Source organism: Sceloporus occidentalis, unplaced genomic scaffold (assembly GCF_023333645.1).
Source record: "Sceloporus occidentalis isolate IW3139 unplaced genomic scaffold, rSceOcc1.0.p SCAF_57, whole genome shotgun sequence".
Lineage (NCBI taxonomy): Eukaryota > Metazoa > Chordata > Lepidosauria > Squamata > Phrynosomatidae > Sceloporus > Sceloporus occidentalis.
Window position 1 is genome coordinate 2,377,175 of NW_028317037.1, and position 71,732 is coordinate 2,448,906.

The 71,732-nt window shown below is 43.6% G+C and overlaps 3 protein-coding genes across 3 annotated transcripts; 2 read left to right on the forward strand and 1 right to left on the reverse strand.

Moving 5' to 3' along the window:
- Positions 1–17,506: 17,506 nt before the first annotated feature.
- On the forward strand, positions 17,507–19,044 carry LOC149287695 (uncharacterized; the record flags this gene model as incomplete). Its single annotated transcript, XM_089492554.1, has 1 exon — positions 17,507–19,044. A coding segment is annotated over one exon (1,194 nt), but the record flags the coding sequence as incomplete, so codon positions are not given.
- A 1,269-nt stretch (positions 19,045–20,313) lies between these two features.
- On the reverse strand, positions 20,314–53,692 carry LOC149287696 (uncharacterized). The gene is made up of 4 exons (XM_089492555.1): positions 53,640–53,692; positions 51,962–52,355; positions 33,723–34,287; positions 20,314–20,330 (listed from the first exon to the last, which is right to left on the reverse strand). Exons 1-4 carry the CDS (start codon positions 53,690–53,692, stop codon positions 20,314–20,316), a joined length of 1,029 nt encoding a protein of 342 aa, XP_089348681.1.
- Positions 53,693–57,657: 3,965 nt separating this feature from the next.
- Positions 57,658–61,718, forward strand: LOC149287697 (uncharacterized). The gene is made up of 2 exons (XM_089492556.1): positions 57,658–57,684; positions 60,693–61,718. Exons 1-2 carry the CDS (start codon positions 57,658–57,660, stop codon positions 61,716–61,718), a joined length of 1,053 nt encoding a protein of 350 aa, XP_089348682.1.
- Positions 61,719–71,732: the final 10,014 nt, after the last annotated feature.

Consider the following 71,732-nt stretch of genomic DNA (forward strand, 5'->3'; position numbering starts at 1 on the left):
AATTTGTTATTTTTTTCTTATCCTTATCCATCCATATGACATCCAATTCTGTTTCTTTAACGTTATACCAACATTTTTTCTGTCTGCTTTATATTTTTCCGTTAATTGGTAATATAAATACCAATCTATTTTAATTCCCTCTTTTAGCATTTCTTCCCTAGATTTCATTGTAATTTCCCCCTCTATTATCTTTACATAATCTTTATATTTTAGCCAATCTCTTCCCTCAATCCTGCCCTTCTTTAATACTGCTTCATGAGGAGAAGCCCACTCTGGTAACTTTGTATAATATTTTTCCTTGTATTTTGTCCATACTTTATATAGTGCTTTCCTTACAATATGCTCTTTGAATTCCTTGTTTAGTTCAACTTTATTCCACCACCCGTATCTTAGATTAAATCCCTCTAAATCTAATAATTGCTCATCCTTTAATTCCACCCATTTTGTTATCCATTCCAAGCAACATGCATAAAAATATAATTTCAAATTTGGCATCCCTAATCCTCCTCTTTCTTTGCTGTCTGTTAATATTGTCCAATTGATTCTGGCTTTCCTTCTTGCCCACACAGAGTTCAATAATAACATAGCAGAATACAGTAGCAAATCTCCAGATATAGGCATTGGCAATGCATTAACCACTTTCCACACTTAAAAATAACTCACAGACACAGTTGATTTCCTCCAAGTCCTTGGAGGTTCTTTAGCTTGAGTTGCAATAGAAAACAAATATGTACCAGCTCTCCTCTCTGACTTCCATCAACTTCACAATCTCTTGTACACACAACTCCAACCCACATCAATCCACATGTGAGCTGTATACTGTATTGGTTGTGAGTCATCTCCTGGTGCCACACATCATGAAGCATCCTCTGCAGTTAGTTTGCATCATGCCATGTGCTCTGACTCAACACTCTATGGCAGTCTCACAGGAAATGATGCCACTTTTCAATCAAAGTATTTTTACATATATATATTGGAATATTTTTCAAATGCCTGACTATCTGCTTCTACTGATTTCCTCATGACAGTTCCCCTTCAATTTCTTCTTTGGTAGCTCTGAGTAAGGATACAGTCATTATATGGATTTGGGGCATCCAGAACAGGGTCATGTTCAGTTCACTCACACCAACATTATTAATTTAATCTCAAATAGGGAGGGATGAACGTGGGGCTAAATCTTGGGGTAACCCTTTCCTCTCTTAACACTGAGTTTCTGTCTTGTCTGTCATTGTCCTCCTTTACAGAAGAATTTGTCAGTCACGAGAGAGTCCACACAGGAGAGAAGCCACATAAATGCCAGCATTGTGGGAAAGGTTTTTCTCAGAAGTCACACCTATTGGCACATAAGAGACTCCACACAGGAGAGAAGCCATACAAATGCCAGCATTGTGGGAAATGTTTTTATCGGATGTCAAGCCTCCTGATACATCAGAGAGTCCACACAGGAGAGAAGCCATACAAATGCCAGCATTGTGGGAAATGTTTTTATCAGATGTCAAGCCTCCTGATACATCAGAGAGTCCACACAGGAGAGAAGCCATACAAATGCCAGGATTGTGGGAAATGTTTTTCTTCAAAGTCATACCTATTGGCACATCAGAGAGTCCACACAGGAGAGAAGCCTTACAAATGCCAGGATTGTGGGAAATGTTTTTCTTCAAAGTCAAACCTATTGGCACATCAGAGAGTCCACACAGGAGAGAAGCCTTACAAATGCCAGGATTGTGGGAAATGTTTTTCTTCAAAGTCAAACCTATTGGCACATCAGAGAGTCCACACAGGAGAGAAGCCTTACAAATGCCAGGATTGTGGGAAATGTTTTTCTTCAAAGTCATACCTATTGGCACATCAGAGAGTCCACACAGGAGAGAACCCAAACAAATGCCAGGATTGTGGGAAATGTTTTTCTTCCAAGTCATACCTATTGGCACATCAGAGAATCCACACAGGACAGAAGCCATACAAATGCCAGCATTGTGGGAAAGGTTTTTCTAGGAAGTCATACCTAGTGACACATCAGAGAGTCCACACAGGAGAGAAGCCATACAAATGCCAGCATTGTGGGAAATGTTTTACTTCAAAGTCACACCAAGTGAGACATCAAAGAATCCACACAGAAGAAAAGCCACACAAATCCCAGCAGTGAACTAACGAGAAGTCAAGAAGGAATACAAAAAAGATATGTTCTATCCAGTTGTGATAAGAAAAACCCTTGTGATTTTTTGTGTTAGGTTTGTCTGTCCATATGTCTGTTTTAAATTTATATTGTGTTAAGTTTAGGTTTTTATTGTTATTAGTATAGATCATTGCTTTTAATTATAAACTTGGCTGGGGATTATGGGTTGTGGTATAGGTTAGCTAGATAGAGGGGTGGGATTTGTTGTAGCCAGCTAGAATAGTAATGGGAATGATAGCATTTGGGATTTGTGGGATGTTGGCTGAAGAATGTTGTGGGTCGATATTAGCAGAAAGGGGTCTAGTTTCTGGGAATGGCAAAAGGGGCTTTGTTACCTGTGGGGCATAGACTGTGGGAATTGGAGGTGGGGCTATGTTTGGAAGAGGGTGTAGGTTTAGGTTTTGGGGTTTTAATGTATTCTTTGGCTTGGGGAGGGCAGTTCTGACTGAAATCTGAATTTCTGACTATGTGTTCTCAATAAAGTTCTTTGCTATTTCAGCACACTGGACTCTTTGATGCACATAAGTTCAGAATTTGCACAAAACTGACACTTTGTTCTCTCTTCGGTCCTCAGCTCCATTCCCAGCCACAAGAAGCAAACACACACATACACACACACACACACACACACACACCAACATAGACAGACAGAGCTGTATGTACAAAGCAAAGCCTTCCTTTCCTGCCTTTCCCTCCTGAGTCTAGCTTCTTATCTTGGGCTGCATTCTGACCTCCTCCAACTCTCCTCAGACGGAGGGAGGGAGGGAGGGAGGGAGGGAGGGGAGGCTGCTGAACCCCTGGCACACTCCTTCCCTTCCTTCAAAGGCCACCAGCGGAATAAGGAGCACCAGCAGCAAAGCCTTGGCTATTCCTCCAAATGCTATGGAGGGAGCTTTGGGGGCATGTGTGCATGTGCAGCCTCAGCCCCTGAAGCCATTGCTTCTCTAATAGTCCTCTATTCTGAGGGAGGGAGGGAAGTGGGGGGAGCCTTCGTTCGTTCGGAGGTATGTCTGGAGGGTCTTCTGGAGGATCCTTTGGGGGGGGGTTATAAGAAGAAAGAAAACCCCTCTGCTCCCCCCACCCAAACAAAGGCAGGGGCCCTGCCAGGCCTCCTTTCCCTCCCTCCCTCCTCTCCTTCCTTCCTTCCCCTCCCCTTCCTTGGGGATTCCTTGATGCTCAGGTACATAGGGGGGCTTATTACGAGTAAAGGAGTTAGGGGGACCCTTAGGGAGGGGCATGGCAATGGGGGAAGGGGGCAGGGTGGTCCAAAAACAGAAAGAGCTTTGAGGACTGCCCTCCCTCCTGGAAAGTGGGGCAGAGACAGACCCTCCTTTCTGATTACTCATTTGGCTTGGCTAGGCCCTCCTTTTTGCTTTCCAGGAAGGGGGCACCCTTTTCATCTCTGGGAGGGGGCTGAGATGGGGTTCAGAAGAAGGGAGGCCCCCAGTCAAAAGATTTTTGTGACAAATAAAAAGCATCACACAGGAGAGGGTTCAAGAGCATTGGAAACAACATTTTTTTTGGGGGGGGGAGGAGTTTTCCTGGGGTCCTAGGGGAAGGGGGCTCTGTCTGGGGGAGAGAGAAGAGCCCAAATCTAGGCCAAAGCCAAGAGGAGGCAGACAGAGGAACCTCAAAGCCCCTTCTGGGGAGAGGAACATCCCCCTGGCAACCTGCAAACTAGGCATAGAAGCCCACAGGATCCGTATTAGGCAGACACACACATTCCAAATATATACCTTTCCCTTCACAACAACCCTGCAGAGGTGGGTCAACAGAGAGACCCTCAGTACCAGAAAGATTGTCTCCCCCCACTTCTGGGAATATGCTGAAAGGGCCTTGGACCCCTTGATGGGATTTAGGTTAAAGGAGGGGAAGGAAGAAAGGAAAGAGGGAAACTGCCAAGGGAAGAGAAACATAAAGGGAGTCCTGAGGTGGAGGGGAAGCATCTGGGAACCGATCCAGTCGCCTGCCCCCCGGAGTCCATTATGAGAATCTTCCACAGCTCACTGTGATGCTTTAAATGGCCATTTCGTAGATAAAATCTCTCAGATAAGAGCCAACTTAGACTCCGATGTTATTGCAGAAGCTATAGGTGAGGTGTCCAGTGACTCTGTGAATAAGATCATACTGGATCAAACTGAATCTGTGAGTATCAAGGATGTTGACAAGCTCCTTGGAAGTGTGAAGAAGACAACTTGCCCTCTTGAACATTGCCCTTCATGGCTGGTCCTCCAAGGAGGAGATGCACTTAGGACTCACCTGAGATATATTATAGATGCATCTCTTAGGGAGGGCTATTTCCCATCTTGCTTAAAAGAAGCAGTGGAACGGCCACTTCTGAAGAAGCCTTCTCTATATCTCTTGGACATGAACAATTACAGACCGGTCTCCCATCTTCCATTTCTAAGCAAGGTGATGAGAGGGCAGTTGCTCTTCAAGTCTAAGCGGTCTTGGATGAAGCAGATTATCTGGACCCATTTCAAACTGGCTTCAGGATGGGATACGGAGTCGAGACTGCGATGATCGCCTTAGTAGATGATCTCTGCTTGAGTATTGACAGATGAAGTGTGACCCTGTTGATCCTTTTGGATCTCTCAGTGGCTTTCAATATCATCGATCATGGCATCCTTCTGGAAAGCCTGAGGGAATTGGAGTTTGGGGGCACTTCATTGGGCAGATTCCAGATGGTGATGCTTGGAGAAAGTTGCTTCTCCTAAAGGGAGCTTAAATTTGGCATCCCGCAGAGTGCCATCCTGTCCCCAATGCTCTTTAACATCTACATGAAACCTCTGGGAGAGATCATCTGGGGTGCTATCAGTTGCTGGTGACACCCGGATATCTCTCTCCATGCTGCATACCTCAGCGTCAACAAAGGAAGGCATCTCCCCTCTCAATGAATGTCTTGAGAAAGTAATGGGCTGTATGAGGAAAAACAGATTAAAACTGAATCCAGATAAAACAGAATTACTTGTTGTTGGATAGCCTAATCCAGGTATGGAGGTTTGTCAACCGGTCCTGGACAGGGTCACACTTCCCCTAAAGGACGGTATTTGCAGTTTGGGGGTGCTCCTGGAACCGTCGCTCCAGATGTCAACTCAGATAGATGTTATGGCCAAGAGTGCCTGTTATCAGTTTCAGTTGATACACCAACTGCGTCCCTTCCTGGAACCTGAAGACCTAAAAACTATGATGCATGCGCTGGTAACCTCACATCTTGACTTCTGCAATGCGGTCTACAAAGGGCTAACCTTCAACCAAGTCCGGAAACTTCATCTAATTCAAAATATGGCAGTCAAAGTGGTCACTGGAAGATCTAGAGGTGACCATATTAAACCTATAATAAAGTCTCTTCACTAGTTGCCTGTTAATTTCTGGGAACAATACAAAATCTTGGTTATAACCTTTAAAGCCCTTCATGGCTTGGGTCTAGCTTACTTATGGGATCCCCTTCTCCCATACAATCCGCCCCACACATTGAGGGCATCTGGTAATGTCTTACTATTAAAAAGTAGGCTGGCTGCATTTACCCAGAGGACCTCCTCTTCTGTCACTTCCAAGTTAAGAAATAGCCTCTGGAAGAGATCTGATATATCACCAGTCTTTAAGGCTTTAAAAAGGCAACCAAGACGTATCTCTTTCCAGATTAACATTCCAGCAATCTCCTATTAATTTAATTAATTGTTCAACAACTGCTCTAACTGCCTCTGCCCTTGTAATGATCTCCTGTGGTCCAAGAAGCCAAACTGTGGCCCTCTTATGGCTCTTAGCCCAGCAGACTCTTAAATTCCTGAAATCACGCTGCCAGCACCCAGTGAATTATTAAAGGATTTTCCTTAACCTACACTGGGACCAATTAAGGAACCTTATTTCTCCTCCTTTACTGATCTTCCAAGCATCAACCGAGCCAAGACATGTGTAAAAGGAGTGTAAAGTAGTAGATGCTCCAAGGAGGTATTTATTATAAATAGCAAAATATAACTAAAATATAAGTCTTACAAGATATTAAGAATCTTGCAGGTACAATATTTGTAAGTATATAATATTCAATTCCTACAAGCTATTAAAATAATAAATAAACCTAAGCGTCCGAGACTGACTTCCAAGATCCGCTCTTTAACTCTCTCTCTCGATCTCCAACCGACACAATTCCCCCAACTGTCTCTTGGTCTCTCAGGCCTTATATCTCCTTCTTACGGAAGCTTCCAGAAGAACCTTTATCTTGCTCTCTGAGTGAGCCTTCCGCAGCAGTGATGTCATTCTGCATTTGCATAAACCTCCCTTTACTGCCTGAAGAAGACTTCAATCGCCTGGGGCCCTGTTATTACAACAACAGCAACAACAGCAACCTCTCTTTTCCTTGGAAGAGATTTCCAACAATGCCTTGCTTCCCTGCTGGGAGAAAGACAAGAACTCCAGAGGTTCCCATTTCCACTTAGAATAGGAGCTCCCAAATTCCCATGGAAGAGGTTTCCTAAGGCATGTGCCAGGACAGAGAGGGAAATGAGGGGGCTCCTCATGGGCAAATGGCCCTTTGTCAGCTGAACTTGGGGCTGAGGGTCCCTAAGAAGAGGAGGTGCCAGGACCCCCCAGAATCTCCTCTGAGCCTCCAGGACAGCAAGACTCAGAGAAGGGACAGTCTGCAAGGGGCTGAGAGCCGTTTGGACTAAACTTTGAGGGCCCTTTCCCAAAAGCTGGCCAGGATTGGTTTCAGGGTCTGGCATTTTCCTCTCAGAGGACCATCAGGATCTCAAAGACCACTCCCCATTTTGGATTTTGTTGTTTGACTGTGCTGCCCTCAGTGGAGACTTACTTACTCCTAAGGTGCCATGGAGGTGAGCATGGAACATACAGGGAAGATGGCTTTGGTAATCTTTTCCACCATTGAGCTTACCTTGTGTTGTCTTCAAGCCTGTCCAAAGAGAGCAGGAAAGTAATCGGGAGGAGAAAGCAAAGACCCACATTTGCTTCCATAAGCTCCCTCTGAAGCTTTTCCCAGCATGCCCTAGTCCTCAGTCTCCCTCCAAGGCTCCAGCATTTCCTAGAGATGGAAACCTTCAAGGAAGAGTCTTTGGGGGTCAAGCCAAGTTCTCCTCTGCTTCCCAAGGCCTCGATCTCCATCCACTGCTGGTCTTTGGAAGGGAGACCTAGACTGCTCTTAGGAAAGTAATTTTTGGAGGGACAGGGACTCCCCAAACCTCCCAGTCTGGCTCTAACATTAAGGACTTCAAATCTCTGCAATGAACTGGGCCAGGTCTTATGCCAGGAGTGGGAATCCTGTGGCCCTTGCTCTATATCCCCATTAATAAAAAGATGGATTCATCATAACTAGGGCTATGTGTTTCATGTTCTTATGATGGGCAGCCAGGAAAATAGAATGCTTGAAAGAATTCAAGGGTTTATTGGATGGAGACAGAAGTGCAAGATGCCTTAAAATCATATGTTCTGAATCAAAGACAGCATCAAAGGGGGCTCTGATAGTCTTACAGGACAGAATCTGGATAGACACTTCCTCCAAACAAAAACTATTTTGCACTTCCACTTTCTCTCCTTTCTGGAAATGCTGATGCCTCAAGGGCTGGATCCTAAGCAAAACAAGAGATAAGGTTTGAACTGCAATTCAGAGGTCAAGGTTTGTATGTGGTTTTTGATGCAATTTACTAATTTCAAGGTCCAACTGTATAAATGATTTAATTTAAAAAAACTGTTATAATTTTAATGCCTTTGCATTGTTTTGAATTTGTACTGTATTAAATTTGCTGTTAGCCATCCTGAGTCCCTATATTGGGAAAAAGGATGGCTGTATATAAATAAACTAAATAAACTGGAGATCTTTTGAAGATCCATGGGTTTCTTGGTGTAAATAGCCCTCCATCAATAGAGACAGATACTGAAGAAGCCTTTCCGGAATTGCTATGGGTCATTTTTGGCACCTGGGTTGTATCTCCATTGCCGAAACCTAGCACTTTGACACCATGAAGCTTCCAGGACTCTGTCCAATAGAATCCTGGGATTTCATCTTTCAGGTACTTAGAATTATATAGCAACTTTCATGAACAACTGTACTGGGGCTCTCTACCAAGTATCCAATTCTAAGCACCCCATTCCTAGGTTTCTGTAGGATGGATCCACAGCCGGTAACATGGCACCAAACTGGTACAATTGGATAATATGTATAGGACTTTGGTTGCCTACTTTCTGGTGTCCCTCCATCTCTCTTATAAGGGTTGTGAATTCAGGTCCTGAAGTTTGTGAGCTAAAACCTAGGACCTGGGGCAGGGCCTCTAGCGATCTCATTCAGCCTAATGCATAAATTACAAACCACAGTCGCTCACAGTTTGTCATTCAAATCTACTCAATATACTTTCCTGTGTAGAAATGAAGAGAGAAATTTTTAAAGGTCTGTTCCCAGATCAAGAGGAAATGAGAGAATTATTCTTTCTCACTTGCTTGGAGAGACAGGATAAAAAGCGTGAAGTCGAAGGCTTTCATGGCCAGCTTCCATAGCTTTTTGTGGGTTTTTTGGGCTATGTGGCCACGTTCTAGAAGAGTTTCTTCTGATGTTTCGCCAGCATCTGTGTCTGGCATCTTCAGAGATTCCAGCCACAGATGCTGACGAAATGTCAGGAAGAAACTCTTCTAGAACTTGGCCACATAGCCCAAAAAATCCACAAACAACTAAGGATAAAAAGCATTTAATTTAGCCTCCTTCTTTCTAGCCAGATGGCGAATGCAGAGTATAGTAGTGAGCCCTTGTACCACCACAACTGAGAGAAAGCAAGAAACTAAACCAATCCATAGACCTCTGCAATTTTTCTAGTTGAAGAAACCAATGAACTAAGCCTCACAAATTATAATAAGCTACTGCTCTCACATCTGATCGGGATGTTTGCACAGAGCCCTTTCCTCTTTCCTGGAATTGGGCTCCCTCCAAAATGGAAAAGAGGCAGCCATCTCCTGTCTGAAGATCATGCATGAAAACTGGAAGCTCAATGCCAGGCCCTGCTGTATCGTATCTTTACTGCCACGTGTAAAAAGGGCAAGGAAAAACACCTGTTACAGGAGAAGAAAGCAAATAAAGCCTGATCCTTTCTGGTCCAGGTTTCGGTCCTGGACAAAAGAAGGGAAACCAGGATTTGGCTTGGGAGTGAGCGAATGTTGTGTGGCCTGCCCTGCCTGACCGGGGGCCTCCCTGGGGACCAAATCCATCGCCCTTCTCTTCCCCCTCAGTCAGCATTCTCACAAAGGAACCAAATTTAGGGGTCTCCCATCGGCATCTTGAGGCACCCACCTTTCCTTTCCTTTCCTGCCAAGGAAACCCAGAAGGAGCCCTTCTTCCCAAGCAGCCAACGACCAAAGCCACCAGCCTTCTAGAACCCTATTCAGGCTCCAAGCCAACCGCTAACAATGGTCCAAGTTCAGGGCTGCTTTAACTGTCTGGCTGAATGCTAGGGAATTCTGGGAACTGTAGTTTTGTGAGATATTTAGTCTTCTCTGTCAGACAACTCAGATGCTATAATAAACTAAAATTCCCAGGATTCCCGAGCACTGAACTAGGGCAGTTAAAGTGGTTTATTTCTGCAAACTGGATTATTTCTGCAATGTGTTTTTGACCTCTGTTACTATTTAAGCATCCACAAGGCTCTGTGGGTTTGAAGGGAAGATTCATCATCATCATCATCATTATCATCATCATAATTTCTGCAGTGTCTTTGAACCAGATCTGAGAGAGACCTGCAGCCTGGATCTGCCCAAATCCCAAATATTGCCCTCTCAGCAAAGCCTGGAGATATTAACCTTTAAGGACCAGAATTCCTCAAAGGCTGACTTTCCCAATCTCTCCTGAGAGACCCTCCTGGACCTAGAGCAGCCTCAAAGAAAGTGGTCCCATTGAATGGGGGGCCCATGTCTTTCTGAGTCTGTGGGTCCAGAGGAAGAGGCCTGTTTTCCAGGACCCTCTTCCTAACTTCACAAGGCAGCTCTTAGCATTTGCCCAACATGCAAAGATCAGGCAAGCAAGATCTGCTTTGCTGTTTGCAAAAAAGATGGGAAAACAATGGGCCCTTGGTATCTTTTGGGATGTGGTTTGGATAGAAAATCCATGGGTGCTCAAGTCCCATTATATAAAATGGGTGACCTTGGGTAAGTCACACTCTCTCAGCCTCAGAGGAAGACCAATGGCCAGCTGGAAGGCACACAACACACACACACACACACACACACACATCTACATGAAATGCCATTCACTCTGGGTCATGAAATCCACTGCGGGGGAACCTTGGGCAGTAGACACTCTCTCAGCCTCAGAGGAAGCCAAAGGGCAAAGTGGAAGGCAAACCTGAAGGCAAGGAAACCCTGGGAATAGGGTCACTAGACACGAGTTCAAGGCACGCAGCACACCCCCCAGCCCCCAAGGCACACTCTCTCAGCCTCAAACTATGGCAATGGTAAACACCCTTTGACAAAACCTACAAAGGGACTCCTGTGACAGTCTTGCCTTAGGATCCCCAGAAAAGAATTGAAGGCACACAACACTCCCCCAAAGTCTGGGAGGAAAAGGAGGAGGAAGGTTTAGAGGAAGGGCCTGAGGAGGAGGAGGAGGAGGAAGGGGAGGAGGAGAAGGAAGAAGGCTTGGAGGAAGGGCCTGAGGAGGAGGAGGAGGAGGGGGAGGAAGAGGAAGGCCTTACAGGAAGGGCCTGAGGAAGAGGAGGAAGGCTTAGAGGAAGGGTCTGAGGAGGAGGAGGAGGAGAAAGAGGAAGGGCTTATAGGAAGGGCCTGAGGAAGAGGAGGAGGAAGGCTTAGAAGAAGGACCTGAGGAGGAGGAGGAGAAAGGCTTAGAGGAAGAGCCTAAGGAGGAGGAGAAAGAGAAAGGCTTAGAGGAAGATCCTAAGGAGGAGGAGGAGCAGAGAGACCTCTGGAGGATTCTGCAGAGGAAGAAGAAGGAGAAGAAGAAGGGGCTCCTGAGCATATGCAGAGGCCTCTGGGGGAGAAGCCACAGGGAGAAATCTCCTGGTTGTAACTTATTATTACGATTATTATTAGTAGTAGCATTAGTATTATTAAATTTTATTTATTTATAAAGACATGGAAAGACGTATTTATAAAGAGTATCTCAGTGAGTCTCTATATTAAAGCATCAGAAAAGATTTTAGGTGTTGTTATGGTTTGGAAATGCTGTTTGGGGTCCCTTCTGACTTTGGAGCCCTTTCATCCTCCATTTTGGGTTCCCTGACAGCCTCAAACTGCCAACTGCCAAACATTCAGGCAGAGGCAGCCATTTTGTGTTCTAGCAGCCATTTTGTGTTCTGGCGGCCATTTTGTGCTGCTGTTCCGGAACCTTCTCTGAGGCCTCAGTTGAACAGAGGCCTCTCTTTCTCTCCTGAGGCTCCAGAGTCAGAAGGAGGCCAGGCTCCTTGGGCCAAAAGGAATGAAGTGTGTCTCTTTGTGTGTCTTTTGTGCCTCTTTTCTGAGAGGGTTTTGTTATTTACACAGCTCTGCTCCTTCTGGGGAACAAGAGTTTTAAAAGAGATCAGAAATGGGGAAGATAGTTTTAATACAAGCCTTATTCTTATTCTTCCAAACATTGGGATTTGGCTTCTAAGAGGAGGATTGCCCCCCAAAAGGCCAAAAGTGGCTCCTTTGGGAGGTTTTAAAAGTCTCCTCAGTTTCCTAATTAATAGATTTTCAGGGAAGAAGGAAGGAGGCAGACCAGACCATCTCATATTATGACCAAATAAACATAGAAACAAACAAGAACAACAAAAATAAGGATTAGACAGAAAAGCAAACTGCTTTTATTTTAAAAAAAGCAAAACCATTCTTAACAGGATAAAAATCGACTTGGGTGCTTCTGTCCTTTATAACCGACTGAGGCTGTATCTGAACTACAGAAATAATCCGGTTGGAAGCCACTTTTTTCTTTTGTAATTTATTTATAAACAATCCTTTACAAACAAAAATGAAAAAAAAACATACCAAGACATTTGCATAACAAATACAGCTACAACAACAAAAAAGTACAAATACCTATAACATAGACATACAACATGCAATAAATAACATCCTGATATACAAAACTGTCAGAAATATACTATTAAGTTACCTTCAAGTTAAGCTAAGATGACCCTTTTATTTAATTTACTTAAATTCCTACAAGGTATCAATATGTGTTAAACCTCTAATGTTCATGTAGACTTTCCATATGATATCTGGGATTGTAAATTAATAATTAGTATTACAAAATAAATCAAAGCATGACCAGTCCTCTTTAGTTTTCTCAACTGATTTATCCCTCATGATTGCAGTTAAAATGTCCAATCCCTTTGCTTCTCTTAGTTTAATTATCCACTCCTCTATTTTAGGAATTTGGATGTTTTTCCAATACTGTGAGTGACCATCTACAAAATTAGTCTGGGAAATCTTTTAGCTGCTTCCTTTTTCAGTTTACATGTCATATTGAGCAAAAAGATCAAAGGCTTTAAAGGTATTTCTTCCTGTAAATGCCATCAAAGAAAATGCCATCAAAGAAAACCATTATCCTGAAACATGGAAACAAGCTAATATAACTTTGCTGTTAAAAGAAGATAGAAATGCAACTGAGGTAAAGAACTATAGGCTAATTTCCTTATTAAATATGGATTATAAACTATTTTCTATGATTTTGACCCATAGACTCAAAAAAGTTCTTAAACACTGGATTCATAAGGACAAGTCAGAGATAACATTCAAAACGTCTGAAATATAATTGAATATTTTCAAAGGGACAACGAAAAAACACTTATCTTTTTAGAAAAGGCCTTCAATAACCTAGGATGGGATATGTTATTTGTGACACTTGAAAAATGGAAATAGGAGCTTCTTATTATAGATGGATAAAGGCAATGTACAAAGATCAAAGACTAATTGTTAACTATAAAAACCAGAAGAGTTTAAAATTTCTAAAGGTAAATGGCAAGCTTTCCCACTATCACCCTTTTTCTTCATTCTGATCCTAGAAGCACCGAATAATAGGATACGATTAGAAAATAAGATCAATGGAATAAATATTAACATACATTGAGTTTAAAATGAGAGTCTTCTCAGATGACATTTGTATTCCCTTGAGAACCCAGAAAAGAGCACAAGGCAATTGATGGATGTAATAGAGGAATTGGAATATGTTTCATGACTAAAAGTAAACAGAGACAAAACAACATTAATAACAAAAAATATGGGGAAAAGGAAGAATAAATCCTGGAAGAAATTAGTGGATTTAAAGTGGGAAATAAAGTTAAATATCAAGGAATAAATTTAACAAATAAAAACTCATATCCATTTCACAATAACTATGAGACACATGGAAGGAAATCAGAAAAGACCTAGAAAAAATGGGGGAAATTACACTTATCGCTATTAGGAAGAATATCACTGATCCAAATGAGTTTCCTTCCTGAAATACTGTTTCTGTTCCAAGCGATACCCATCATCCAGAATGAAAAACCCTTGAATCTATGGCAAAAAGAAATCTCAACATTTATTTGGAATAAAAAAAAGAGCCAGGATCATAACAAAAATACTTTGTGATGACAAAAGTAGAGGAGGGCTGGGTTTACCAAACTTAAAACTTTATTATGCTGCTTGTTGTTTAGTTTGTATTAGAGAATGGGTTCTGTTAGAGAAAGAACAATTGTTATGTCTGGAGGGTGAACATTTAAGATTTGGGTGGAATCGATACCTAATTTACGGTAAAGAGAAAGTTCATAAAGAAAGCACAAATCATTTCGTAAGAAAAGCTCTTTTGAAGATCTGGGGAAAAACAAGTGTAGAATAAGCCCAAAAATACCTTTATGGTGTTTGCCACATGAGGCTCTTTTTGGGAGGAAAAGTATCCAGAAAACTAACTGGTTGAGATACAAGGATGTCCTGAAAGAATCGCAAGGAAAACTAGAGATCAAAACACAAGAAGAACCTAAAGAATCTGGCCTAGATTGTCACTGGTATCTTTATCGTCAAATGAGGGAGAGGTTTAAAATAGATGTGAAATTAGAAGGAATACAAAATGCAAAATGGGAATTGTGGAAGCCATGCTCCATGTTCATTCCATGCCTGATGAGAGTGTTGGGTGCGAGGGATTGGAGAAGCATCCAGCTGTGTTTCTCTAGCCAGAAGCCAAAGGAAGGCATTCTCCTCTGAGGGCCACTGGGGAGGTCAGGAGGTTTCAGCAGATGATGCGCTCATTTCACATCTAGCTACAGGGACATAGCCAGGGTCCTCTCCAATTCCCCATCCCCTGACCCCCCTCCACTCTCACAAGGCATGGAGTGTCAGGACCATGGTGAACAGGTCTGAGGAAATGACATGCATGTGGCCACTAGGTGGAGCTGTTGTGGAAGTCATTGACAGCTCTAGTGGCAGTTAGATGTGTCAGCATTTAAACAGTGCATCATTGGAATGTTGATGCAACTGTCAACTGTCATTCTCAACTGTCACTGAGGAAGAGTCAGACAGTGTGTGCCTCAGAGTGGGTTGTTACTGGTGTGGATGGTGGAGGGTGTCGATGTATATAGTGTTGTACACAGTGGAACTTCTTATAGGAATAAAAGCCTCATCTGAGAGAAGATTACAGTGCCTCTTTGCTCATTGAGAAAGCGACAGGTGTTTCTTCAGCTCACAAGCTACTGACTACAGTCAAGGTGGAGAATCTGGCGCCATACGTTAACGTGTTGCCTCACATGCTGCGCAACATAGCAACGTCAAAAGCGTTTTAACATGGAGTATCTCTTGTGTACGGCAGCTGCAGTGAATCTATGCTAGGTGCATGGGGCTTTGTTTGGTGCAGAGAGAGGAAGGGCATACCCATCTCTGCATTGGCCCAAAGGAGGCATATGTCACCTGCATATCTTACTAGCAGCATGCTCTTCTCTGTGTCTGAGTGATGTAGGGTTTCTTGAGAAACCAAGCCTAACCCTAGTCTCTTTTCTCAGGAACTTCATCTCAGCCTCCTTCTACACAGCTTTGTGAAATATTTTGCTGGAAGAGACCCAAGTGCAGGGCCACCAGGACCCCTTTCCCACCTAATGGCCAACACAGAGGCCAAGCAGAGGGAGTTGGGCTCAAAGAAAAAGAGGCTGTCGAAGTACAACTCTTTGGTGAGTTGACATCCTATTAGTTTCATTTGTGTCACTGCTGGGCCAGCTCATAAAAACAAGTGGAGAACATCTTGTCCCACTTTGGCAGAGAAAGTCCTGGTTAATCCTCTGTCACCCCACTTTTTCAGTGGCTTTCAAAAATGTCCCGGTTTCTCTCTCCTCCTCCCACTTTACCCCTTCTCCTCATCTCTTTTGGGTTGCTGCAAAGTGACTTCCAAGGGGTTTGCACCCCATCAACTCAAAAAGGGGGAGAGGAGAGAAGTTGCCAGGGTCTTCCCTTGCCAGGAGGCTGAGGCAAAACCAAACTGCTGTGCCCTTCCTAGCTAGTGTGATCTTCCTCCTAAACAACCTTGGCCATACTCACAACCTTCTGGTGTTGCTTGTCCACATGTGCCTTGCTTTTCCATCTGTGAAATGTAGAGGATATGGGAGAATGTCTCTGGATCTAAATTGGGGGTGGGCCCAGTGTCCCTCAAGTCCAGAGTGCTCCCTAGAACTGTATCCCAGCCATGGCCTAAATTATATTTTTTATTATATTGTATATTATATTGAAAGTATTCAAGACAATCTGATCTCAAAGGTAGTAGCTTTTTGTTTGCTAACAGAATTTAAAGTTTATTTCCTGGAATGAATTCTGAAATGATGAAATAATATTTGAAATGCAACATGTGCTTTCCTCCCCTTTTGCTTAGTCACTCTCTGGATGAGGACTATTTTCTATTTCAGGTGACCTTTGCAGATGTGGCAGTATATTTCTCAGAGGATGAATGGAATCTGTTGACGAAGAAACAGAAACATTTGTACAATTATGTAATGATGGACAATTATGAGAATGTGGCTTCTGTAGGTAAGGAACCTGAATCCATTGCTCTTTCTACAAAGACTGAGGTCCCTTTCATACTATATTATCATGTCACTATGGTTCCACTAGAATTATAGAATCATAGAGTTGGAATAGACCACAAGGGCCATCTAGTTCAACCCGTACTGCCATGCAGGAATACACATTCAAATCACCCACAAGAGATGGCCACCCAGCCTCTCTTTAAAGACCTCCACCAAACTCTAAGGGAGTATATTCCACTGTCAAAGAGCTCTCACTGTCATGAAGTTCCTCGCTAATGTTTAGGTGGAACCTCTCTCCCTGTGGCTTGCATCCATTGTGGTGTCTCCTTTTCTCTGTAGCAACAAAAAGCAAGGCTGCTCCTTGTACAACATGACACCCTTTCAAATATTTAAACATGGATATCATATCCACTCTTTATCTTCTTTTCTCCAGGCTAAACATAACCACCTCTCTAAGCTGCTCCTCATAGAGCTTGATGGTTTCCATACCCTTCACCACTTTGGTTACCCTCTTTTGGACATGCTCCAATTTGTCAACATCCTTTTTGAATTGTGGGGCCCAGAACTGGACCCAGGATTATTCCAAGTGAGGCCTGACCAAAGCAGAATAGAGTGGCACTATTACTTCCCTTGATCTAGAAACTATTCTTGCATAGATGCAGCCTAGAATCACATTGGCCTGTGTAGCTGCTGCATCACACTGTTGGCCCATGTTCAACTTGCAGTCTACTAGGAGTCCTAGATCCCTTTCAAGCCTAGTTTAATTGTGATAGCAACATTCTGTAGAATATTTGAATCTGTAGTTCAGTGAAGCACTATTGCTCTCCAGTTTCTAAGGATTGTAAATACCCCATCCTAAACTGCCAATTCTAGGATTTTATGGGAAGTAGCCATGGAGATTAATGCATTTCACACCCAAATGGTACTCAGCACATTCCTGAGCAGGTTTCCTACCTTTTTTGGCCCCTCTTCAATCCTTTTAAGGGGGAAAGACCTCCCTTGGCCCTGCAATGGCACAGAGAGGGCCCAACAGTGGCAAAATGGCCTCCACTTCCCCAAAGGGATGCTGTTGGATGTTGAGGGCAAAATATTATTTCATTTCCCCCCCCCCCCTTCCAGGCAATACAATGTGGGGTTGCCCCTGAGATCTCCTCCAAACCCCATCAGTACTCCATGCCTGTCTTATAGATGTTTTAAGGTTGCTCCCTGGCACTTGACCCTCATCAAAATTGGTGTCCAGGTCCCAGCCCCATTATTCTGCCTTTGGCAATGAGTTATTGGGATCTGACTCCAACTTAATTTAATATCAAATAGGGGGGAGTAAACATAGGGCTAAATCTTGGGCTAACACTTTTCTCTCTTTGATATTCAGTACTATCTGTCATTATCCTTCTTTACAGAAGAACTTGTCAGTCATGAGAGAGTCCATACAGGAGAGAAGCCATACAAATGCCAGCATTGTGGGAAAGGTTTTTCTTGGATGTCAGACCTATTGAAACATCAGAGAATCCACACAGGAGAGAAGCCATATAAATGCCAGCATTGTGCGAAATGTTTTTCTTTCAAGTCAAACCTATTGAAACACCAGAGAATCCACACAGGAGAGAAGCCATACAAATGCCAGCATTGTGAGAAATGTTTTTCTTGGAAGTTAAGCCTAATGACACACCAGAGAATCCACACAGGAGAGAAGCCATATAAATGCCAGCATTGTGGGAAATGTTTTTCTCGGCAGTCAAGCCTATTGACACACCAGAGAATCCACACTGGAGAGAAGCCATACAAATGCCAGCATTGTGAGAAATGTTTTTCTTGGAAGTTAAGCCTAATGACACACCAGAGAATCCACACAGGAGAGAAGCCATACAAATGCCAGCATTGTGGGAAATGTTTTTCTCGGCAGTCAAGCCTATTGACACACCAGAGAATCCACACTGGAGAGAAGCCATACAAATGCCAGCATTGTGAGAAATGTTTTTCTTGGAAGTTAAGCCTAATGACACACCAGAGAATCCACACAGGAGAGAAGCCATACAAATGCCAGCATTGTGGGAAAGGTTTTTCATTGAAATCAAACCTAGTGAGACATCAGAGAGTCCACACAGGAGAGAAACCATACAAATGCCAGCATTGTGGGAAATGCTTTTCTTGGAAGTCAGACCTATTGAAACATCAGAGAATCCACACAGGAGAGAAGCCATACAAATGCCAGCATTGTGGGAAATGTTTTTCTTGGAGGTCAGGCCTATTCAGTCACCAGAGAGGCTACACAGGAGAGAAGCCATACAAATGCCAGCATTGTGGGAAATGTTTTTCTTGGAGGTCAGGCCTATTCAGTCACCAGAGAGGCTACACAGGAGAGAAGCCATACAAATGCCAGCACTGTGGGAAATGTTTTTCTCAGCAGTCAAGCCTAGTGACACACCAGAGAATCCACACAGGAGAGAAGCCATACAAATGCCAGCATTGTGGGAAATGTTTTTCTTGGAGGTCAGGCCTATTCAATCACCAGAGAGGCTACACAGGAGAGGAGCCACACACATCCAAGCAGTGAAGGAACATTATTTTTGTTTTTTAATAATCTTTATTAAATTTTACAATAAAAAGTACAGAAATCAAGAAGATTGACAAAATTTCAAATAAAGTTTTAAAGTTATGGTTTGTTAAGTTTAGGTTTTAATTGCTACTAGTACTGGTTTTAGTTAGTTAGAGGGGGGCTGGGATTTGTTGCAGCTATCTAGAATAGCAATGATAGCATTTGGAATTTGTGGGATTTTAGCCAAAGAAAGTTGGGGACCGGTAGTAACAGAAAGGGAGCTAGTTTCTTCAAATGTCTGGGGCAGGGAGAGATTGTGTGTGTGAGAAGGATGGCAAAGTGGCGCTCATAGTGAGGGATAGATGATGGGAATTGTAGGTGGGGGCTTGGTTTGGTAGAAGGTGGAGTTTTAGGTTTTGAGGTTTCAATATATTCTGGCAGTTCTGGCTTAAACATATTTCTCATATGTGTTTTCAATAAAGGTCTTTGCTCTTTCAACACACTGGATTCTTTGATGCACAGAATTTGTGAATATGCACAAAACTGACACTTTCTTCTCTCCTCAATCCTCAGCTCCATTCCCAGCTGTAAGAACAGCAGAGAGAAACACACATCTATCTATCTATCTATCTATCTATCTATCTATGTGTGTATATACAGTATACACAGAGAGACTGTTTCCAAAGCAAAGCCTTCCTTTCCTGCCTTTCCTGGGCTCCATTGCAGCCTCTTCAAAATCTCCTCAAAAGAAGGAAGGAAGGAACGAAGGGAGGGAGGGAGGGAGGGGAGGCTGCTGGACCCCAGTACACTCCTTCCTGTCGCGGCAAGGAGACGCAGAGACAGGAATGGGGGTGCACAAGACTCCTCACAAGCTTGCCTCTCAGCCAGGCTTCTGGCTGGGCCTTTTATTGTCATCTTGCTTACTTCCGTCCATTGTCTTCCTTACAATCATTGATGATAGCCTTGCTCCTAGGTCATTTGACTGGCATGACAGGTGCGTGATCAGTGCATGCTTGGTGCGTGCTCTTGAGGCAAGGAAGCAGGATATGGAGACCAGCTAAGCCAGCCGAATCAACATGGGGTATCTATCTAATTATGGATAAAGCATTGTCATCTTGAGAGAGGGTCGAAGTCCTATGGTTTGCCAGTAGAACTGCCACGTCTCAATCTTGATGAGCATTGCTATCCTGAGAGAGGGTCACGACCCCACGGTTTTACCCATGGGGTTGCCACATCTCCCTCTTTTTTGTTTTTTATGAGCTGGTATACATATCCTGCGAACCGCTGCTTTTCTGCTTTTACCTTTATGAAAACATAGCGCATAAGGCAGGGATACATTGGATGAGATGGCAAAATAGGATCATAATACAAAAGTGACAATGCCATATACAAGAAGTTGTTTCGGCCAATGAAAGTCTGGCAAACAGTAAATCAATCAGCTTCATAGTCCAGAATATCCAATGTTCTGGTGGACCTGAGTCAGGTAAATCATGTGGTTCTTCAATCAAATTATTAATGGAACAAGAGTTATCTGACAATTTAAGGCAACACATATTTTGACGTCTTCACACAGCAAAAGTATTCAGTTGGGCTATAGAGGTGTATTGTAGAGTCATAGTCAGAGGTGAGTGTTACTGCTCTTTGAACCCTGGAAACATCCAAGATAGAAGGGTGTTGGAGAACAGGAACAAGCCTACTCAGACAGCACTGTGTGCCATCAGACACATTGGCAGGTATAGAATTATAGGTTTGACAGTTACAGTTAAAAGACTACCCAGGTGGCAACAAAATATGGATATATATAAATGAAATCTCTTTTCCCAAACATTTTGATCTCCCATTTGATACCACTGGTCTGAAGGGGCTCCACTGGTCAAACATAATAAACCAAGTACAACAGTTAACATAGGATTATGGGTTAATGCAGCACATATTTTTGATTTCTTCACATAGCAAAAGTAAATAGTCTATGGCTGCTCCATTGTCCAGAGTGGCATTTCTAAGTTCATGTTGTTCATCGTTTAGCATCATGTGAAATTGTTGATTGGGTTGAAATATTAGGTTCTGAAGGCCTCAATGCCGTGTGTAGGTTTAAGATACTTGGCTGATGTCCATACTGTGCCTATTGGGGTTGACACTGCTGCACAACCTCTTCCCCAAATGACGGGGGTTGCTGGTCGTTTCCGCTGTCTCTGGCAACTGTCAATATCACACCAAGGGCCACAGCAGCAGGTAAAATGAAGGAAAACGTTTCTGTGTTGGAAATAAATAATCAGACAATGCAATTAAATTATTCCAGGCAAATCAAATACAACAGATATGGCCCGGTTCACAACCTTTTTGTGTTGAGTGAGAGGTGCATTCCCCCTTTTTTGTTTTTATAGAAGAAGGCTATTGGGGTCATTAAAAAGGAGAAAGAGGGGATTTTATGTCCCTTTAACTTCTGGGCATAGGCAAAATTTAAGAAAGAAATTTGGGATATCTGCACCATTTTAATTGAGAAGGTGTATCACCTCTGAGATTGAAAGGAAAATGTAAGGCGTGTGCCTTTTACTTTGAGGACTGGAGAGCTCAGAAAAGACAGATGGCATTGCGAAAAAACTGAACTTGCATTGTTCTCTGAGCATGTGAAGAGTATGAAAAGACAGAAGCAGAGGAAGCAACACTTAGACGAGACCAAGGGCAATAATGAGGCTGTATAGCCTTACTTTCTCACAGAAGAGAACAAAGAAAAATTGTTAGGAACATAGGAAAATAGTGGGTAGGAGAGAGAAAAAGAATCTCTCCCCCCCTTTTGAACTTTAAACAGAGAGGGGTGTCCATAGGGAAGAACACAGAAGAATGGCAATAGCAGACTTTAGTAAAGAAGGTAGGATACCAATTTTAGCAAAAATGAGGAAATCTATTTTAGCAAATCCTTTTCTGCAAGCAGACCTATGGAGTACAGGATTAAACTCCAAAACAAAAAGGACGAGGCAGAGGAGAAGGAGGGGTTCTCCCCCCCCCCCAGTAATCCCACTATAGCTAACCCAGATGAAGAGCAAGAGAGACAGATAGACTGTGCTGGTAAAAGAAGTTCTCTCTCTAGGAAACGATGTATAAAAGAAGGAAGCAAAACAACACAAATGGAGGAAGAGTACAAGAAATTCAGACTTATGAGTTGCAAAAGTGTAGCACAAATCCAAACACATTAACAGACAGACAAATGAACAATTTCTAGAATCTGTTTCTAAACATGTACCACAATTTAGGTAGATGGGATATGTAGTGCTTTAGCTATGAGAACACAAAGCAACCTAGACAAAACCTTTTTCCTACTTTAGCCAAGACAGTTTTTACAGATAGACTATGCTGACCAAAGTGACGCTTAACAGAAAGGAAAAAGACACTTGAGAACAGGAATTAATCCCTATCGAAAAACCAATGCAGCAAAAACCTTTGGACTAAAGGGAGGGAGCTGTCTTTAGATTTGCAATTCACAATCAGCCAAACAAACAAGGAAATTAACAAATACAAGCAACAATTGATAGGATCTATAACAACCATGCTGGCCTTTATCTGTTGCAATTCTCCAGCCGAGCCTGGGCAAATCAAACACATCAAGGAGAAAAAGGGCAGACTGAACTGACCACTAAAAGAATGAGACATAGAACTCTTGTTGACTGGGAAGTCTAGTTTTTCCAAGCACACTCTACTGTTTTATTCTACAAAATTTTATGTTGTCTGCAAGACCTGTGTATCCATAGAGATTCCCAAAATATGGAAAGAGGAAGATAGATGGAATGGAGGATATTGAGTAACATCTATTTGTCACAAACTGCTGGTCTTAGTACCCCTTCAGCCACTTACAGCTTTGTTGAGATGTTTGTGGGCCAGCAATGGCACAGACTTGAGGCACAGAGTCAGCCTCCCAATTTATTGGCCACTTCTGTGTTCGCATCACAGTCACGTCCACTCCTGTGTGTAAAAGTCCTGTGAAACTTAAACCTGCAATCACAAGCGTACGGCTGAGCCGCTGATTAGCAACTGGCTGTTTTATCCACTGTACATCGACACCACCAGGTTCCATATCTGCTGGGTTTGGGGCTGCAGATGGTAACAAAACTAAGTGTGCCGCTGGCATATCTAAGAACAAAAATTGTGGCAGATTAACCCAAACCTGCATTTGAATTGTTCCTGCATAATCACTACCTATAGCACTAGGTATAACAAAAATTCCTCCTTTTGAAAGAGATGATCTGGGTGAAACCAGTCCTATTAGTCCAGAATTAAAACATTTCACTTCCTTTTCATTACCCAATGACATGGCAGCTGCCGAGAGATTCATTTTATGTGATTGAGTGCCTATGTCCTGGCAAACTCTAAGCATATCTGCCAATGCAAGATTTCTAGATGCCATCAATGGTTGTAAAGCTTTCTGACAATCTTTGTTATCTTTTGCCAACTTGATCAACAAATCTTTGGCCATGTCAGGATTATCAGCCTGCTGTGCTAAGGCTGCTTGCAACTGATTAACAAAGTCACAGTTCGGTTCAACAGGCCCTTGTCTTAAGGTAGCAAAACCTTTTTTAGGCTGACCAGAGGGTGATATTTTCTGAAAGGCCAAGGATGCACAATCAGAAGATATTGCTAGGACCTCTCGAGGTAGCACTGTCTGTTGCTGAATTGTGTCAAAGTTATTTACTCCTGCCAGTTGTTCTGCAGTGTATTGTCCTTCACTATTGTTACCTTCTAACATACCCTTAACATCATTACTTTCTACTCCTGTATCCTTGATAGCTTGCTGTAGTTCTTTCGTTACTGCATATGGCAGTGGAGTCTTTTCATAAGCTGCTCCACTGTTGTGATCTTGTGTCTGAGAGATGGGATATGCAGTCGACAATTCTAGATCATCTAAATCAGTTGGGTCAGAGCTTCTACACTGCTGAACCATTTTCTGAAATGGAGACATAGCTGCCCCTGAAGGGCTTTGTAGGTTGTTGTTTGGCAATGGAGCTGAGGGATCTTTATCTATCTCCAGCTCCTTGGGAGGATGAATTACAGGAGCTACATATGAGGAAGGGGGTTCTGTATCTAATACTGCTTTTGCCTCAGCTATTCCTGCTTCTACCGCTCCCAGCCGGGGCTTTACAGGCGGCAAGGGTGGTGCAATCACTGGCATTGAATAACCTGGTGGATCTCCTGGAGGATGAACTAACGAGGCTAAAGGAGCGGAGGGTTGAAGGCAGGATTTGGGGATCTTGGATTGGCTTAACCGTCTCACGGCCGTGTTTACTATAATAATAATAATAATGATTTATTTATAGCCCGCCCAATCACAAGGAATCCAGGCGGGTTACAACAGTAAAAATAAAGATAATAAAATAAAATACAATAAATAAATAAAATACAATAAAATTACAGAGAGCGAAGTGAGCACAGTTAGGCCTGATGGAAGTTGGGCCTCTCTTTTTCACTCCCTCCCAGGTCTGATGGTGATGTCATGGAGGGAGGGCTCTTCTTCTTGAGGCAAGGATTTTATTTTAATTAATTTTAATTTAATTATTCTCATTAAATTTAAGAGAAGAATTGGTGGACAGAGTGACATAAGTCACAGTAAATGGGGAGTAGAACTAGGTAGGGAAGGCCTGCTGGAAGAGATCCGTCTTAAGAGCCTTCTTAAAGGCTGTAAGAGTAGAAATGTCACGGATCTCCTTCGGCAGGTCATTCCGTAGCTTCGGAGCTGCGATGGAAAAGGCCCTCTGGGTGACTGAAGTTAGCCTAGATTTTATTGGCTGAAGTAGATTCTTCCCCGAGGACCTTAGAGTGCGGGACGGACAGTATGGAAGTAGGCGGTCTCTTAAGTATTCTGGACCCAAGCCATGTAGGGCTTTGAAGGTAATCACCAATACCTTGTACCTTGCCCGGAAACTAATTGGCAGCCAGTGAAGGGATTTCAAAACCGGTGTTATGTGGTCGGTACGACGAGTACCTGTAATTAACCTGGCTGCCATATTTTGTACAAGTTGAAGTTTCTGAACTTGGCACAAGGGTAGCCCCATATACAGTGCATTACAGAAGTCCAATCGAGAGGTGACCAGCGCATGTACAACTGTTTCAAGGTCTCCCTGCTCCAGGAAGGGGCGCAGCTGGCGTATCAGCCGAAGCTGATAACAAGTGCTCCTGACTGTCGCATCTACCTGAGCTGTCAGGTGAAGCAACGAGTCAAGGAGCACCCCTAAGCTGTGGACAGAGTCTTTCAGGGGAAGTGTGACCCCATCCAGAACTGGCTGACATAATTCCATACCTGGGCTTGGGTTTCCTATAACAAGTACCTCCTTCTTACCTGGATTCAGCTTGAGTCGGTTTTCCCTCATCCAGTCCATTACCGCCCCAAGACAGGCATTCAGAGGAGAGATGCCATCCATAGACACTGCATCAGTTTGAGACATAGAGAAATATATTTGGGTGTCATCAGCGTACTGAGAACATCCTGCCCCATGTCTCCGGATGATTTTTCCCAGCGGCTTCATGTAAATGTTAAACAGCATAGGAGACAATATTGCGCCCTGGGGTACACCAAATTTTATCTCTCTTTTAGAAGAGCAACTGTCTCCAAGCGCCACCATCTGGAATCTGCCTGAAAGGTAGGACCGGAACCACTGTAGAACAGTGCCTCCGATACCTAACTCTCACAGGCGTTCTAGAAGGATACCATGGTCGATGGTATCGAAGGCCGCTGAGAGGTCTAAGAGCACCAGCAGGGTCACACTTCCCCTGTCGATGCCTAGACGGAGATCATCAACTAAGGCGACCAAGGCCGTCTCAACTCCGTATCCTGCCCTGAATCCGGTTTGAAATGGGTCCAGATAATCAGCTTCATCCAAGACTGCCTGTAGTTCATTGGCGACCGCCCTCTCGATCACCTTGCTCAAGAATGGCAACAACGAGACTGGCCTATAGTTATTTCTATCCAGAGGGTCCAGGGAGGGCTTTTTTAAAAGTGGTCTGACCACTGCCTCCTTAAGACAAGAAGGCAGGGTACCCTCCCTGAAGGATGCATTGATTATATTTTTCAGCATCAGCTTGACTATATCACCCCCCTGGACAGCCAGCCAGGATGGGCAAGGGTCAAGAGGACAAGTCGTTTTTTTCAGACTACTAAGGAGCTTGTCCACGTCCTCAGTACTTACCGACTCAAATTGATCCAGTCTAACAGTAATGGCGGAGGCGTTGGATGCCTCTCTCATTGCTTCTGACTTAAAGTTGGCATCTAAATCAGCTCTTATCCGAGAGATTTTATCTGTGAAATAATCATTAAAAGCATTACAGTAAGCTATGGTTGACTCTAATAGAGGGTTCTGGGTGGGAGGCAGTTGTGTTAAACTCCTTACCACCCTGAACAGCTCAGCTGGACGAGATTTCACAGATGCGATAGATGCAGAGTAGTAAGATTTTTTGGCTGCATCTATCGCCATTTGATAGGACCTAAGAAAAGTCCTATGAAGTATCTTATCAGATATGAGTTGAGATTTCAGCCAACGCTTCTCTAGTCGTTGTCCAACCCGCTTCATTTGTTTAAGCTCTTCAGTGTACCAAGGGTTATGGTTTTTACTGGGTTGGAAAGGACGCTTGGGAGCGATCATATCTATAGCTCTGGTGATGTTGTTATTCCATAAATTAACCAGAACTTCAACAGAGTCACTGGCACTGCCAACCATAGAACCCCCTAGGGCTTCTTGGAACCTAATGGGTTCCATCAGCCTTCGAGGGCGGACCATTTTAATTGGTCCTTCACCCCTAGAGGGAGGAATAGTAGTCTCCAGACCAACCTTAACCAGGAAATGATCCGTCCATGATAATGTGGAGATACTAGTTATTTCTGCCCATGGATATGCCTGTTGGGTACAGAAGACCACATCAAGAGTATGACCTGCAGAATGCGTGGGCTCAGAGACTATCTGGGAGAGGCCCATGTTTGTCATTAAACCCATGAATTCCCGAGCCGCACCAGTAAGATTAGTCAAATCACGCTTGAGAGGGATGTTGAGGTCGCCCAGGACTAACAGCCTAGGCGATTCCAACATCAGCTCTGAGACTAGTTGTGTCAGCTCAGTTAGGGAGTCTGTTACGTTACGGGGTGGGCGATAGACCAACAGAATCCCCAAACTCTCCCTGGTCTTCAAGCGAAGGTAAATGCATTCAATGTGGTTTAATGCACGGATAGGTATCCTGGTTAAAGTGAGATTGTTTTTATGGATTATGGCTACGCCTCCCCCCTTCCCGCTTCCCCTTATCTGCTTATTGACAGAGTACCCGGCCGGAAGGGCCTGAGCCCAGGTTACAGAGCTATCTGCTCCTAGCCAGGTCTCTGTGATACATGCCAGGTCAGCATTGTGATCTATCAGTAAGTCATAGATGATACGGGACTTATTCTTCACTGACCTGGCATTACATAAGAGCAGGGAAAGGTTTGGCGAATGGTTAGGCATGCTTTCCAGATCTTTTGGGGTAGCAGGGCGAATGGAAGGCGGAATAGATATCAGACATCTATCACGTCTTCTTCTGTAATGACCTTTTGCCCTGCTAATGCCATATCTTCCATTGCCCTGCACAACTTGAATTGCTGCTCCGTTGAAGACATCTAATCCCTCCCCTGAAACATACATTGATGGATATATATCTTGGTTGACATCAAGACCCTCCATCTAACCAGTGTCTCGTAGTCCCCTAAATAGTCTGCAGTCGATCTACTGTGACTTTTTAAGTAATGACAAAAACTGGGGACAGAGTTCAATGGTCTTGAGACTAGGCAAGTGGAAGGAAGAGCAGAAAAGAGCCTCGCCCAGGCCTGACTGCTTCTGCGCCACCACCGTTGCTGGAGAGCCGATGGTGAAGAAGGCGGCAATGGAGTCCCGCCTTGGCCTCCGTTTCAGTTGCGTTGCTCTGGCAACCAGGCAGGTGGAAGGAGGGGCGGAAGAGAGCCTCGCCCAGGCCTGACTGCTTCTGCGCCGCCTCTGTTGCTGGAGAGCCGATGGTGAAGAAGGCGGCAATGGAGTCCCGCCTTGGCCTCCGTTTCAGTTGCGTCGCTCTGGCAACCAGGCAGGTGGAAGGAGGGGCGGAAGAGAGCCTCGCCCAGGCCTGACTGCTTCTGCGCCGCCTCTGTTGCTGGAGAGCCGATGGTGAAGAAGGCGGCAATGGAGTCCCGCCTTGGCCTCCGCTTCAGTTGCTACATATTTTTCAACACTGTCCCATTTAATATATAGCTTCCAGAACCCTGAACTCTTTATTAGAACCTACAAAAGCCTGTTGTGATGCTTTTAATAACTAGACAAAATCTCTCAGATGAGAGCCGATTTGGATGCCGGCCTTATGACAGAGGCAACAGGAGAGGTGTCCAGAGCTTCCGCCCATACTGTTATTCTGGATCAATTTGAGTCAGTTAGTACAGAGGATGTGGACAAGCTCCTTGAAAAAGACGACTTGCTCTCTCAATCCTTCCCCGTCTTGGCTGGCCGTACAGGGGGAGATACCATCAAGATGCTGGTAAAAACATAACTAGTGCATCTTTCAGGGAAGGCTGTCTTCCATCTTGCCTCAAAGAGGCGGTGGTTAAACCACTTCTAAAAAAAGCCTTCCCTTGACCACCTGGACAGAAACAATTACAGGCCAGTTTGGCTCTTACCATTCTTAGGCAAGGTATTAATGAGGGCAGTCTCCATTCAACTCCAAGCAGTCTTGGAAGAAATGGATTTTTCTACATCCATTTCAAACTGGATTTAGGACAGGTTGCAGAGTTGAGACAGCCATGGTCACCTTAGTCGATAACTTCCGTCTGAGCATCGATAGCTCTTTGAAAAGAGGAAGTGTGACCCTTCTGGTGCTATTGAAGGCCTCTCAGCGGCCTTCAATACCATTGACCACAGTATCCTTCTGGAACATATGGGAGAGTTGGGAATTGGGGCACTGCTTTCCAGTGGTTCAGGTCCTACCTCTTGGGCAGATTCCTGTCACTTGGGGACAGTTGTTCGTCCAAGAGGGAGCTCAAGTCGGACATCCCTCAAAGCGTGATTCTGTCCCCAATGCTATTCAACATTTACATGAAGCTGCTGAGTGAGATCATCTGGAGACATGGGGCTGGGAGCAGGGAGACCTTGAAACAGTAGTACATGCGCTAGTCACCTCTCGGCTGGACTTCTGTAACACACTCTACATGGAGCTACCCTTGTGCCAAGTTTGGAAACTACAATTGGTACAGAATCTGGCAGCCAGGTTGGTTATGGGCTCTTCTAGAACTGCCCACATTACACCGGTTTTTAAATCCCTGCACTGGCTGCCCATTAGTTTCTGGGCAAGATACAAGGTGTTGGTTCACTCTGGAATGACCTCCGGATGAGATCCATCCTATTAACACCTTGGAAGCCTTTAGGAAGGCTATTAAGGCGGACCTCTTTCCAGACCAGATGAGATCTATTGACTTGCCTCCCCCTCCCCCTGACCCTTACCCTTGCCATCGTTAGTGTGATGGAAATGGCTATTGATGTATATCGTTCCTGCCCTCCCACCTCTCCTTCAGAAAACGACCCATTTCTTGCCCCAAAAAACTTTTTTACTGTATTGTGTTATGGAAGTTTTAAATTTTTAAGGGTTGATTAATGTTTTTATAATTGGGAGAAGGGTTGGGGGTTTGGAATTTTAATTGTATTTCTTAAATTGTATGTTATTTTATTACTGTAATTCTCTTTGATTCCTTTGAGAAAAGGTGGAATATAAATTATTATTATTATTATTATTATTATTATTATTACATCTCTTCAAGGGGGTCAAAAGCCCTTTCAGTATGCTCCCAGAACTGGGGGTGTGTGTGTTTCTGGGGCTGTGGGTCTCTCTGTTGGTCCTCCTCTGCAGGGTTGTTGTGAAGGAAAAGATAAGTATGTGAGGGAGGATGCCCAATCTGGATCCTGTGGGTCTCTAAGCCTAGTTCCCAGGTTGACAAGGGATTGCCAGAGTTTTGAGGTCCCTCCATCTCCCTCCTCTTGGCTTTGGCCAAAAGGATTTTGGCTCTTCTCCCCCCCCCCCAGAGCCCCCTCCCCCAGGACTCCAGAGAAACCCCCAAGAAAAATGCTATTGAATCCTATCCTGTGCAATGCTTTCTATTTGGCACAAAACTCTTCCATAAATGAGGCATCAGAAGAGAGGGGTTCTCCTCGGCCCCACTTTCCATGAGGGAGGGGGCTCCTCAAAGACCTTTTTACCCTTGGATCCCCCTCCCCTCCATGGCCATGCCTCTCTCCAAGGGTCCCACTGGCCTTCATTTCTCATAACAACTCCCCAAGTACCCGGGACCCAAGGAATCCCCCAAGGAGGGGGCAGGGAAGGAAAGAGGGAGAGGAGGCCTTGCAGGACCACAGCCTTTCTTTGGGGGGAGAAGAGGGGCTTCTCCCCTCCAGCCATTCTTCTGAATGAACAAGGGCTCTCCCCACTTCCCTCCCTCCCTCACAACAGACTGTGAGGGCAGAAATGGCTTCTGGGGCTGAGACTGTGCAGGCGCATATAGCTCCAAAGGCCCCTCCTCAGCATGCGCAGGGATTGCCAGGGCCTAGATGCTGCTGCTTATTCCGCTGGAGGCCTTTGTGGGAAAGGAAGGTATGTGCCGGGGTTCAGTGGCCTCTCCTTCCTTCCCTCCTTTCTTCCTTTGAGGAGACCACGATAGAGGCCAAGGTGCAGAGCTGGACTCAGGAGTAGGGTTGCCATTTCACGGTGGTGGGCGGGACTTTCCCGCCCCCTGGGAGCGTGCCTGGTCCCGCCCCCATTCCCGGGTGGCTGCCCGACTCTGAGCTCCCAGGGCTGCTGCCTGCCTTCTATAGAGTGCTGTGCAGTGCAGCATGTTTGGAGCAAGCAGCAGGACGACTGAAACTAGCAGGGGCGGGGTCTGCTGCTCTGCCCTGCCTCTATTGGCCAGCCCTCTGCTTCCTTATTTGGCATGCTCCAACGTCGAAGCAGGGAGGGCTTTGCACTCAGGCAAGCTTCTTTTAGTCCTTCCCCTCTTTCTCTTTCTCTTTCCCCTCCTTCTCTTCTTCTTGCTATTCCGTTTTTTTCTCCTCCTCTTCCCCTCCTCTTCCTCCTCTCCTTTTTCTTCCTTTCTTCCCCTCCGCATCTTCTTTTTCTCTTTCTTCCTCTCTCTAAGCCCCCCTCCTCTTCTTCTCAGGGGTCCAGGGCTTCTCAAGGCTTTGCCCCCATTAGAAAAGAAAAAAGGCTTTGGATCTGTCCCATAAATCCCTCCTAAGTTGAGACATACCAGGGAAAAAGAGGGGGCGAGGGGTTTGGGGGGGGGGTTGCAGGGGGCAAGGAAAAGGAGGAAGGGGGGAATTGCTAAGAAGGCTTGGGAGTGGGATGCTTTGATCTGGATTCCTGCATGGCAGGGGGTTGGACTGGATGGCCCTTGTGGTCTCTTCCAACTCTATGATTCTATGTAGTTTGCAATGGCACAAGGGGCTTCCTGTGATCTTGCAAATGGAAATGTAGTTTGCAATGGCACAAGGGGCTGCCTGTGATCTTGTAAATGGAAATGTAGTTTGCAATGGCACAAGCGGCTGCCTGTGATCTTGCAAATGGAAATGTAGTTTGCAGTGGCACAAGGGGCTGCCTGTGATCTTGCAAATGGAAATGTAGTTTGCAGTGGCACAAGGGGCTTCCTGTGATCTTGCAAATGGAAATGTAGTTTGCAATGGCACAAGGGGCTGCCTGTGATCTTGCAAATGGAAATGTAGTTTGCAGTGGCACAAGGGGCTGCCTGTGATCTTGCGAATGGAAATGTCGTTTGCAGTGGCACAAGGGGCTGCCTGTGATCTTGCGAATGGAAATGTCGTTTGCAGTGGCACAAGGGACTGCCTGTGATCTTGCGAATGGAAATGTAGTTTGCAATGGCACAAGGGGCTGCCTGTGATCTTGCAAATGGAAATGTAGTTTGCAATGGCACAAGGGGCTGCCTGTGATCTTGCAAATGGAAATGTAGTTTGCAATGGCACAAGGGGCTGCCTGTGATCTTGCAAATGGAAATGTAGTTTGCAATGGCACAAGGGGCTGCCTGTGATCTTGCAAATGGAAATGTAGTTTGCAGTGGCACAAGGGGCTGCCTGTGATCTTGCAAATGGAAATGTAGTTTGCAATGGCACAAGGGGCTGCCTGTGATCTTGCAAATGGAAATGTAGTTTGCAGTGGCACAAGGGGCTGCCTGTGATCTTGCAAATGGAAATGTAGTTTGCAGTGGCACAAGGGGCTGCCTGTGATCTTGCAAATGGAAATGTAGTTTGCAGTGGCACAAGGGGCTGCCTGTGATCTTGCAAATGGAAATGTAGTTTGCAGTGGCACAAGGGGCTGCCTGTGATCTTGCAAATGGAAATGTAGTTTGCAGTGGCACAAGGGGCTGCCTGTGATCTTGCAAATGGAAATGTAGTTTGCAATGGCACAAGGGGCTGCCTGTGATCTTGCAAATGGAAATGTAGTTTGCAGTGGCACAAGGGGCTTCCTGTGATCTTGCAAATGGAAATGTAGTTTGCAGTGGCACAAGGGGCTGCCTGTGATCTTGCAAATGGAAATGTAGTTTGCAATGGCACAAGGGGCTGCCTGTGATCTTGCAAATGGAAATGTAGTTTGCAATGGCACAAGGGGCTGCCTGTGATCTTGCAAATGGAAATGTAGTTTGCAATGGCACAAGGGGCTGCCTGTGATCTTGCAAATGCTATGCCTGCTTGGGAGTGGGAAATGTAGAATTGGGCGGGGGGGGGGTGTTTGGCCAGAAAGAGACGTACATTTCAGCCTTCTGTCTAGGAATAATGCCAAAATGTCCTCCATTTTGAGCATGCCTAAGAAACATGCATTTATATTAACATTTTAAAAAAAATATCAATTTTTTCATGTGTCCTCCATTTTTTATAAAAACATGTCCTACATTTGAAAATGTGGCTCTACATTTGTCCTACATTTGTCCCGGCTTGGAGGTCCTGCCTTATGGCAACCCTACTCAGGAGGGAAAGGCAGGAAAGGAAGGCTCTGCTTTTGAAATACAGTGGTGCCTCGGGTTACGAAATTAATTCGTTCCGCTGTCAATTTCGTAACCCGAAAGGCTTTCGCAAGCCGAATTCCCATAGGCGCTAATGGGGAAAAGCCGCAATTCCGTGTGAAATCGCGCAGAAAAGCACCAAAAGTTTTTTCGTAACCGGAAAAAACTTTCTTAACCCGGAACAATAATTTCCTATGGGTTTTTTTCGTATCCTGAAAATTTCGTAACCTGGGTATTTCGTATCCCGAGGTACCACTGTATAGCTCTCTCTGTGTATCCTGTATGTTTGTGTCTGTGTGTCTGTGCTGTTCTTATGGCTGGGAATGGAGAAGAGAACTGAGGAGAGAAGAAAGGGTCAGTTTTGGGAAAATTCAGAAATTCTGTGCATCAAAGTCCAGTGTGTTGAAACAGTAAAGAACTTTATTGAGAAGACATAGAAATTCAGTGTTTAAGCCAGAACTGACCACTCCAATACAAACAATATATTAAAACCCCTAAAACCTAAAACATCACCCTCTTCCAAACCTAGCCCCCACTTTCAATTCCCACAGTCTCCGCCTCACAGGTAAAAAGGCCCCCTTTTGCCATTCCCAGAAACTAGCCCTTTCTGTTAATACCTGCCCCCACCTTTCTTAAGCCAAAATCCCACACATTGCAAAAGCTATAATTCCCATAACTATTCTAACCAGCTGCAACAAATCCCAACCTCCCATCTACCTAACCTATACCACAACCCACAATCCCCAGCCAAATTGACAACCCAAAGCAATTATCTATACTATTGGCAATTAAAACCTAAACTTAACAAAATCCAACTTGAAAACATACAGAAATATTGACAGAGAAATTTTACAAATAAGATCACAAGGGCCTTTTCTGTATTCTGTATTTTTTGTATTCGTTATTGACAAATATAATGTTAGGATTTGTATGGCTTCTCTCCTCTGTGGACTCTCTGATGTGCCGTTAGGTGTGACTTCTGAGAAAAATATTTCCCACAATGCTGGCATTTATGTGACTTTTCTCCTGTGTGGAATCTCTGATGTGTCACTAGGTTTGACTCCGAAGAAAAACATTTCCCACAACGCTGGCATTTGTATGGCTTCTCTCCTGTGTGGACTCTCTGATGTATCATTAGGATTGACTTCCGAGAAAAACATTTCCCACAACGCTGGCATTTGTATGGCTTCTCTCCTGTGTGGACTCTCTGATGTATCATTAGGGTTGACTTCCGAGAAAAACATTTCCCACAATGCTGGCATTTGTATGGCTTCTCTCCTGTGTGGACTCTCTGATGTATCATTAGGGTTGACTTCCGAGAAAAACATTTCCCACAATGCTGGCATTTGTATGGCTTCTCTCCTGTGTGGACTCTCTGATGTATCATTAGGGTTGACTTCCGAGAAAAACATTTCCCACAATGCTGGCATTTGTATGGCTTCTCTCCTGTGTGGACTCTCTGATGTATCATTAGGATTGACTTCCGAGAAAAACATTTCCCACAACGCTGGCATTTGTATGGCTTCTCTCCTGTGTGGACTCTCTGATGTGTCACTAGGTTTGACTTCCGAGAAAAACATTTCACACAACACTGCCATTTGTAAGGCTTCTGCCCAGTGTGGACTCTCTGATGTATGACAAGGACTGACTGGAAAGGAAAACATTTCCCACAACGCTGGCATTTTTGTGACCTCTTTCCTGTGTGGACTCTCTCATGACTCAAATGTTTTTCTGTAAAGAAGGACAATTACAGATGAGACTGAAAATCAGACTTAACAGAGCAGGGTGTTACCACATGATTTAGCCTTCATTAATCCCTCCTTCTTAGAAATTAAATTAATAAAGTTGCTGTGAGTAACCCAAGCATGGCCCTGCTGCTTATGCCTCTAAATCCATTGAATGGTTGCATTCTTACTCATAGGAGCTAGCAAAGACTGCCTTGAGGGAATCAGTGGAAGAAGATAGTCAAAGGACTGTTGAAAAAAATATTTAATTAAACATGTGCAAAAATACTTTGATTGACAGGTGGCATCATATCCTGTGAGACGGCCATAGACTGCTAAGTCAGAGCACATGGCATATGCAAGCTAACTGCAGAGGATGTTTCATGCTATGTGGCACCAAGAGATGACTCACAACCAATACAGTATGCAGCTCACATGAGGATTGGAGTGGATTGGATCGGAGTTGTGTGAGCAAGAGATGGTGAAGTTGATGGAAGTCGGAGAGGAGAGCTTGTAAATATTTGTATTGTTTTGCAACTCAAGATAGAGAAGCTCCAAGGATTTCGATGAAATCGACTGTGTTTGTGACTTATTTTTAAGTGTGAAAAATGGTCAGTGCATTGCCAATGCCTATATCTGGATATTTGCGTCCGTACTCTGCTATGATATTTTTGAGCTGTATTTGGTGCATCACCCTCAGATTGTAGCGTACATTGGCTTGTGAACGCGATCAAAATTCAGAGCCAACAAGAATCTGAGAGGCTGTGTGCTAAGCCCTTTTGTCTGATGTATTTGCATCAAACACCCATTGCATTCAGTTTGTTTCACACCATTCTTCCCCCACAAAGGAAATATTCTAAAGTGATATAAACCTTTCTGAACCCACAGTTTCTGCCCCCAAGCACCAATTTCAGTATAAATATCAGCCCCGACTTGCTGTTCTTCGGTGTCAGTCCAGTTACAGATAGACACTTTGTTTGTTTTCATGGCTAAACACTTCAATGCACTCACCAACCCCAATTGTCATGAGAACTACTGACCTCTCCTTATTTCAAATCCTCAGCAATTGGAATAAAGATCTGGATAGATAACGTATCACCATTATCAAAGCCTTACATCTTTTCACCACTCCACCTTTGTTACCTAGTTCTTGTGTGTGTGCATGAACACTTATATGTATGTGTCTGTGTGTTTTGCTTTACCCCTAAATAAAACACAAAAACCTATTTCAAATCCCACTGAAGATCTGTTTGATTCAGGACCTGCTATAGATTGGCTGAGTCCAGAGGTCACTATTGCCCCAGTAAAACTATTTCACTCTATTGAGCTAAGTACCAAAATCCCCTAAAAGCATAGCACTTGCGTCCCACAACATTCCAGAATTGGCAGTTTAGGATTGGATATTTAGAAACCTTACAAAGTGGAGAATAATAGTGCCTCACTAAAACTAGAAATTTCACGATTCTGCAGGAAGTTGTTATGACAATTAAATTACGTGTGAAAGGGAACTAGGAATGGTAGTAGAGCACAAGTTGAACATATGTCAACAGTGTGATGCAGCAGCTAAAAAGGCCAATGTGATCCTAGGCTGTATCAATAGGAGTATAGTGTCAAGATCTAGGGAAGTAATAGTGCCACTCTATTCTTTTTTGGTTAGGGCTCTCTTGCAATAATCCTGTGTCCAGTTCTGGGCACCACAATTCAAACAGATGTTGAGAAGCTGGAGCATGTCCAGAGGAGGGAAACCAAAATGGTGAATGGTCTGGAAACCATGTTCTCTGAGGAACGACTTAGGGAGCTGGGTATGTTTAGCTTGGAGAAGAGAAGGTTAAGAGTGGATATGACAGCCCTGTTCAAATATTTGAAGAGATGTCATATTCAGGATGAAGCAGGCTTGCTTTCTGCTACTCCAGAGAAAAGGACATGGAACAATGGATGCAAGCCACAGGGACAAGAGATTCCACTTAACCTTTAGGAGGAACTTCCTGAGAGTAAGAGCTCTTCAACAGTGGAATATATTCCCTCAGAGTTTGGTGGAGTCTCTGTCTTTGGAGGTCTTTAAACAGAAGTTGGATGGCCATCTCTTGGGGGGTGCTTTGAATGTCTATTCCTGCATGGCAGAAGACTGAAACGGATGGTCCTTGTGGTCTGTTTCAACTCTTTGATTCTATAATTCTAAAGTGGAATCATAGCTCTCTGACAGTGAATTATGAAAGGGCCCTCAGTCTTAACAGGAAGGGCAATGGATTCAGGTTCCTTACCCACAGAGGCCACATTCTCGTAATTCTCCATCATCACATTACTGTACATAAGTTTCTGCTTCTTCGTCAACATTTTCCATTCCTCTTCGGTGAAATATACCGCCACATCCGCAAAGGTCACCTGCAACAGAAAATAGCCCTCATCCAGAGAGTGACTAAACAAAAGGGGAGGAAAGCACATGGTGCATTGCAAATATTATTTGATCACTTTAGAATTCAGTCCAGGAAATAAACTTTAAATTCTGCAAGCCAGAAAAAAGCTGCAGCCTTTGAGATCCAGTTTGTCTCGAATCCTATCAATATAATATACAATATAATAAAGAATATAATTTAGGCCATTTCTGGAATATTATTGATTGATTAGGATACTGACTATCCCACATGTATAGTACATTTAGTCAACAATGAATTATAGTGCATTTAGCCATATCTCACCTAATTTCAGAGGTATATTTCATTGTTAAAAACAGTTCTGGGGAGTGCTCTGGGTTTGAGGGCCACTGGGCCCACCCTCAATTTAGGCCTAGACATATTCTCCCATATCCCCAGCATTTCACAGATGAGGAAAGCAAGACACATGTGGCTAAGCAACACCAGAAGGTGGTCAAGATGGACAAAGTTGTATGATAAACATCACACAAGCGAGGAAGGGTACCGCAGTTTGCTTTTGCCTCCGTCTCCTGGCAAGGGCAAGGCCCTGCTTCCTCCTCTCCTCCCTTCTCCCCTCTTTTGAGTGGAAGGGATGAACACTCTTTTGAATTTGGAACAAATTTTTCAGCAACTGAACTGACCTGAGGAGAATGGGGAAAGTGGGAGGAGGAGAGAGAAATAGGACATTTTCTAAGCCCCTGAAAAAATGAGGTGACAGAGGATTACCCAGGACTCTTTCTGCCAAACTGGGACAGTATGTTCTCCGCTTGCTTTCATTAGCCGGACCAGACATAGATGAAACTAATAGTAAGGATGGTAACTTACCAAAGAGCTGTTGTACCTCAGGAGCCTCTTTCTGTTGGAGCCCGACTCCCTCTGCTTGGCCTCTGTTTCAGCCATCAGGTGGGCAGGGGGATCCTGGTTGTCCTGCACTTGGGTCACTTCTAGCAAGAGAGGCCCAAAGCCGTGTCCAAGGAGGCCAAGATGAAGGTCCTGAGAAAAGGGACCAGGATTAGGATTGACTTGGCAAGAAACCCTGCAGCACTCAAAGACACAAAGAACAGCATCCTGCTGGAGACATACGCAGGTGACAAATGCCTCCTTTGGCCCAATGCAGAGGTGGGCATCCCCTTCCTCCCTCTGCACCAAAGAAAGCTCCCTGGACCTAGCATAGATTTACTTCAGCTCCCCTACTCAACAGATACTCCATGCCTTATTAGAGTGGGGGGGGGGGATTAGGGGATGGGGAATTAGAGAGGCCCCTGGTTATGTCCCCATAGATAGATGTGAAATCAGTGCATCATAAATAAATAAACCATCTGCTGAAACCTGCAGAGGTCCCCAGTGCTTTTCCCCAGCATCAGCCCCTTTCAGAAGAAGGCTGCATGCACACTAGAAATAAGGCACTTTGACACCGCTTTAACTGCTCAGTGCTATGGAATCCTGGGATTTTACCTTTATGACACTTAGCCTTCTCTGCCAGAGAGTTCTCATGCCACAACAAACTACAAATCCCAGGATTGCATAGAATGGAGCCAGGAGTTTCAAACTGGATTATTTCTGCAGATACATCCTGAGTCGATTGTAAAAGGATAGAAGCACCCATGTCTTGTTTTTATCCTCCTAATAATGGTTTTCCTTTAAAAAATTAAGTAGTTTGTTTTAGTCTAGAATCCTTATTTTTGTTGTTTGTTTTATGTTTCATTCTTGGTAATATGAGTTATTCTGGTCTGTCTCCTGCCTTCTTGCCTGAAAATCTATTAATAAGGAAACTGGGGAGACTTTTAAAACCTCCCAAAGGAGCCACTTTTGGCCTTGTTTGGGGGACTAGCCTCCTCTTTGAAGCCAAAACCCAATGTTTGTGAAGAAGAAGAATAAGGCTTGTATGAAAACTCTCCTCCCCATTTCTGATCCCTTTTAAAACTCATGTTCCCCAGAAGGAGCAGAGCTGTGTAATAACAAAACCCTCTCAGAAAAGACACACAAAAGACACACAAAGGCCTGTTACAGACAGCCAAAATAAAGCTGCTTCGAGTCACAGTGGAGGTATGGTATTTCAATGATACATGCGTCCTAAGAGTCCAGAAGCCGCACCAAAGCCACACTCCAGGCCACCTCTGGCTCAGCACTTGGAGGCCTCAGTGCAGTAGTGAAACCTACCACTTCCAGGCCTTGTCCCTCTGCTCCCTCTCCCCTCTCTCTCTGCCTCCTTCCTTCCCCCTTGTCTCTGTCTGTCTGTCTGTCTGTCTGTCCGTCCGTCCGTCCGTCCGTCCGTCCGTCCGTCCGTCCGTCCGTCCGTCCGTCCGTCCTCCCTCCCTCCCTCCCTCCCTCCCTCTGTCCCCTTCTCACTCACTCTTCCGCGTGCAGAGCTAAATAGAGAGGCACAAGCTCCTCCCCTTCTTCATTCTGGCCAATGGGAGCAGAGGAGCTGGGAGACCCCGCCCCCTGCCCCACCCTCACAGGCTCCTCCTGCAGTTAATATGGAACAAGGCAGGAGGGACTGAGGGACCCTGGAGCCCCAGCCACACTGGCGGCCATTTTGTGTTCTGGCGGCCATTTTGTGTGCTGTTTTGACTATGGAGTATGTTCTAGAACCTTCTCTGAGTCCTCAGTTGAACATGCATAAACACACACAGATACACACACACACACACACACACACACAGACATACAAACACACATATACACACATTATATATATATATATATACACACACACACACACACAGACATATATACACATACATATACTGTATATATACATACATGTCACAACAAACTACAATTCCCAGGATTCCCTGATTTGAGAAGGGAATTGCCTCCACGCTTCCAGATCACAGCCCCAGAGAAAGAGTCTCTACAGTATATCAGCATTGCCAATTTAAGTCCACTTTTTCAGCTGCATTTGAATTTAATAATGATAATAATAATGGTGATGATGATGATGATAGATAGATAGATAGATAGATAGATAGATAGATAGATAGATAGATCGTGTAGCACATTTGAGACTCACTAAAAGAAAAGTTGGCAGCATGAGCTTTCCTAGACTTAAGCGTACTTCCTCAGATGTATGGGAATTGTAGTTTATTGTGGCACCAGAGCTCTTTCTCACAAAACTACAATTCCCAGGGTTCCCTAGCACTGAGCCACGGCAGCTAAAGTGGTCTTGAACTGGATTATTTCTGCAGTGTGTCTTGGAACCAACTCAGGCTGCATCTTCACTCCAGAGACAATCCAGTTTCATACCGTTTTAACTGCCATGGCCCAGTGCTATGAAGTCCCGGTAATTGTAGTTTGTTATCATACCAGAGTTTGCTGAGAGAGAAGGTTCAATGTCTCACAGAACTAGAATTCCCAGGATTCCATAGCACCGAGCCTGGGCAATTAAAGGGGTGTCAAACTGGATTATTTCTGCAGTGCGGTTGCAGCTGAACACGTTTCTATTTTGCATAAATCTTCCTGGCCCCCCTTCATGTCCAAATAAGTATCTTAAAGGTATTAGAAGGACTGAAAGATTCTTTGTTTGGTCCAATGGTAATTTTGAGAGTTGAAATAAGTTACAATTATTTTTATTCAATTAGGTTTACATTTATTTGCTAAAGATCCACCATATTAATAAAAATATAAATAAATCCTATTATTATTATTATTATTATTAACATTACGGGAACTTTCAAGGGATTTTGACTGAATATTCCGTGTAATATGGGGTGGATTCCATGGATTTTGGTAAAACATGCCGGGAAATAAGTTCAAGGCTTCTTACCAACAATGGTCCTGCCCTGCAGTAAGGCCACTCCAATCCCTCTCAACCGAGGACTACAACTCCCAAGTCTTCTTTCTTTCTTTCTTTCTTTCTTTCTTTGTTACTTTCCTTCTTCCTTCCTTCCTTCTTTTCTCCCAAGCTGCCTTGTGTTAGTGCTGTTACTGCTCTTGTTGTCGTTGTGTGCTTCTAAGTTGTTTCTGACTTATGGTGACCCTAAGGGAAGTCCATTGAAGGCTTTTCTTGGCAAGATTTGTCCAGAAGTGGTTTTGCAAGTGCTTCCCTCTGAGGCTGAGAGAGTGTGACTTCTTGCCTAAGGTCACTCAGTGGATTTCTGTGGCCAAGAGGGCATTCGGACCCTGGGCTCCAGGGTCATAGTCCAAGGCTCCAGCCACTAAACCACCGCTGGCTCTTTCTTGAGGCTTTGTAGTTTTTTGTGGAGTGGCTCTAAGTCATTGCCGACTTCTGGGGAGCCTTCCCTGGGGTTTTCTTGGCAAGAGTTGTTCAGAGGAGGTTTGCCATTGCCTTCCTCTGAGGCTGAGAGAGTGTGACTTCTTGCCCAAGGGACCCAGCTGGTTTCATGGAGGAGTGGGGCACTGGAGCCTGGACTCCAGAGTTGTAACCCAACACTCAAACCATTGCACCACACTGCCCCCCGTTCCCATGTACAACCTGAGTAATAATAGCAGACTTTTTTCTGTTCTTCATGTGTGTCTTCAAGTCTAATCCAATTTATGGCAACCCTAAGGCAAACTTATCATGGGGTTTCCTTGGCAGGTTTATTCAGCGAGGGGATGCCATTGCCATCCTCTGAGGCTGAGAGAGTGTGACTTGCCAAGGGTCACCTAAGTCCAAAACACACTGCAGCAATAATCCAATCTGAGATTGCTTTAACTGCCCTGGCTCAGTGCTAGGGAATTCTGGGAGATGTAGTTTTGTGGGACATTGAGCCTTCTCTGTCAGAGGGCTCTGGTGCCACAATAAACTCCAATTCCCAGGATTCCCTAGCACTGGGCCAGGGAAGTTAAAGCGCTCTCAAAATGGACTATTGCTGCCGTGTGTTTTGGAGCTTTCTTGGCCGCAAACTGTCCATATCCTGCAATGCATCTCCTAATTCTGTTGGCAGACCCTCCCTCCCAACACTTTCTCATTTCCCCCAAAACCAGCACAAAGCTGGCAGATGGAAAGAGGTTTTAAAGATGCATTTAAATCTGCCATATTTGTTTTTAAAAGACTAAATGTCCCAAATGCTATTATAGTTTTGTAGCTATTATTACAGAAAGACGTAGAGTGCAAACTCCTCAAGTACCTTTATTTTCTGGAGTGAGATGGGCTTTTCCAACTGACTCTCTGTGATGATCTCCGGTGGTCCAAGCAGCCAAACTGCGGCCCTGGAATAATAATAATAATAATAATAATAATAATAATAATAATTTTATACCCCTCTCTTCAGCCAAAAGGCCATCAGAGTGGCTTACAAATTGTTAATTAGACATTTAGACGTTATGGCTCTTAGCCCAGCAGACCCTTAAATTCCTGAAATCACGCTTCCATCATCCAGTGAATTATAAAAGGGTTTCCCTTAACCTACACTGGGACCAGTTAAGGAACCTTATTTCTCCTTCTTTACTGATCTTCCCAAGCATCAACCGATCCAAGACATGTGTAAAAGGAACGTCGAGTAGTAGATACTCCAAGGAGGTATTTATTATAGATAACGAAATATAAGTAAAATGTAAGTAATACAAGATATTAAGAGTCTTGCAGGTACAATATTTGTAAGTATATAATATTCAATTCATACAAGCTATTAAAATAATAAATAAACCTAAGCGTCCAATTCTGAGACTAACTTCCAAGATCCGCTCTTTAACTCTCTCTCTCGATCTCCAACCGACACAATTCCCCCAACTGTCTCTTGGTCTCTCAGGCCTTATATCTCCTTCTCACGGAAGCTTCCAGAAGGACCTTCATCTTGCTCTCTGATTGGTCAAGGGAGCCTTCCGTAGCAGTGATGTCATTCTCTGTGGGATGTGGGAGGGACTGGGATTCCAGCCAATGGCAGCCCTCAGAGTGTCCTCAGGAGGACATCTTCTGTTCCTAAAAGAGCATTGAACGCATGCCTTTGAGACAGGGCTTGATTCAGTGAGGCTCCTGGTGAAGGCAGCTGGTTTGGAGCCACCATGAAAGGAAGCCATTCCTAATGGCTGAATATGTGGTCTTCCTATTTCTATTGCCAGAGAAGGGAAGAGGGCCCCAGAGTGTTCTCTGCCTCCAAAAAGAACTTGACCTCCAGGAATACTAGAAATCAAATAAATAAATAAATAAATAAATCTGCTGATTGGGAGAGGCTGCCCTAGACTTCTGTCAGTTGAGTAAAGCAGATTGGGAAGGCCTCCAGGGAAGAGCTTTCATTGCTAAACAAATACTCCCATCCCAGGAGAAATCTAGATGACCAGGAACACAGATTGCAGCCTTGTCTTTCCCCTCTCACCCCATTCTTGAAGATCCAGGGAGCTAAGGAAAAGAGAAGGGAAGATGTTCCAATATCTCCCACTCTTATGATATCCTGAAGGGATCCAATCATATTTGGGATTCACCCTGTGCTTCCCTCCTGAATCGCTCTCTGGATGAGGGCTATTTTCTATTGCAGATCACCTTTTCAGATGTCGCAGTGTTCTTCACAGAAGAGGAGGAAAGGCCATTCTTGAGTCTGAAGCAGAAATTTCTATACAGGATTTGGAAACCATGAAGCCCTATGAGGAAGGACTTAGGGAACTAGGGATGTTCAGCGTGGAGAAGAGAAGGTTAAGAGGTGGTATGATAGCCCTGTTTAAATATTAGAAGGAATGTCATATTGAGAAGGGAGCAAGCTTATTTTCTGCTGCTCCAGAGACTAGGATGCAGAACAATGGATGCAAAGTGCAGGAAAGGAGAGTCCACCTCAACATTAGGAGGAACTTCCTGACAGAAAGGGCTGTTTGAAAGTGGAACAAACTCCCTCCGAGATTTTGGTGGAGTCTCCTTCCTTGGAGGTCTTTAAGCAGAGGCTGAATGGCCATCTGTCAGGGATGCTTTGATTGAGAGTTCCTGCATGGCAGAATGGGGTTGGACTGGATGGCCCTTGGGGTCTCTTCCAACTCTATGAGTTGTAATTCATTTTGGTTGCATCTACACTGCAGAAATAGTCCACCTTTAACTGCCATGGCTCTGAGTGATATGGAATTCTGGGATTTGTAGTTGTGTGACTGTACAGAGGCATTCCAGGGGGAAGAATCACTATGTGCTTAATAGACTATAGCAGTGTTTCCTAAACTGGTTCCCAGGATTACAGATCCCCCGTTTACTGACCAGTAAAGTCCAAACCACTTGGAAGACCAGAGTTTGTGAAACACTGGTCACTATAGCAAAGCCTTTGACTGCATAGATCATGAAAGGCTATGGAAAGCCCTTAAAGCCATGGGAGTGCCAAGACCTCTGATAGTCGTGATGAGGAATCTGTACTCAGGACAAGAGGCTACTGTCAGAACAGAACATGGAGAAACAGAATAGTTCTCAATTGGCAAAAGGCTGCATCTTATCACCCCAACTGTTCAATTTACATGCAGAAAATAAATGAAGAGCTGGTTTGAAAAGGAGGAGGGAAGATAAGAGGAAGGACATCAGCAATCTTAAGATACATGGACCATACAATACTACTATCGGAAAACACCACGGACTTGGAACAATTACTAAGGAAGGTCAAGGAAGAAATGGCAAAGGCGGGCTTGTTACTGAACATAAAGAAAACAAAAATAATGACTAGGGAAGATCTACATAAAACCAACCAAGATAATGAGGAAGTTAAAAGGTTTCTTGTATCTTGGAGCAAACATTGATCAGAATGGGAAACTGCAGTCAAGAAATCGAAACAAGACTATGAATGGGAAGGGTAGCCATGAAGGGACTCTAAAGATATACAACTGAGCACTAATGTCTAGTCCATTGTATCTCCTGTTGCCATGTACGGCTGTGAGAGCTGGGCAGTAATGGAAGTGGATGAGCAGAACATAAATTCCTTTGAGATCTGGTGCTGGAGAAGAGGGCTGAGTCAAAAAGACAAATGGGTCCGAGAACAGACCAAGCCTGAAATGTCCCCGGAAGCCAAAATGACTAAACTGAGTCTGTTGTATTTTGGCCACATCATGAGGAGGCATGAATAATTAAGAAGGAGAGTAATGCTAGGAAAGGTAGAAGGGAGTAGAAAGAGAGGAAGGCCGCATGCCAAATGGCTAGACATAATTCGGAAGGTTATGGGGCTGAATCAAGGGAACCTGAGCAGAGCAATGGAGGATAGAGGGCTTTGGAGGTGGCTCATCCACAGTGTTGCTGTGAGTCGAAGGCAGCTAATAACAACAAAGCAAGTAAAGACTTAAGGGTTTTATTTCAGCATCAGCTTCTGTGGGTTGTGATTCATTTCGCCTGCATCCGCACTGCAGAAATCATCTCATCTGACATCACTTTAACTGCCCTGGCTCAATGCTATGGGATTCTGGGAATTATGGTTTTGTGAGTTTTGTTGTTAGCCTTCTCTGTCAGAGAGCTCTGGTGCCACAACAAACTACACTTCCCAGGATTCCATAGCACTGAGCCATGGTAGTCAAAGTGGTGCCAAACTGGATTATTTCTGCAGTGCAGATACAGCCTTTTTCAGATGCTTGGAGTACAGTATTGTAAGATCATATGCGCGCACATACACACACACACACACACACACATATGCATATAGACATATGTGTACACACACAGACACACAATTAAATGATTGTGGATTGAGATCAGAATGAAAAAAAGATGGAGGCAATAGCTATTATAATACTATTATAGGTAATATATGTTTTTAAATTAAACATGCTGAATTTGTAAGATGCCTGAGTGGCTGCTAGGAAATGAAAATGGTTGCATTGTAAGAGAGATTTATTTTGTAGGATCCAGTTAAGGATCCTATTGATTCCTTTGGGACACATCTGTGGTCCAAACCTATGGTTTATTTTCCTTCTCCAAGATTAGTACACATAGAATTATAGGCCCCAAATGCATCATTAATGATTCCTTTTGAAGTTAATGAAATGGAAACATGCTGAACTATGGTTATATTATGGCCATTTCCCATTCTATTTTGTTTATCTTCAGTACATGAGGAAGAGGCTTAGGGGTCCATGTTGGGTCTGATGAAAGTGATGCTCTCCTTAATGCCATCCATTGCCCTTTCACTCAAGGATTTCCAAGATGTGTCTGTATCTGGGAAGACACAGCAGCTGCACAAGAGTTGTGGGAATTCGCTTGTAGTGTAGGTGTATTTGGCCTAAAAACTTTGAAGGCACCAATGCCCATTTGATCTTAGAAGCTAAGCAGAGTCAGCCCTGGGTAGTAATGGATGGGAGACTGCCAACCAAGGTCAGGTGCTGCAGGCTATATTTCAGAGGAAGGGATTAGCAAAACCATGGCTGAGTCTTTCCTTGCCTATGAAGACGCATGAAATTCATGGGGTCACCATAAGTTGACAGGCGACTTGAAGATGGTGCACACACACACTCACAGACACATCAGTTTGGATGTAATCCAGTGAAATTCGCCTTCTCCTCCAAATTCTATGTCAATTTAATACCTGCAAGATACATAGTCCTACACTTTTCCCTTTTCTGGCACAAAAAAATATGAAGCTGCTTTTTAGCTTTATGGAGTAGAGTTGGCCTTCTACGTTTGTGGCTTTGACTTTTGCAGCTTTGATTATTTGATGTTTCGATTGACATGTTCTCTCTAGGAATCTCTTGCACAACTCTGCCAGAAGTTGGCCATAGGTTTATTCCTGGCTGCTGGTTTTTTCTTTGCTGTTTTTCACCACTGTTTGGTTGAATCACTGTTGTACTCTCTTTTGTATTTCCAGCAAATTCTATTCCATGCAGAGAATTGTGGTCAGTGGGTGACAGCGAATGAATGACTGTATTTTCGGAATAGTAATAAATGGTAGACGGAGAGTGATCTTCCACCCCCATCCCCTGGTGCTTCCTTTTAAAGTATTTGGTGGGATGTGGCTGTTCCTGTGTCAGTCATCTGCTGGACATTGCCCTTGTCATCAGTGGTCACCAATGATTTCAGCCTAAAGCTTGTGACATCTTCAGTACCCTATTTAAATAAACCTGTAACCTCTTTGTTTAAGCATTTTCTTACTGCCCATGTGGGCTAATCTCATGCTGAAAAAGGGGCGTCCCTTCTTCACTTCCAAATCATGTATCTCCTGTTATACAGGTTATAGATCCTGGTATGTGTTTTTACCTATTGCAAGAAAGGTGCTATAATGCACTGACAGAGTTCATGCTTTGCATGTAGGAGGTTCTGTGTTCAGTTTTTGTGTAGGATCTTATGAAGAAAGGAAGCTAAGGAAGATCTATCCCTGTCCCTGAAAAGTCAGTCAGAGCTTTCCCCAATCTTCTAGATATTTTGAAGAGTAACTTGTGTCTATCATTCCACTTTAGGAACTGATAGGGATTTGTAGTCCAAAAATGCCAGGAGAATATCACCCGAGGGAAGTCTGTTACTGATAGAGCTGACCAGAGATCTCCATATGAGGCAGTATAGAAAACATTTTGTCTTCTTCCACACTTTGTGACACTGACCTGCTCCATGTGACAGTTTTCCTTTTATCTTCTTTGTGCTACTGAGTGTGTTTTTCAGCAGTTGGTGCTTAAAGCCCTATCTAATGTACATACTGCCCTGGTATTATTGTAATGAGGAACCGTGGTTTCTTGTGACATGAATAGTATATGAGCCTTGAGCTCTCATACTCTGCCCTCCTCTTTTTGCTCGCTGGAGAAGGGTTTGAAAGCATTTGCTTCCAGTTCTTTTTTAATTGAATAAACAAAAGAACTTTATTGAAGACGGTCAGGATAGAAGTGATCAGCAATGCATTCAGGTCGGATCTGAGGCTGCCCTCCTCCCCACGAAAGTATTAAGACGCAAACTAATTAGCTCCAGCTACTCAATTTTAAAGAATCCTTTGGAGAAGCCACAGCGTTGCTTTTTATGGGTAAACTCTGGTTAAAACAAACCAAGATCTGATACCTTAGTTCATATTTGGTTGGTTTTTGTCAAGTTGCGTTTAGGGAAATCACATTGTTCATGTTTGGATGTCACAGAGATCTGTTTAAGTCCATAGAAGGAATGACCCATCTCTTCTTCCAAGGTATGAAAAAGCAGGAGTGGAGATGGGAAACTGCGTGTGTGAGCATAAAGCTTTTGTTCTTAATACTGGAAAGGTCGTATCTCTTGATATAAACCAAGGTGTGCATTGACATCTAAAGGGAGGGCTTCCTCACAATCCCACCATCCTCACAGACAGGGTTAGTAAGGATTCGGGAGAGAGCCTTATCCGTGGCTGATCCCAATAGGTAGGACTTGGCTCCACAGAAAGTCCGGTTGGCTCCTTCCCTCCTGTCTTTCTTCTGGCAGATGGAGACATTTCTATTTGGATTTTAACTATGGAGCTGCAGTGTGTGACACGGTATGCTCTCTCTCTCTGTAGATATATACTATATATATAAGAACTGTTTTAAATACGTTTTTGTTTTTAGTGTTCTAGTCATGTTTTCAATGCTGACGCTTAATTTCTTTATAGCTTTTGTAAATTAATGTTTTAGTTGAATATTTTAAAAATTATTGTAAGCCACCTTATATCCAATTTTGGGAGAAAAGCAGGAATGTAAGTGCAATAAACATATTAAAGAAAGAAAATGTGGTTCGTTCATGTAATGGGGTTGAATTCTGTGTAAACTAGCTCACTCTCTGATCTACAAAAGTTATAATGTGTAATGTTGTTATCAAGGATGTTACTTCTCATTACATATGCCTGAAATCTCCCACGTTTTTTGAGGGGGCAGTGGGCATATTGACCATTTTTCCAATGGATGCAGACATGCACTTAATGGCTTGTGTGTGTCTGACGGAGAGATAAGTCTTAGAGTGTCAGGAACGTAGTTTCTTTTTCTCTCATACAGAAGGAAAACATGGAAGGAGAGGAGAGAGATAAGGAGAGAAAGTGAAGTGGGAGATTAAGAGAGACAAAAGCCGTGGGATAGAAAGAGAAAAATCAGTGAAGAAGAAAAATTGTGAGAGAAATAGATCCTCACATACAAAGAAGCAAAACAGCAAAGGGATGAGGTGTGTGATGACATGTATGATGTGCCCATGAAACCACTATGTGTGTTGTTGTGATCAGTGGTGTGACACTGAAAGTCAGGCCTTTGCTTATATTTCTGAGTGATTGTTTGTATATGATGTGAAAAGGGCTGATGTGAAAGTGTAAAGGCAGGATTAATGCTGAACATAAAGAAAAGGAAAATGACAACCATGGAGAATCTGCATGAATTCAACTTAGACTGTGAGGAAATCATGATAGTTAAAGAGTTCTTGTACCTTGGATCAAGCATTGATCAGAATGGAGACTGCAGTCAAGAAATCAGAGGAAGACTAGGAATGGGGAGGGTAGCGATGAAAGAACTAGACGAGATCCTAAAGAGAAACAACTGAGCACTAAAACTAGAACCATCCAAGTCATGGGATTCCTCATCACTTTATACACATGTGAGAACTGGGCAGTTAAGAAAGCCAACAGGAAGAAAATCAACTCATTTGAGATGCGATGGTGGGGAAAAGTGCTAAGGATCCCATGGACAGCCCAAAAGCCAAACAAATGGGTCCTAAAGCAGATCAAGACTGATATCTCTCTGGAAGCCAAGATGACTAAATTGAGGCTGTCGTATTTGGACACATCACAAGAAGGCATGACTCATTAGGAAGGACAATGATGCTAGGAAATATAGAAGGTAGAGGAAACCGCATGCCCAATGGGTAGAGTCAATAATCGGGCCTGAATCTGCAGGACCTAAGCAGAGAAATGGAGGACAGGGGTCTTGGAGATGTCTCATCCATAGGGTCAGCATGAGTCGGGGGCCTTGGGACCAGTTCAAGGGCAGTTAACACCGTGTATATGATGTGAAAATGACAGACTGGAGTCTGTAAACAGTACAATATAATCTGATTTCCTTATTCAGTTTATTCAGAATATTCCAAATGTGTTATATTTTGGAATTAAATGAAGTTTGCAGCAATATTGCACTCTGGTTATTTTGCTTAAAGGTCATACAACAATGAAATACTACATTAGCCACGCAGAGAAGAAAGGAAGGGAGATGGTGAATTGTCTAGACTAGAAGATGTTGGAGAACCTGGGGCACTGGTGGTGCAATGGTTAAATGTCAGTGCTGCAGCCACGGTTGTGAGTTCGATCCCAGGCAAGGCTCCAAGGTCCACTCAGCCTTCCATCCTTTCATAGGTCAGTAAAAGGAGTAGCCAGCTTGTTGGGGGCAATTGGCTTACAGGTTGTAAACCATTAGGGAGTGCTAAGTGCACTGACAAGTGGTACAGAAGTGTACATGCTATATTGCTAATGCTATAACACAGTAATTTGGGAATTGTTGCTTCTATACTTATTTATTTAAAGTATTTATTCTTTTCTCTTCAGGATCCCAGGGCAGCTTACAGATAGTAAATTAGACAATTCCCTGCCCCTCATCTAACTATCTAAAAAGACACAACACAAAAGAGAAGGGAATGGCACTGGGGAAGAGGATCAAGTCAAGCAGGTACTTCTGGTTCTTCTCTCCCTTCAAGACCAGGGCAGTGGCATTTGGAATGAAGGGAGGACCTCTAAACCTAGTTCCCAGGTTTCCAGGGGATTGCCAGAGCTTTGAGGTTCCCCTGTCTCCCTCCTCTTGGCTTTGACCTAAAGTTTGGCTCTTCTCTCCCCCCCCCCCCAGAGCCCCCTCCCCCCAGGACTCCAGAGAAAACTCCCCTCACCCGGAAAATGTTGTTTCCAATGCTATTGAACCCTATCCTCTGTTATGCTTTCTATTTGGCACAAAACCCTTCCCCAAATGAGGCATCAGAAGGGATGGTCTCTCCTCTGCCCCACTTTCCAGGAGGGAAGGGGCTCCTCAAAGCCCCTTTTTCCTTTGGAGCCCTTTCCCCTCCATGGCCATTTCTCTCTCCAAGGGTCCCCCCTGCCTTCTCTTCTCATAATAACCCCACAAGTACGTGGGCCCCAAGGAATCCCCTGAGGAGGGGGCAGGGAAGGAAAGAGGGAGAGGAGTCCTGGCAGGTCCCTTGCCTTTCTTTGGGGGGAGAAGAAGGGCTTCCTTCCTTCTTATAACCCCCAAAGGGCCCCCCAGAAGACCCTCCAGCCATTCCTGTGAATGAATGAGTGCTCTCCCCCTTCCCTCCCTCCTGTGAGGCCAGCAATGGCTTCAGGAGCTGAGACTACGCGTGCGCATGTGGCCTCACAGTCCCTTCCTCAGCATGCGCAGGGATTGCCAGGGCCTAGATGCTGCTTCTTATTCTGCTGGCGGCCTTTGCGAGAAAGGAAGGTATGCGCTGGGGGTTCAGCAGCCTCCCCTTCCTTCGCTCCTTTCTTCCTTTGAGGAAACTGCAATGCAGCCCAAGGTGCAGAGCTGGACTCAGGAGGGAAAGGCAAGAAAGGAATGGTCTAGTTTTGAAATATAGCTCTCTCTGCGTATAATGTATATTTGTGTGGGTGGGTGGGTGTTTGCCCCTGCTGCTCTTATGGCTGGGAATGGAGCTCAGGACTGAGAAGAGAAGAAAGGGTGAGTTTGGGCAAGTTCAAAGCTTGTGTGCAGTGCATCAAAGAGTCCAGTGTGTTGAAACAGCAAAGAACTTTATTCAGAACACATAGAAATTCAGTGTTTAAATCAGAAATGCCCACTTCAATGCAAACAATACATTAAAACCCCAAAACTAAAAACATCACCCTTTTCCAAACCTAGTCCCACCTCCAATTCCCTCAATTTATGCCCCACAGGTAACAAGGCCCCCTTTCCCATTCCCACAAACTATCCCTTTCTGTTAATACCGTCCTCCAACTTTCTTCAGTCAACATCCTACACATTGCAAAAGCTATCATTCCCTTAAGTATTCTATCCAGCTGTAGCAAATCCCAGCCCCCATCTACCTAACCTATACCACAACCCACACACCCCAGCCAAATTTATAAACTAAAGCAATTATCTATACTAACAGCAATTAAAATCTAAATCTAACAAAATACTACTTTAAAAGATAAACAGACATATGGACAGACAAACCTTACAAACAAAATCACAAGAGCCTTTTCTTAGCACCACTGGATGGAAAAGATATTTTTTGTATTTCTTATTGACAAAAATAATTAGTTCACTACTGGGATTTGTGTGGCTTCTCTCCTGTGTGGACTCTCTGGTGTTTCACTAGCTTTGACTTCAAAGAAAAACATTTCTCACAACACTGGCATTTGTATGGCTTCGCTCCTGTGTGGACTCTCTGATGTCTCACTAAGTCTGCCTTCAAAGAAAAACATTTCCCACGATGCTGGCATTTGTATGGCTTCTCTCCTGTGTGGGCTCTCTGATGCATCTCTAGGACTGACTTCCAAGAAAAACATTTCCCACAATGCTGGCATTTGTATGGCTTCTGTCCGGTGTGGACTCTCTGATGTCTCAGTAGGTGTGACTTCCGAGAAAAACATTTCCCACAATGCTGGCATGTGTATGGTGTCTCTCCCGTGTGGACTCTCTGATGCATGACAAGGACTGACTTGTAAGCAAAATGTTTCCCACAGTGCTGGCATTTATGTGACTTCTTCCTGTGTGGACTCTCTCATGACTCAAATGTTTTTCTGTAAAGAAGAACAATGACAGATGAGAATGGAAATCAGAGTAAAGAGAGGAGGGTGTTACCCCATGATTAACCCCTCCTTATTATAGATTAAATTAATAAAGTTGCTGTGAGTAACCCAAGCATGACCCTGCTGCTTATGCCCCTAAATCCATTTAACGGTTGCATCCTTACTCATAGGAGCTAGCAAAGAATGGGGTCTACCTTAAGGGAATCACTGGAAGGAGATATTCATACAAAGGACTTTTGAAAAAAATATTCCATTAACCATGTGCAAAAATACTTTGATTGCCAGGTAGCATCATATCCTGTGAGACTGCCATAGAGTCCTGAGTCAGAGCCCAAGGCATGATGCAAGCTAACTGCAGAGGTCCCTTCATGCTGTTTGACACCAGGAGATGACTCACAACCAATACAGTATACAGCTCACATGCGGATTGGTGTGTATTGGATTGGTGTTGTGTGTACAAGAGATGGTGAAGTTGATGGAAGTCGAGGAGGAGAGCTTGCAAATATTTGTAATATTTTGCAACTCAAGAGAGAGAATCTCCAAGGATTTTGATGAAATCAACTGTGTTTGTGACTTATTTTTCAGTGTGAAAAGTGGTCAGTGCATTGCCAATATCTATATCTGGATATTTGCTTCCGACTCTGTTATGTTATTGTTGAGCCAAGATGGATCTGAGAGCCAGTGTGCTAATCGCTTTTGTCTGAGATATTTCCATCAAGCACCCATTGCATTCAATTTGGTTTCAGACCATTCTTCCACCCAGGAAACATTCTAAAGCAATTTAAACCTTTTTGGACACTCAGTTTCTGCTCCCAAGCAACAATTACAGTATAAATATCTGCCCTGGATGGCTGTTCTTTGATGCCAGTCCAATCACAGACACACAGTCTGTTGGTTTACATGGCTAAGCACCTCAATGCACTCAGCAACCCCCCTTGTCGCAGGAGCTCCTGACTTCTCTTCCCATATGAAACCCTCAGCAATTGGAATCCAGATCCACCTATGTAAAGTATTACCATTATGAAAGTCTTACATCTCTTGACCACTCCCACATGTTATCTAGTTCTTGTGCATGTGTGTGAACCCTTACATGTGTGTGTGTTGCTTTTCCCCTAAATAAAAGATAAAACCTATTTCAAATGCCTTTGGAGTTCTGTGTGCTTCTGGGCCTGGTATAGTTGGGCTGAATCCCGAGGTCACTCTTGTCCCAACCAAACTATACCTCTCTTTACAGCTACGTACCAAACTTCCCTAAAAGCATCACACTTGCGGGTGTCCTTACCAAACTCCAGCATTTTGGGTAACAAAGGGCCTCTGGAATCAACCATGGAGCTAAGCAAACTCAGGTTGGACAAAAACATTAGAGAAAAGGGAATTTTTGTGTCGCCTTTCCTCTCTTCATAGACATTGTTGATAACTGCTAAATGGAGCCCCTTAATATGTCTGAAAACAAGGTCCTGAGCCTTGTTCTCACCAGTTCACTCAATCCAGTCCTTAAAATCTGTGAGGTGGTGGCTGCCTCCCAATCCCCAAGGCCCCTCTCCTGGCCCTTCCCAGAGGTCCCTTCCTCTCCGCACAGAGCTAGGCGATCCTGACTTTCGTCCTGCCTTCCCCTCCTGGATCCCAGAGGCCTGATCCCCTTCCCTTTCTCCCTCCGCTCTCCAACCTTCCCTCTTGCCCATCTGCACTGCTTCAGCATCTCACCTTCACCATCTGTTCCCTGCCTTTCTGTTTTTCACATTCCCTCCTTCTCTCTATCACAGACGGAAATACACCCACAGAGTGTGTGTGATGCATAAAAGGGACACTTTGAGGCCCATTTGTTGAGAAAGGAAGGATAATCAATATACAAATAACTAATTGGGAAAGGCAGAGCAAGGGGGATTGGGACCTGGACTCCAATTTTGGTGAGGGTCAAGTGCCAGAGAGCAGCCTTAAAACATCTCTAAGACAGGGATGGACTACTGTTGTTGATGGGTGTGTGGTCACATTGCCACCCAGGGGATCTCAAGGGCACCCCCACATGGTATTCCCTGGGGGATGATAAATAATATTTTGCCCCTCAATATCCGACAGCATCCCCTTTGCCCCTGTTCTCTGAGCCATTGCAGGGTCAAGGGAGCCATTTTACACAAGAAGCCTCTCCAGAGTCTCAAAACGCTGTAGGAGGCACCAAGAAAGGCAGCAAACTTGGTCAGGGATGGGCTGAGGAGCATTTGGAGCCAAAAAAACATTTTTCTCCATGGTTCCTTCCCACAAAATCCTAGAATTGCCAGTTTAAGATAGATATTTAGAATCCCTAGAAAATGGAGAGCAATAGTGCCTCACTAAAGTACAAATTCAAATATTCTACAGGATGTTGCTATCACAATTAAACTACGCATGAAAGGGATCTAGGATTCTTAGTAGACCACAAGTTGAACATGGGCCAACAGTGTGATGCAGCAGCTAAAAAGACCAATGTGATCCTAGTCTACATCAATGCGAGTATAGTGTTATGGCAGGGGGTTGGACTGGATGGGCCTTATAGTTTTTCAACTCTTGGTAATTAGAGTTAATGTAGGAGTGATAGTTGCAGTCCATAGTAGGCAGTGTAGAGTGATGGGTTATAGAAAGCCCGTAATGGAAAATGATAGAAGGGCAGATGGAGTGGCTTTTAGATTAAGCAGGGCGTTTGGAGAGGGGCTGGGGTTGCAGCTGGAGACTGGTTATCAAGGAGGAGTGAAGCTGGCTTGGGAACACAGCTCTTCAAGGTGAGGCTGTCTGGGAAAAAGGAAGGGAAGTATAGACAACCTTGGTATCTATGCAACCTCCGCTTGTGTTGCTTTAGCTTGGGAATTGGGGGCTGGCTTAGGGAGGGGTTGAGCAAGTTCCTTTGGACTTCAGACTTTGCGAAAAGGTGTTAATGGATGTTTCTGCCTGGATTCATCAATAAAGCTTTTTTTGTTTCAAATGGGTTTTATTTTTTGAGCACAGGACTGACTCCAGATCTCACCGTTTGTAAAGTCTCACAGTTTTACCTCCAATGGAGACCCAGGAACAAGAAGAGTTCTTGGGGAACCCGGTGGTTCTGGAGAGTCCGGTGGTGGAGGAGCAGGTGCCTTCTTCAGAGGACCTAGGGCCAAGCCCAAGACTGGGAAACCTCCTGAAGCTCACACTTCCCAGGCCACCACTGGAGGATTTGGGTTTCCGGCCCCAGACTGGGGAAAGGAAGGCCGTCGGGGGTCAGAGTGACAGCCTGGGACCTGGCAGTGGGGGAGTCGCTTGATAGCTGCCCCAGGACAGAAGAACCCCATGTAGACGTTTATCGAATGGAGGAAGACATAAAGGAATTAAAGGACCGTATGAAGTGGATGGCGCCCAAGTTAAAGATGCGGAGGAGGAAGACGTCAGAGGCGAACCGAGGGAAGCTGATGCTCCTTGCCTGAAGCATTGAGACTGTCCCATTGTGATCTTTGGTTTCCAAACTCTTCACCATTTTAGTCGCCCTCCTTTGGACGTGCTCCAGTTTCTCAACGTCCTTTTTGAATTGTGGTGCCCACAATATTCCAGGTGACCAAAGCAGAATAGAGTGGCACTATTACATCCCTTGATCTAGATACTATACTTCTATTGATGCAGCCTAAAATTGCATTAGCCTTGTTAGCTGCCGCATCACACTGTTGACTCATGTTCAACTTGTCGTCTACCTGGGACTCCCAGATCACTTTCACACGTAGTTTCATTCATCCAGGTGTCTCCATCCTATATCTGTGCATTTCATTTTTCCGCCCTAAATGCAGTACCTTACATTTCTCTATATTGAATTAAATTTTGTTAGCTTTGGCCCAGCTTTCTAGTCTATTCAGGTCATTTTGAATTTTGATCCTGTTCTCTGGGGTATTAGCTACACCTCCTAATTTGGTTTCATCTGCAAATTTGATAAGTATGCCCTCATTTTTGTCATCCAAGTCATTGATAAAGATGTTGAATAGCACTGGGCCCAGGACAGAAACCCACTGAACACTTCACTGGTCACTTCTCTCCAGGATGAAAAGGAGTCATTGTTGAGCACCCTTTCGATTCGGCCAGTCAACGAATTACAAATCCATGTAACAGTTTCCTTGTCTAGCTTGTTTCATGTTTTTCTTTTATATACTGTTTAATTTGGTTAACTGCTATTAGTGAATTGCCCAGAGTGGCCACCAGATAGCGATCCAGGAAAGAACTTGGTGAGAAGCCCAAGGAGGCTGTAGTGCCCTGAGTATCCACAAGAGGGCAGCGCTGTATTAGGAATGTTCTTGATTGATAAAACCGAAGTCTATGGGGACTAATGTGATTTTCCCATTGGCTCCCATTCCTGAGGGGGCGTGGCCTCCTTCCCTTTACCTGGACCTTCCTCCGCTCCCATTGGCTGCTGTTCACCCCCCTTGGTTGCCCTGAAAGCGAAAGGACCACCAGAAGGAAATGGGGGGACTTGCAGCGCTGCATCGTGGGAAATTTGCAACCGGGGGGTTTGCGGTGTTGAAACAGAGCAGAAGCGAAGCTGCATTCCACACCAGACCAATTCGGAGTGGAATTGGAGTGAGCTTGGAAGCGGTTCCTACTTCCATTAACCCTGAAGCTTTGTTATTAGGAATGGTTGAAGATAATCTGGATAAGAAACATGAGAAAACCTTAATGTATATGGTTTCTGTCACCAGGATCCTGTATGCAAAGAAATGGAGATCGAAAGAGCAAGCCAGTCTTGAAGGATAACTATTTTCACCAAATTCAGAATTATAGTAAAGGGTAAACCATTCCAACAACAAAGTAAACCAATTGATTTCTTCCAGCATGCTTTCAGAGAGAGAAAAGTAATCATCTCTTTAACCTCTAACATAGTATCCCAAGATGTAGCTGATAATAGCATATAATTATATCACCCCATTTCTTCTTAATGTGGTCTAAGACTTTGCACCAGTCCTTAGGAACAGTCTCCTAGGAGCCTTCTTTAATCCTACAGGAGAGTTTATCCATTTGCATCATTTCATATCAGTAAACAGACCATCTTCTAGAACTTATACTTCAAATGGAGAACTGAACCGACAGAAGAGAAGTGGATTGCAAGAGAGGACTAAGCTTTATAAATCAATGGTGGCGGAAGTCTTTTAATGTGGAAGATGAGAATGTTAGAAGAAGTAGTTGATAGATTAGCAAGGTGTGTAGAAGATGTAGATTCAGAGGCAGATTCGTAAAGAGACGAGAGAAGAGTAAGTAAGTGAAGAAGGTTAGAGTATGGATGAACAAGGAGGAAGAGACACGGAAAGTGTGATTAGTTGGATGAGTGAGATAAGAAAGATAAAAGGAGCGAGGAGCTGATCTGAAGAAGGAATGAGATGGGAGAAGCCAAAGAACTGACGACTGAACCTCTGAGGATAAAAGGCTACATACAAATATTGGTACATTATATACCTTGTCAATGTAACTGTCGGTTGTTTTTTAGAAAGACGTATGTATGTATGTTTTATTTTAAACTCAATAAACTTTATTTAAAAGAAGAAGAAAGGAATCGCGTGTGATAACACAAAACGTTGTCGCCTGAATTCGCATCATTGGACCCGCAGTGGCTTCGGATCTGAGCTGCATAGAGCTGCAGAAACCTCAGTGTGATAAACACAGTCTTTGAGATTTCACAGGGCTCTGTGGTTTTGGGAACAAGAAGCTAATTATCATAATTGTTGTTAATGATGATGATGATGATGATATCCCATTCTCTCTCATAAAGGGACACAACTGAAATTACAAGTTTAAGACAATAAACTCTCTTTTCCTGGCATTTGCACCCATTGCTCCGTCTCCCAGTCTCCTCCGCTGGGAGGAGGGAGAGTGTGGAATTCTGGGAAAGGCTGGCGGTTGGCTTGGAGCCTGAATAAGGTTCTAGAAGGCTGGTGGCTTTGACCGTTGGCTGCTTAGGAAGAAGAAGGGCTCCTTCTGGGTTTCCTTGGTAGTAAAGGGAAGGTGGGGGCCTCGAGATGGCGATGGGGGACCCCCAAATTTGGTTCCTCTGTGAGAAGTATGGCTGAGGGGGAAGAGCCCCCATTTTGGAGCCAAGGGTGGGGGTCTGGAGGGTCTTCTGTATGGAGGCAGCCTTTGGGGGCTGGAAGCAAGGAAGCCCCCCTCCTCCATCCCTCTTCTCCGGCTGCCAGGCCTCCTCTCCTCTCTTGGGAGTCTCTGTGGGGCCATGAGATTTTGGAGAGGGATCCAAGAGAATCAAAGGGAGGCTCTTAAATCCCTCCACTTGCAAGATACAAGGTGTTGGTTGTAACCTTAAAGCCCTACATGGCTTGGGTCCAGACTACTTGCAGGATTGCCTTCTTCCACACAATCCTCTCTGCACTGGAAAAAGTCTCCTAAAGCCTAAGAAGACTAGATTGGCTACAACAACCCAGAGGACCTTTTCTTCTGCCATTCCTAGGCTTTGGAATGACCTGCTGGAAGAGATCCATCACATCACCACCTTAGAAGCCTTTAAAAAGGCTGTTAAGGTGGATCTCTTTCAGCAGGCCTTTCCAGATTAGACTTTTCACTGTCACTGACACTGTTATTGATACCAATACCCCGGCTACCCTGCATAGATAGAAGTTCTCCCCTCAGCCTCTCCACCCTAATGTTAGACCATTTTATCTTTCTCTTATCTGTATTGTAATTTATCTTACTTAGAGCCCATAGAGACAGGCCAAAAGAAAGCTCCTTTGGATCACTTTGGAGGTATGCTATTTAAATGATGCATGTGTCCTAAGAGGCCAGAAGCCATGACAAAGCAATGCTACAGTCCTAAGGACTGGGGTACAGCTTTGGTGCAGCTTCTGGCCTCTTAAGATGCATGTGTCTCTGAACAGCATTCCTCCAAAGTGACCCAAAGCAGCTTTATTTTGGCCTTTCTGTTCAGGCCCATAATTTACTTCTATAATTGGGACTGGGGTGCGGGAGGGAGGGTTAGGGTTTGGCTATTATTTTAAATGTATATTGTATTTTATTACTTTTTCTTGTAACCCACCTTCATTCCTTCGGGAAAAGGCGGGATCTAAATATATCATCATCATCATCATCATCATCATCATCATCATCATCATCATCATCTTCACCCAGAGTTAGAGGGCATAAGAGTGGAGTGGAGTCATCACTGTTGTATATAATGATGCAGAAATGCATCAGTCAGCAGCCTTCAAAGGAGATAGAAGGAGATGACATTGTAGATTCTTTTCTGTGTATTAAGTGAACTTTGGATAGAGTAGAAGAATGTAAATTGAGTAACAAGATAGAAGTGTAGTAGTAAAGTAAATATGAAATAGAGAAAGAAAGGAAAGTTATGGTACATGGTAAAGTATAGAATAAATTAGGAAGCTGAAATATAATCTTCTTTCCTATTCTTCTAGAAGTGAGAAAGAAAGGGAGAAAGAAGATTGATTTGGTAAAAAGAGAGTTAGGTATGTAGTTGAAGGTATGTGTAAGTGTAGAAGGGAGAGGATAGAGTTGGGTAGAGTGGAATGATGAGAAAGAGAATGGTACAGTTATGAAGGAGAGAGAGAGAAAGGAGGAGAGAGGAGGAAAGAATGAGAAAGAAGGTAGTAGAAAGGTAGGATGACATGCAGTTTAAAGAACAGAGGAGGTAGGAAGGAGAAAGATGTGGATGGAAGAAGTAGATGCTAATAATAAGAACAAAAAAAGAACAAGTGTGATGCATGTTTGAATTGTAATTTTATTGATTGTATGGTTGTTTATTCTGAAAATAAAAAGAATTTGAACATTATTTACAGTTTGACCTCAGTATCTGCTGAGATTTGGTTTCAGGTCCCCACTTAGTAACCAAAATCCGTGGATGTTAAGTCCTATTACAAACAATGGGGTTGTAGTATGATGTGCCTTTCACAAAATGGCAAAATCAAGGTTGCCTTTTTGGGGATATATTGAGATGCAGAATCTGTGGATCCTGAGAGCTGACTGTGAAAGGTTAAAAAGCAGTTGAAATCATCCTATTAAGAGAAATGTAACCCACGTAACTGGACTCATGGAGAAGTGGTCAGATGGAACCAAGGAGAATGTGTTTCTTTGGTTGGTTTCCCTGGAAAGAATTGGGAATCTTGTCCAAGGTGGGAGTTGAGTCAGTTGAGGCTGAGAGAAGGAGGAGAGACCTCAGGAGAAGAGCATTTCTCTGGGTTAGTTTGCCTGTTTCCTATTTTATTTTAGTGTTTTGAGTACTGTCTTCCTTACAGGGGAACCTACTCCTGCTTTGTGAAGGCATCACAAGTTAGACTGGTTGATCTCACCTGAAAGCATCCATACAAATGCCAGCATTGTGAGAAATGTTTTTCGTCGAAATCATACCTAGTGATACATCAGAGAGTTCACACTGGAGCGAAGCCATACAAATGCCAGCATTGTGGGAAATGTTTTTCTCAGAAGGCACACCTAGAGATACATCAGAGAGTCCACACTGGAGCGAAGCCATACAAATGCCAGCATTGTGGGAAATGTTTTTCTCAGGAGGCACACCTAGAGATACATCAGAGAGTCCACACAGGAGAGAAGCCATACAAGTGCCAGCATTGTGGGAAATGTTTTTCTCAGGAGGCACACCTAGTGATACATCAGAGAGTCCACACAGGAGAGAAGCCATACAAGTGCCAGCATTGTGGGAAATGTTTTTCTCAGGAGGCACACCTAGAGATACATCAGAGAGTCCACACAGGAGAGAAGCCATACAAATGCCAGCATTGTGGGAAATGTTTTTCTCAGGAGGCACACCTAGTGATACATCAGAGAGTCCACACTGGAGAGAAGCCATACAAGTGCCAGCATTGTGGGAAATGTTTTTCTCAGGAGGCACACCTAGTGATACATCAGAGAGTCCACACAGGAGAGAAGCCATACAAATGCCAGCATTGTGGGAAATGTTTTTCTTCAAAGTCAAACCTAGTGAAACATCAGAGAGTTCACACAGGAGAGAAGCCATTCAAATGCCAGCATTGTGGGAAATGTTTTTCTTGGAAGTCTGACCTAGTGAAACATCAGAGAGTCCACACAGGAGAGAAGCCATACAAATGCCAGCATTGTGGGAAAGGTTTTTCTCAGAAGTCAGATCTAGTGAAACATCAGAGAGTCCACACAGGAGAGAAGCCTTACAAATGCCAGCATTGTGGGAAAGGTTTTTCTTCAAAGTCACACCTAGTGACACATCAGAGAGTCCACACAGGAGAGAAGCCATACAAATGCCAGCGTTGTGCGAAAGGTTTTTCTCAGAAGTCAAACCTAGTGAAACATCAGAGAGTCCACAGAGGAGAGAAGCCACACAAATCCTAACATTATATTTGTCAATAACGAATACAACAAATATATTTTCAATCCAGCAGTGCAAAGAAAAGGCCCTTGTGATCTTATTTGTAAAAGTTGTCTGTCAATATGTCTCTATGTTTTCAATTTGGGATTTTGTTAAGTTTAGGTTTTAATTGCCAATAGTATAGATAATTGCTTTGGGTTGTCAATTTGGCTGGGGATTGTGGGTTGTGGTATAGGTTAGGTAGATGGGAGGTTGGGATTTGTTGTAGCTGGTTAGAATAGTTATGGGAATTATAACTTTGCAATGTGTGGGATTTTGGCTTAAGAAAGTTGGAGGCCGGCATTAAGAGAAAGGGCTAGTTTTTGGGAATGGCAAAGGGGTCTTGTTACCTGTGGGGCAGAGACTGTGGGAATTGGAGGTGGGGGCTAGGTTTGGAAGAGGGTCATGTTTTTGGTTTTAGGGGTTTTAATGTATTGTTTGGATTGGAGTGGTCAGTTCTGGCTTAAACACTGAATTTCTATGTGTTCTCAATAAAGTTCTTTACTGTTTCAACACACTGGACTTTGATGCACAGAATTTCTGAATTTGCCCAAAACTGACCCTTTCTTCTCTCCTCAGTTCTCAACTCCATTCCCAGCCATAAGAACAGCACAGACACACAGACACAAACATACAGGATACACAGAGAGAGCTATATTTCCAAAGCAGAGCCTTCCTTTCCTGCCTGTCCCTCCTGAGTCCAGCTCTGCACCTTGGCCTCCATCGCGGTCTCCTCAAAGGAATAAAGGAGGGAAGGAAGGGGAGGCCACTGAACCCCGGCGCATACCTTCTTTCCCAGAAAGGCCGCGAGCGGAATAAGCAGCAGCATCTAGGACCTGGCAATCCCTGCGCATGCTGAGGAGGGGCCTTTGGGACTATATGCGCCTGCACAGTCTCAGCCCCAGAAGCCATTGCTGCCCTCACAGTCTGTTCTTAGGGAGGGAGGGAAGTGGGGAGAGCCCTTGTTCATTCAGAGGAATGGCTGAGGGGAGAAGCCCCTCTTCGCCCCCCAAAGAAAGGCAGGGGTCCTGCAAGGCCTCCTATCTCTCTTTCCTTCCCTGCCCCCTCCTTGGGGGATTCCTTGGGTCCCGGGTACTAGGGGAGTTGTTATGATAAATGAAGGCCGGTGGGACTCTTGGAGAGAGGCATGGCCATGGAGGGGAGGGGGATCCAAAGGGAAAAAGGTCTTTGAGGAGCCCCCTCCCTCGTGGAAAGTGGGGCCGAGGAGAACCCCTCTCTTCTGATGCATATGGGGAAGAGTTTTGTGCCAAATAGAAAGCATCGCACAGGATAGGATTCAATGGCATTTTCCTTGGGGGAGGGGGCTCTGGGGGGGGGAGAGAAGAGCCAAAATCCTCTTGGCCAAAGCCAAGAGGAGGGAGACGGAGGGACCGCAAAACTCTGGCAATCCCCTGTAAACCTGGGAACTAGGCTTAGAGACCCACAGGATCCAGATTGGGCACCCCCTCACATACTTACCTTTTCCTTCACAACAACCCTGCAGAGGAGGACCAACAGAGAGACCCACAGCCCCAGAAACACCCCCCCCCCCAGTTCTGGGAGCATACTGAAAGGGCTTTTGACCCCCTTGAAGAGAAGTTATTATTATTATTATTCTACTTTTTCCTCAATGGAATCAAAGATGATTACAGTAATAAAATAACATTCAATTTAAGAAATACAATTAAAATTCCAAACCCCCAACCCTTCTCCCAATTATAAAAACATTAATCAACCTTTAAAAATCCTATTAAACAGCAAGAAAATTTAAAACTTTCATAACACAATACAGTAAAAAAGTTTTATTCGGGCGAGAAATGGGTTATTTTCTGAAGGAGAGGTGGGAGGGCAGGAACGATATACATCAATAGCAATTTCCATGACACTAACGATGGCAAGGGTAAGGGTCAGGAGGAGGGGGAGGCAAGTCAATAGATCTCATCTAGTCTGGAAAGAGATCCGTCTTAGTAGCCTTCCTAAAGGCTTCCAAGGTGTTAATAGGACGGATCTCATCCGGAGGTCGTTCCAGAGTGAACCAACACCTTGTATCTTGTCCAGAAACTAATGGGCAGCCAGTGAAGGGATTTAAGAACCGGTGTAATGTAGACAGTTCTAGAAGAGCCCATAACCAACCTGGCTGCCATATTCTGTATCAATTGAAGTTTCTGAACTTGGCACAAGGATAGCTCCATGTAGAGTGCGTTAACAGAAGTTGAGCACATGTACTACTGTTTCAAGGTCTCCCTGCTCCCCGCCCCATGTCTCCAGAAGATCTCACCTAACAGCTTCATGTAAATGTTGAATAGCATTGGGGACAGAATCACGCTTTGAGGGATGCCCGACTTGAGCTCCCTCTTGGACGAAGAACTGTCCCTAAGTGACAGGAATCTGCCCGAGATGTACGACCTGAACCACTGGAAAGCAGTGCCCCAATTCCCAACTCTCCCATATGTTCCAGAAGGATACTGTGGTCAATGGTATTGAAGGCTGCTGAGAGTCACACTTCCCCTTTTCAAAGAGCTGTCGATGCTCAAACCGAGATTGCCGACTAATGTGACCATGGCTGTCTCAACTCTGTAACCCATCCTAAATCCAGTTTGAAATGGATGTAGAAAAATCCATTTCTTCCAAGACTGCTTGGAGTTGAATGGCGACTTCCCTCTCAATTGCCTTGCCTAAGAATATTAAGATCCAAACTGGCCTGTAATTGTTTCTGTCCAGAGGGTCAAGGGGAAGGCTTTTTTAGAAGTGGTTTAACCACCGCCTCTTTGAGGCAAGATGAAATACAGCCTTCCCTGAAAGATGCATTAGTTCTGTTTTTAGCAGCATCTTGATAGTATCTCCCCCTGGAGGGCCAGCCAAGACGGGAAAGGATCGAGAGAGCAAGTCCTCTTTATCATACTCCCAAGGAGCTTCTCCACATCCTCTGTACTAATGACTCAAATTGATCCAGAATAACAGTATGGGTGGAGGCTCTGGATACCTCTCCTGTTGCCTCTGTCGTAAGGCCGGCATCCAAATCGGCTCTCATCTGAGAGATTTTGTCTGCGAAGTAGTTATTAAAAGCATCACAACAGGCTTTTGTAGGTTCTGATAAAGAGTTCAGGGTTCTGGAAGCTATATATTAAATGGGACAGTGTTGAAAGATATGTAGTTTGGCAAATGGGTGATATAACCCAAGAAAAAGGTTTAGTTCACAGAGACTGGAAGAATCTTAAAGTAAAAGTTGAAAGAATAGATATGTAAATGCAGAACATGTTCACGTCTATAAACTTCGCTGTCAAACATACTGGTGGCGACCAGATGACAGACAAGCGTTGGTGGGACCCCAAAAGCCATCAACCAACTGGAAAAGGAGATTCAACAGAGGGAAAAAGACCAAAGATTGTGATGAACTATCTAGAGAACGGGATGATTTTGGTAAGGGACACTTTACGGTCTACAGAAGAAGATGTAAAGATTGCTGAACGCACTCAAGGAATGTGGTGCAGTGAAACAGGAGGAAGCAAAGACTTTTTACTAGATGAGGTGTTAAGTCCACAGCCGGTAAAAAGAAACACGTGGTCAGTTACAAGGACTGATCCAGAGAAGACTCCTAAAAAGGACAAGGATATAATTGAGTTGATAGACTGGAAAACCAATATATTGTAGTTTGCCATTAGTATAATGGAAGATGAAATGTTTTCAAAACCATACTGGGAACGGGGCAAAGTAGTTGGAGAGGATGATCCATCAGTCTTTAATCCAATAAGAGAAAAGGGTTAAAAGATTAAATATGTTTGATAAAAACATTTAAATGGAACATATAAAGATCTAAAGTTGGGAAAAAAGGTTATTTAAGTGTTATTAAAATATTAAAACCCAACAAGTGATAAGGGATATGGATATAATATGCTAAACTTACAAGAAAATGATGGTAAGTTGTTATAACAGGTAGAACTGATATTAGACCTATGTTTAAAAGGGGAACATACAGGAAAATACCAAAGATATTTAAGTTGGTAATGGTTACTGATAAAACAGGTATATGAAATATATCACATGTGTCACCTGATGTGTGTATAATGTTATATATAATGGGTAAGTATAATTGATAACTGGGAATTCCTTGGACCATAGAACCGTTTGGTTCTGTGTCTCAATGAACCTATTAAAGGGGGGAGGCGTGTGACGAACTGACTTACAAACCAGCCAATCAGAAGCCAGAGAGTCTAAGCCAATCAGGTGCTGGCTGAGGAGTTTGAAGATTCCGCTTGGCAGTTGGGTGGCGTCAGTTAGGGTTTGCAATCCTGAGGGATGAAGCGGGAGTTCAGTGGGAGATAGTCATAGAGAGGATGGGAACAGAAGAGTCCAAGAGAGGAGTGGGTTCCCATAGTTCCTGAGGGATGGTTACTTAAGGAACTGCTTTGTCCAGAGAGGGACAGGATTAGTTCTGGAGAGTCTAGAGAAGAGAGACTCAGTGGAACCAGACTCAGGAAGAGGGCTTTGGGTTACATCATTTCTTGAGTGATAGTATAGCCTGCGTGGCAGAGTTGTTGTTGTTGTTGTTGTTGTTATTATTATTATTATTACTATAGAGTTAAAACCAGACCTGTATCTATGTAACAAAAGAAGACATAGTAACAACTCCATCTCAAAGATACCTTTGCCTATTCTGTTTTAAAAATAAACTTATATCCTTGTTTAATCAGCTGCTTGGTCTGTGTTTTAAAATCCATCCACACGACTGTCCTTCAAACACCCAAAGAGTTGTCGGGTCAAAATAGAAGAGAGGATTGTGAATCGTTACATCATCTATTAGAGATTTAAATCTGGATCTAGGTCTTTTCCTGTCCAGATGGATTTCTGCAGGTCCTTCTGCTGTTCTAAAAATGGTTTGTCATTAAGAAGGATAGGCATAGTCTGAAGTGAAAATAGTAATTTAGGCCCTACGTTCATTTTAACTGCCCTGATCCTTCCCAAGAGGGACAGGTTGAGTTTAGCCCATCTATTGGGATCTTGGTTGATATCACCCCATATTTTCTCGTAGTTGTTTTTAAAGAGGTCTCGGTTTTTAGAGGTGAACTCAACACCTAGATATTTGACCTTTTTTCTACTTTAAAGCCAGTCTCCTCTTGTAGATTTTCCTGATCATTCTTTTGTTAAATTCATTGGTAAAATGTTTGTCTTATCCTTGTTAATCCAGAAACCTGAGTGCTGTCCATATTCCTTTAATTTATAAAGTAGGGGATTAACACTTTCTATTGGGTCAGATAAGTATATCACCACGTCGTCCGCGTATAGTTTAAGTCTGTACTCTTCCTGTTTTATTTTCAGGCCTTTGGTCTCCTTATCTTCTTTAATGCTAGGACTCAGAGTCTCTAAAGTGGCCATAAATAACAAAGGTGAGAGGGGTATCTCTCATTACAGGTAACGCCTTCGCTTTTTCCCCATCAATAATAAGCCTCGCTGTTTGTTTTCTATAGATTGCATCTATCTGGCTGATAAAGTTATCTCCTAAAACCATTTTTCTTAAGGTTTCCAGCATGAAGGTCCAATTAATTTCATCAAACGCCTTTTTGGCATTAAGAAAAATTGTAGCTGCTTTTTAATCTATTTTCTACTCATAGATTTCTCTAATATCTAGTAAATTCCTCGTGTTGTTTCTAAGGTGCCTTTTTTGGAGGAAGCCCATTTGGTCTCCGTTTAAGATATTTTGTAGGGTTTTAAAAAATCTTTCTGCTAAGACCATTGCAAAGATTTTATAATCGTTGTTAAGGAGAGAAATCCTTAACAGCTCCTTACTTTCTTTAGGAATCAGTGCAATATCAGCTCTCTTCCAAGAGTCAGGCGTTCTTCTTTGTGAGAGTCTATTCATGATTTCTACTAGGGGTTTAATTAGCTCTTTCTGTAAGCTCTTGTAATATATTGCGATTAGGCCATCCATCCCTGGTGCTTTGGATGCCTTGGTTTTACTGATTGCTTCTAGCACCTCAGTAGCCATTATTGGTTTATTAAGTTCGATTCTCTGTTCTTCATCAATCTCTACTACGTCTTTTCTGTCCAAAGATTCTTGTATCCTCTCCTGGGAAATATGTCCTTCTTTGTATAGATTTGTGAAATATTTATATAAACATTCTTTCATATGTTTTTGGTTGGAATAAATCTTGTCCTCTTCTTTAACCCTTGAAAAGATTTGTTTCTCCTTTCCCTTTTTCAGTTTCCTTGCTAACCATTTGCCAGGTTTATTAGCATTCTCAAAGTGTTTCTCTTTGATGTATCTTGACTATTTCTCCTGGTCTTCAATTAGCCACGTGGATATTTCCTTTTGAATCTTCTTAATCTGTTGTTGAATCATTTTGTTTTGGGGTTTTTCTTAAAGTAATCGTTCCTTATCCTTTAACTTTTCCCGTAGTTCTTTCCAATTCTTTTCTCTATTTGTTTTCCTTTCGTAAGATTGTTTCAAAGAGAAACCCCTCATTGCCGCTTTGCTTGTGTCCCAGACGATCTCTGGGCTGACTTCCCCATTCAGATTTTATTCAAAGAAGGATTTAAGTGGGTTTTTTTCTTTATCTAGAAGTTTTCTGTCTTTTTAAAAAAGTCTCATCTAGTCTCCATATCAGTTCCTTAGGTTTATTCTTCAAAGACAATAAAATTGGATTGTGACCCGATAGGATTTTTGGTAGGGTTTCTACTGCTTCCACCATTTTGCTAATAGTCGGGGAAGTCAAGAACATATCTATTCTCAGCCAGGATTGATGGGTGTTTGAAAAGAACGTGAATCCTTAGACAGACCATAGTTGATTCTCCAGTATCTTCTAATATGAAGGCTTATTTTAATTCAAAGAAAGGTTTTGGCAGTTTCCCTTGCTTTGAGTATATTTTGTTGTCTGCTTTTCTATCTATCTGGGGACCTATCACTCCTTTCCAATCTCCCATCATTAAGGGCCTATCGCTCATACGGTCTGGCATTTGTCTTTTCCATTTTCCAAACAACGGGCCTTTATTGTCTAAGGGTACATAAATTCCCACCATTAGGATCCTTTGGTCTTGTAAAGTAACTTCTCCACCAACCAAGTATCCATTGGGGTCTGAGAATACCTCTTTAGATTCTCATTTATCCTTTACATAAATCACTACACCTTTTTTCCTCTTTTTTGAGGCTGCTATGTATTCTTTCCCCAATTTGGCGTTTTTCAGCAATCTTATATCCTCTTTCTTTATATGGGTTTCCTGAAGGCAAATTACATCAAGTCTCTGTTTCCCTTAATAATGGAAAAGTTTACCTCGTTCTTGGGGTCTGTTAATTCCTTTAACATTCAATGATAGGATGTCTGCCTTTTCCCGTTTCATCGTCACATTCTCCATCTATATCGACCTCTCTTGTGTTTGGATCTGGTTTCCCAAGCAATTCTCCTTCTTCTGTTTCTTCTTCTAAGCTCTCTTCCTCCTTATCCTCTTCTCCTTTCCCCGGGTTTTTTCTTTCTTCTTTCTGACTGCCCCCTTTATTAAGTTCTTTTTCATTCTCATGTAGAACATTTCTTTCTTTTTGTACCATTGATTTGGTATCTTTTTTGCTTGAATTTAAAATATAGGCCCTGAGTTAGTTCCCATTTGTAGTAGATTGCATTGCTGCGCAAAACCTTAGTCAGTGGTCCATATTCCTTCCTCTTCCTTAACAGTTTCCCAGAGATAGCTTTAAACAATAAAATTTCATTTTCTTCCATTTTGAATCTTGTATGAAAGTGTTGTTGAAGAATTGCTTCTTTCATTTGAGTCCTAACAAAATAAATGACGATATCTCTGGGCAGTCTCTTCTGTTTTGCAACCCAGGAGCTTACTCTAAACATCTTGTCCACCTCAAGAAGAAAGGTTTCATTATCTAGGTCCATAAATTCAGCCAAGGCCGGTATTATCCTTTTATATAGATCTTCTTCTATTTGGGAAGACCTCTTATTCTAAGACATTGCTTCCTAAATCTTTGCTCTAATTTAATTCTTTCTGCTGTATCTTCAGTATGTTCTTCTGTTAATCTCTCTATCTATTTTCCCAATTTTTAATATTCTTCCTCCAGGAATGTCACTCTTTCCCTGGTTTGTGTTAATTCTGATGTTATCTTTTCCAGAGAGTATTCATGTTAAGCAACAGGGTGGACATTAAGCCAACAGAATCCCCAGACTTTCCCTAGTCTTTAAGCTGAGGCAAATACATTTGATGTGGTCCATCTTATGGATAGGTATCCTGGCCAAAGCAAGATTGTATGCATGGACCAAAGGGACGTCCCCTTACCTGCTCACTGACGGAGAACCCGACTGGTAAGGCCTGAGCCCAGGAGGCTGAGCTATCATCACCAAGCCAGGTCTCCGTGAAACAAGCCAGGTCAGCCTCTTGGTCCAGTAGGAGATCATAGACTATGTGCGTTTTATTTTTGACTGACCTGGCATTACAGAAGAGCAGGGAAAGGGTCTGTGGTTGGTTTGGTATGCTCTCCAGCCCTTTTGGGATAGCAGGGTGAATGGAAGGGGAGAGAGATATCTGTCAGGGTCCTAATTGCAGCCCCTCTTGCAACACAAAAGGCAGTAATTTGAAAAAGGAACAGCTTGTAATGAAGAAGATACATGCAACAGAAGTGACTTTTATGTCAGGAATGAAAGAGAGTATAAACTTATCACTTTTATATCCATATCAATTAACTCCACTCCATTAACCAATAAAGCTGATTAATTGGATAGCCCTTTCCCGCACAGCGTTCTCCCACCCTTTTCTGCTCAGTGTCCTCCCATCTGGGATTCTGGCAGCTTTTCTAAAAACAATTAAGCTCTCATGTGCCTTATCTCAACCACTGCATCTGTGGCCTTGGACCACAGAACTCAGCCACACAACAGTTTTAATTAACATTATGGCTTAACGATGTGTGTGTGTGTGTGTGTGTGTATAATGAAATCTCATCCATCCCAATCTAATATGATACCATATGAAAATATAATAAGCATAAATCCATAACAACATAATACAATATAAAAATACCAATAATTCTCTATGTTCCCCCTCCTTTTACAGAGACCAGTCTTTTAAACTCAAGCCTCTGTTGGGATGATTCCCACACATTCCAATCCTAGCAAACAATCACATTCTTTAGTCATGATCTCCTTACCTCTTTCTAGTATCTTTTATTAAAGCACATATTAAGTCATATTATTTTAACCCACCATAAATCCTGTCTATCTTGACTCTAATTTAAACCTAAACCTATAACACTTATGGCATGAATCCCTAAATGCATGAATGAAGGGATTCATGACATATTGTGACTTCAGGCTGGTGCTCCATACCTGAATGGGACTGGCCCATTGTGATCTCAGACCAATGCTCCTTGTCTGCTGCCATGAGATGGAACCATTGTGAATTTAGGCTAATGCTGATTACCTGAAGGATTGAGATGTGACCATTTTGACTTCAGTCTGATGCTCCTTGGATGAAGGATTGAGACAGTACTATTGTGACTTCAGACTGGTGCTGTATACCTGAAGGATTGAGACTGGCCCTTTGCAACCTCAGGCTCATGCTTCTTGCCTGAAAGATTGAGATGGGAGAATTGTCACTTCAGACTGGTGCTGTATACCTGAAGGATTGGGACTGGCCCATTGCATGTCAGAAACAGGGTATAAGGGTTCTGTCATAAAGGGTAAAATATTAGAGTTTGATTATTAGAGTTAAAGTAGGAGTTATAGTTGTAGTTCATAGTAGGTAATGTAGAGTGATGGGTCATAGAAAGCATGTAGTGGGAAATGTTACAAAGACAGATGGAGTGGCTTTTAGATGAAGGAGGGCGTTTGGAGAGGGGCTGGGGCTGCAGTTGGAGACTGGTTATCAAGGAGGAGTGAAGCTGGCTTGGGAACACTTCTCTTCAAGGTAAGGCTGTCTGGGAGAAGGGAAGGGAAGTAAGACAACCTTGGTATCTATGTAACCTCCCCTTGTGTTGCTTTAGCTTGGGAATTGGGGGCTGGCTTAGGGAAGGG

Excerpts from the sequence above, each read along its gene's own strand:
- LOC149287696 (XM_089492555.1), bottom strand. The coding sequence starts at position 53,692 with ATGCTGGAGTTTGGTAAGGACACCCGCAAGTGTGATGCTTTTAGGGAA. Across the intron at positions 52,356-53,639 it reads GATGCTTTTAGGGAAGTTTG|GAAGAAGTCACATAAATGCC; the intron begins GTACGTAGCTGT and ends GAGTCCACACAG. Across the intron at positions 34,288-51,961 it reads TTTCTTTGAAGTCAAAGCTA|TCAAACCTAGTGACACATCA; the intron begins GTGAAACACCAG and ends TTTTCTCGGAAG.
- LOC149287697 (XM_089492556.1), top strand. The coding sequence starts at position 57,658 with ATGAACAAGGAGGAAGAGACACGGAAA. Across the intron at positions 57,685-60,692 it reads AGGAGGAAGAGACACGGAAA|CATCCATACAAATGCCAGCA; the intron begins GTGTGATTAGTT and ends CTCACCTGAAAG.